Consider the following 71457-nt stretch of genomic DNA (forward strand, 5'->3'; position numbering starts at 1 on the left):
TCTATTGTGATTCAATCTTGCAGGTTTGCTGTGCACTCAGATTAAATCTGACCTACATCTTGGTAGCAGCTTTCTCATTCCTTCATTTCATCAAAGTTTAGCCTGCCTTTTTTTTTTGCGTGATGTTACTTCACATTCCCAGCCTAGCCTCCAAATGTGGGATTACCTAGTGGTCTCCCCTCCAACTACTAAGCAGCTCTGACCCCAATTAGCTTCTTATCTTAGAAGAAGACTGGGCAGAGAAAGAGCATAGATGCCGAATGAATAAGAGTAAGCCTAGTCACTCCTATATGACTTGTTCCCCTTCCTTATTATCAATTTCTAATATTTCCAATAGTGCTTATTACTATTACGATTTACTGCACTTTATGATAGGAGTGGGGGGCTTTTGAGCCATTCCTGGTGATTGCCTGGGCCAGCCCCTGTAGGGTTTTTTTTGGCAAGGTTTTTCAGAAATGTTTGCCATTGCCACCTTCCTTAGGCTAAGCGAGAGGGACTGGCCCAAGGTGTCGCAGCTAGCTTCATTATTTATTTGTCTGTCTGTCTGTCTGTCTGTCTGTCTGTCTGTCTGTCTATCTATCTATCTATCTATCTATCTATCTATCTATCTATCTATCTATTACAGATTAACAGAGTTGGAAGGGACCTTGTAGGTCGTCCATCCATCCATCCATCCATCCATCCATCCATCCATCCATCCATCCATCCATCCATCCATCCATCCATCTATCTATCTATCTATCTATCTATCTATCTATCTATCTATCTATCTATCACAGATTAACAGAGTTGGAAGGGACCTTGTAGGTCATCTAGTCCAACCCCATGCCCAAGCAGGAGGCCCTACACCATTTCTGACAAATGGCAGTCTGATCTCTTCTTGAAATTTTTCCAGTGATGAAGTTCCCACAACATCTGAAGGCAACTTCTGTTCCATTGGTTAATTGTTCTCAACTGTCAGAAAGTGAAAAAAGGGGAAAAAGTAAGTTAAACTTAGTCAACCTATCTTTAAATAAATGACTGATGATAATAATGTAATAATTTGTATTGACAGGATAAAAGGGAAATTGGATATAAATTGTAAACTGTAAATTTAAATTGTAAATTAAGAAAAGAGGTCTAAAAGTTTGTTATTAAACATAATTAATTTTTATTTTGAATGTGTTATAAAGGTATTATGTGGTTGGATGATATTGAAAATAGATAAGGGAATGCCACTATGTGGTTTTGTTTTAAATTTTGGAATGTTTGTTGTAAAGGGACGTTAAAACAACTATAGCCATATGAAGGATGAGGTATGATGATAGCAATATATATAAATATATGTGATGTAAGATATATAACTTGATATGAATGACTGTGATGACTGTGGAAGGGATGCACAAAAGTTCTTTGTAACCAATTGACACACTTTCTACAATTTGTAATGGAAGATGATTTTGTTTGTCTTTATTCAAAAAATATATATATTAAAAAAAGAAAGTTTCTCATTTCTAGATTGAATCCAGGGGTGAAATCAACTTACATTCGCTACCAGTTCGAGTGCGCAATATTGACCCACACAATATGAATGTGACTTTACTGTAGAACAGTGTTTCTCAACCTTGGCAACTTGAAGATGTCCGGACTTCAACTCCCAGAATTCCCCAGCCAGCGAATGCGAATGCTGGCTGGGGAATTCTGGGGGTTGAAGTCCAGGCATCTTCAAGTTGCCAAGGTTGAGAAACACTGCTGTAGAATGAGTGAACTGTAGAAAGTTTTCTCCTTTCTAAAAGGAGAACACAAACCAAGGGCTTCAAATCCTTTGAATTGTGCGTAGGGCACACTTATTTTTCTGCTGATATTTCACAAGCTCATCTTTCTCTGTTCTTGTTTACCGTATTTTCCTTTCTTAAACCTTTCTTTCTCATCTTCCCCACGTGAGAAAAAAAGTTTGGTAAACAGGAATCAGATCCTTTACACCAGCCCAAAATAGAAGATTAGTTAAGTCAATTAAGTTCATTAATCAATAGGAAGGCAATGCCGAATGGAGAACTATGAAGGCTAAACATGAATGCCAGTCATCACTTTATATTGTTATGTATGTTTTTTTTTCCCTTGTTTGCGTTTTTCTTTCTGTTTTTAAAGGTTAAAATGTTCAATAAAAATTATTTTAAAAAGAAGCTCATTAACCTGGATGTCTTGGAAATCTGTTTGTGGTATCAAAATGTAGTCCTTTTTCTTGGACGGTAAATAAACCACTTGCCTGACATGGCCTGGGCACCATCTGTATAAAATTTCTGTCAGGTTTATTTTGTAGCATTCTCATTTATTCAGTCAGTCAGGTTTATGTAGTCTATTTTGGAGGTGGCCACCCTTTGAGAGCTATAAGCAGCGACATTTAATTTCGATGTTATGCCGATTGGCGTGCATTCCAAGGGACACAATCAAGTTGTTCTAAGCCTTCATGGCCAAAGGCGGGAATCGAACTCGGGGTCTCTCGGGGGCCTTCGCGCTTCCATTGCTCTAGCAGTCTAGGCCAAAAAAAAAGAGGGAACTGCGAGGACCACACGGCACCTTTCCAACCCCCCCTCCCACCCCCCGCGTCGTCTGTTTTGCATCGCTCCGCCGATTGGTCGGCGGTCCCAGCGCCACATCCAGGGGCGGGGCGAATCGGAGGCGGGTGTCCGGCTGCTTCAATAGCGGCTTCATTAGCGGCCGGTGTGGCGGCCGTGCCGGGTGTAATTTAGGTTGTCGTCGCCGCCGCTGTCTTTTTTTCTTTTTGTTAGCCGCGATGGTGGAACTGCTGGAAGGCGCGGACGGCTGGAGCGTGTCGTTCGCGGGCTGCGGCTTCCTGGGCGTCTATCACATCGGTGCGGCTACCTGCCTGCAGGAACGCGCACCTCGCCTCCTGCGCGACGCCCGCTGCATTTACGGCGCCTCGGCGGGGGCGCTTGCCGGCGCAGTCCTCATCGGAGGCGGCTCTCTGGGTGGGTCTGACCTACGCGCCTAGTCGGGGAGAGTCGTGGGAACGCGCCCGACTGGGGGATCCGGGTCGTAAAGGCTCCCGTGGAGGCTGGCGTGCCCTCGCCTTGGGTAAAATTGGTTAATTTGTGTGTATGTGTGTGTGTTGTGGGGAGGGGGAAGCTTTGGCTAAACCAAGTGTCCCCAAACTTGGCAACTTTTTAAGACTTGGAAACTTCAACTCCCAGAATTCTCCAGCCAGCTGGCTGGAGAATTCTGGGAGTTGAAGTCCCCAAGTCTTAAAGTTGCCAAGTTTGAAGATCTCTGGGCTAAGCGAACAAAGTCCAGACTTGGGTGGATTCGTGGGAATGGAGAAAAAAATAAAGTGGTTTATTTTTTTGGGGGGGGGGGAAGGGCTGCTGCCTGGTAGTCCTAATTTGTGGTTTGCTGTTTCGTCCTTGCAGAGGGACCGACATTGGGGGGCTCCCTCTGATGCTGTAGCAACAGCCCCAAGTGGTGGGGTTGACCAGAAATGAAAGCATGATTCGCCCCACTCTTGTAAAAGATGTAATTACAAGACATTCCCTTACCTGGGTGGGTTAGTGAGTTAATTATGTTAGTGGCCTGATCTGATTAATTAAGCCCGACTGCATTTCTCTCACGTGGGTTGCTTTGGGGAAGGCCCTGTGTGGTGTTGAGGGTCAGAAATAATGCAATATGGAGATGATGATGATGATGATGATGATATTATTTGTGATGCATTTTTGTATGCCCAGTTGACTGAGTTTCATGTTTAATGAATAAAGTAAATAATAATACCCACTGATATCCATTGTCATCGGGGCACTTGGTACCATGTCTAGGAATTTTACAAAACAAATCAGGAAATTGAAGCTTCCTGCAATAACACCAGCGGAACTGCAAAAAACTGTGCTACATGGAACATCGTATATTTTAAGAAGAGAACTTGGTTGATACCTAAGCTTCCTAGCACCAGTCAATGGTACTTGTGATGCGTTTTTGAATGTTCACTTGACTGAGTTTCATGTTTAATGAATAAAAGAAAGAATAATGATGATGATGATGATGCAGTGTGAATACCTTTGCCCCCAGACCCTCTCAACACTTGTTCACACATTGTGGTTAAAACAGCTTTTATCCCAGGGCAGTAACTATATTGAATTCTACGGTATAGTGCAATTTTAATGCAATATCCGGTTCTCAATTTCAGTTACCGGGTATATAGCATGTGATAGGATGTATGTTTGTGTTTTTATTTTTATAGTTATAATGTACACTGAAGATGGCCTTTAATTTCGTTGCACGATGTGCAATGACAATAAAGCAAACTAAACTAAAAATGCATGGTGGTGAATCCAGCACCGGATGTCATAATGCCATGGTAATTAGGTAAATCGTGTTTTTATAGGTCACTCAGCCTTTTTCTATTCATTTCTGCACCGTCCCAAAAGAGCTTGGAGGGAATCCAGTCAGGAAAAACTCTTGTTAACTTTTAGAACTTAATTAACCTTGTCAAATTTTCCCCAGTTGAAAATGCAGAGATGGAGACCTATTCGCTAACCCAGAAAGGGTGGCTCATTGTGGGAAAAAAAAATCTAAACATTTTTGCTATTTTTACCCTTTCACTTATATTTCCTCCCTCTGTAGTCCTCTGTATCGAACTACAAAGGACAAACTCCATCGGGAGGAAAGCTGACAGTCTTCAAAATATATTTATGGAGGCATAGGTCATATCTTCATGTATTACAATATTTATTTATACTCATTGTGAAGAAAGTTTCACACGATTTACCCTTGATTTAATAAATTTCAATTTAATGGACTTTGGATTCAGCAGACAATTTTTTGGATCCTGGTTTTGTCAGAATTTGGGGTGGTAAGACATTATATTTCAAACGTTGCTGTGTTTGATTTCAAATTTGTAGTCCTATTGTAATGTGCAAGATAGGAATGGGACTTTAAAAAGTGGAATCGTTTGAAATATTGGAGCGCATGGAAAGGAGAGAAGGTGCCATAAAAATTAAAAATGAGAAATGCTAGATGGCTTAAATCAGATGTGTAAAGTCTTAACATTATTAGGTTCCTTATATAAATCATGTAGTTATGTGCGGTATAACTACAGTGTATATTTATATGTGACCCAAGACAATTCCTCTTCAATCAGTGTAGGTCAGGCAAGCCAGAAGGTTAGACACAGATGTCATAAATCATGTTAAGCTCAGAATGTCCATCTTAAGTTCATAAATGGCTATTTTGAATTTTCTGAAAGGGTCCCACACTTGAAGCAGCCAACATGAAGTTGTCAGCCTTTTAGTCATGCCCAACCCTCAGCCACTCTATGGATCAGTACTCTCCATGTTCTCCTGTCTCCCACCATCTCCTTCAGATCTGCCAGGCTTGTCCCAGAGTCATCTTTTGGCGTGGCACGACAAAACCGGGCTCGACTAAAGCACGCCCGATTAAACCGCGTCGCTGACATCAGCAGGGCGACAACAGCGAGCACGGAGAAAGAAGGGCGCTTTAAATAGCGCTTTGAAAGCAAGCCGATTCAAGTTAAGGTAAGGGTTAGGTTTAGGGTTAGGTTAAGGGTTAGGTTTAGGGTTAGGTTAAGGGTTAGGTTTAGGGTTAGGTTAAGGGTTAGGATTAGGTTTAGCGTTAGGTTAAGGGTTAGGTTTAGGGTTAGGATTAGGTTTAGGGGGGTTAGGTTTAGGTTTAGGGGTTAATTTTAGGTTTAGCGTTTACAGCGTGCTTTTTTCTCCACGCTGTTGTCGCTGTTGTGATGACGTCAGCTACGCGGTTTCATCGAGCGCCCTTTAGTCGAATGCGGTTTTGTGGTGGAACCTCTTTTGGAGTGTCTTGTCGGAAGGTACTTTGTCTGCTGATCACTCCCAGCCTGATTGAATTTTCGAGTGAGTCAGCTGTCATGACATGACCAAAGTGTGACAGTCTCTGTTTGGCGATCTTGGCTTTAGGTGATATTTTTGGTGAGGTTTGGGCTAGAGTTTCTTTGTCATTTTTGCAATGCATGGGATGCATAATAGTGGCCTCCAAGCACCATAATTCCAAGACGTCCACCCCTGTCTGCCTTTTTTCAGAATTCTGGTTTCACAGCCATGAGTAGCCATTGGAAAAATGATTGCGTTAAATAATGTGCATTTGGTTCTGTGGTTGAAGTCTTGAATCTTCCCGGTGTTATCCATACGAGACATTACAGGTCTTGCAAGTGCTATATACCTTCAGAACTCAGGGCTGCAGTCCAGTGGTGGGATTCAATTTTTTTACTACAGGTTCTGTGGGTGTGGCTTGGTGGGCGTGGCAGGGGAAGGATACTGCAAAATCTCCATTCCGTCCCCACTCCAAGGGAAGGATACTGTAAAATCTCTGTTCCCTCCTCAGTCCAGGGGAAGGATACTGTAAAATCTCCATTCCCACCCCACTCCAAGGGAAGGATATTGTAAAATCCCCATTCCCACCCCACTCCAGGGGAAGGATACTGTAAAATCTCTGTTCCCTCCTCAGTCCAGGGGAAGAATACTGTAAAATCCCCATTCCCACCCCACTCCAGGGAAAGGATACTGTAAAATCCCCATTCCCACCTCACTCCAGGGGAAAGATACTGTAAAATCCCCATTCCCACCCCACTCCAGGGGAAGGATACTGTAAAATCCCCATTCCCACCCCATTCCAGGGGAAGGATACTGTAAAATCCCTATTCCCACCCCACTCCAGGGGAAGGATACTATAAAATCCCCATTCCCACCTCACTCCAGGGGAAGGATACTGTAAAATCCCCATTCCCACCCCATTCCAGGGGAAGGATACTGTAAAATCCCCATTCCCACCCCACTCCAGGGGAAGGATACTGTAAAATCTCTGTTCCCTCTTCAGTCCAGGGGAAGAATACTGTAAAATCCCCATTCCCACCCCAGTCCAGGGGAAGGATACTATAAAATCCCCATTCCCACCCCATTCCAGGGGAAGGATACTGTAAAATCCCCATTTCCTCCCCACTCCAGGGGAAGGTTACTGCAAAATCCCCATTTCCTCCCAATCAGCTGGGACTCGGGGAGCAGGGCCAGTCAGGGGTGGTATTTACCAGTTCTCCGAACTACTCAAAATTTCTGCTACTGGTTCTCCAGAACTGGTCAGAACCTGCTGAATATCACCTCTGCTGCAGTCACCACTTTAGTTGATTTTTGTGTCCAGTAAGGATGAATTCCTTTACTGTTTCGATGCTCTCATTGTCGATCTGCACTCTGACCCGTGGGGTCTCTGCAGTTGTCATTGATGTTCTCTTTGTTTTCTTGATGTTAAGGTGCAGTCCGGATTTTTCGCTTTCATTTTGACCCTCAGGATTAACCACTTCAGATCTTCCTTGGTTTTTGGCGAGTAATGTTGTATCATCTGCCAGTTGGAAGTTGTTAATATTCTTACCATTGATTTTAAACCCAACGGTAGTTTCCTCCAAATGTGCATTTCTTGTAAGTATTTCTGTATACATGCTGAACAGGAGAGGTGATAGGATGCAACCTTGTCATGTGCTCTCCCCCCCCCCCCCCCCCCCCCCCCCCGCAATTCTGAACCATTTTGGTCTCCAGATTGCCTGATCAGAATACAATGACCGAATGAGCTGGATGTGGTGTGGCATTTTCCAGTTCTTTCAGCTAGTTCCAGAGTCATTCATGGTCAACACAATTGAAAGCTGTTTTGTAGTCAATGAAACCCACGTAGAAGTCTTTTGGGGATTCCTTTACTTTTTCCACCATCCAACATAGATTGGCAATATGATCCCATGTTCCCCTTCCTTTCCAAAATCCTGCTTGTATATTAGGCTATTCACAGTTGGATTGAAATGTTGCTGGATTATCTTTCAGGGAATTTTATTCACGTGTGGTATGAAGGTTGGAACAGTCTTTCATATCACCTTTCTTTCATTTGGGGATAAGTATTGATTTTTATCATTCTTTTGACCCACTGACCAGTCTTTCATACCCTTTGGCAAAGTGCCGCCAGTGCTTTTGTTGGCAGTGATCTCAGCAACTCTGCAGGAATTTGACCAAGTCCTGTGACTTTGTGGTTAGGCAACTGGTTGAGTGTCTATTCTCCTTCCTCTTCCAGGACGTCTAGTTCCATTTCTGGTAGGTCAGGTTGTTCTTTTATGTCTTGCCTTGTTTTTCGTTTGTGTAAAGTTGTTTTTCATATTTGCACCTTTCTGTGATTGCTTGTTGGTGATTCAATTCCTGCCCATCACATCCTCTGACCGTATAGCCTTTCTTGCCATAAAGAAGTTTCTGGTCTTCTTCACATAAGTGAAACACTCTCGTATATGACTTCTCACGCTGTTTCCTCTAGCTTCTTAAATTGTTCAGCCCAGTATTTTTTTCTTTATCTTTTCTCGCTTCTCTCTGGAACTTTGCATTTAGCGTTCCACCAATAGCTTTTGCTTTCCTTCTCTCTTCTCCTCTCTTCATTGTAGCTTCCGATATCCATCTGGTCCGATATCCATCTGGTCAATTTCTTTGTCTTCTTGGGCTATTTCATTGGCGGTTGTTTTAATTTTCCCCTATAGCTCATTTGGTTGTCTTTCTCTGTGATATTGAGCAGTTCAAATCTGTTCTTAACTTCAACTGCAGGTGCCGGAGGAATCTCCTCGGCTTCACACTTTTGAATCATGGGTGGTTGTTTGACAATGCAACCTTTGAACTTTTCCTTTGGCAGCTAACAGTTCATGGTCTGACCCAGAATCTGCACCAGGGAATGTTTTCATGGGGAGGATGGAATGTTTCCACTTCTTTTGAGCCAATTTGGGTTCCCCATCTGAAGTCCAAGTGTACAGTCACTGCTTGTGTTGTTCAAAGCGCATGTTCATTGTGCTTAGCTGAATCAGATGTTCTCCTGCTTCATTTCCTTCACCGAGGCCAAACTTACCTATGATCTTTTTTTCTTCCATTTCTCCCACTTTTGCATTGAAAACTCTAATACTATAGAGAATGTCTCTCAGTTTCCTGAATTCCAGCGTAGAATTTGTTGATGTTCTCTACCACTGAGTCTGCAGTGGGAGCATGAACTTGTAGAACTGTTGTGTGGGGTTGTTTTCCATTGATACCTGTTGCCAGGATCTTGTCACTGACTGAAAACTTTCTATGTTTTTTCCAACTTTCTTATGCAGTATGAAACCTCTTCTGATGGTTATCATTGCCAGAGTAGTATACGATATGACCATCAGAATTGAGGAAGCCACAGCCAGTCCAATGAACTTGACTGATGTCTGGTATATCAATGTTGAGCCTATTCATTTCCTTCTTAACAATGATCAACTTTCCTAGATGTAAGCCACTTATGTTCCATGTTCCCAATTTTGAACAGTGAAAAGCTCTTTTTTTTCACTAGGAGCTGTGTCAACGGCTGAAGGGCCATTAGGATTTATCCCATTCACATCATGGATGCTCCTGGTGGTATGATAGTCTCTTTCCCCTGCAGCTTTATTGGTACTCTCAGCCAGAGGGACACACTGCTTGTTACCATAACTCCCACATCTTTGAGTCAATCCCTACTGGAGTAGTTCACCAGGTTTTGCTCAAGGTCAGAACTGTGTTGACCAATATAATAGGCTTATATTATTCACCTCCACCACCATGGTGAGGTATTGTTGGGCTTTGGTGTGTGTGTGTGTGAGCAGGGGCAAAATGAAGTTGTTGTTGTTAGTTGAAAAGTTATTTCCGACCCATTGCGACCCCATAAACAATGTTCCTCCAGGCTTTCCTGTCCTCTACCATCCTCTGGAGTCCATTTAAGCTCACGCCTACTGCTTCGGTGTCGATGACTCCATCCAGCCACCTCATTCTCTCTCGTCCTTTCTTCTTTTGCCTTCAATCTTTCCCAGCATTAGGAAAGTCCTTCCTTCTCTTTAGGTGGCCAAAGTATTTGAGTTTCATCTTCAGGATCCGGCCTTCTAAAGAGCAGTCAGGGTTGATCTCCTCTAGGACTGACTGGTTTGATCACCTTGCAGTCCAAGGGACTCACAGGAGTCCTTCTCCAGCACCATAGTTCAAAGGCCTCAATTTTTTGATGCTCAGCCTTTCTTATGGTCCAACCTTCACAGCCATACATTGCAACTGGGAAAACCATAGCCTTGACTAGACACACTTTTGTTGGCAGGGTGATGTCTTTGCTTTCTATTATGCTGTCTAGATTTGCCATAGCTTTCCTCCTCAGGAGCAAGCCTCTTTTAATTAATTGGCTGAAGTACAATACCTTAATGTTAAGTACAATATGAATATTACAATATGAAGTGATACATTAATATTATAATATTAAGTACAATATGAAGTACAACACATTATTAGGTTTATATACTAGTAGTTGTTGACATAGTTGAAGCAATTGCCTTCTTTCAAGCAGATGACACCGATTTATACAATTCTGTAGATGGCAGCCATTTTGAGAGCTTTTTTAAAAAACTAGATCCTTCCACGTTTTCAACACTTTCTTTCTTTGAATTCATTTTTGTAAAAGGAATGTTTCCTTTCTTTTAATTTTAAGGCTGCCTAACCTCAAAGATTGGGTGGCTTTCATTAAAAGGAAGGGAAAGATAGATAGAATATAGCTAGCCGGAAAGCCAGAACAACCATCATACTCTGAGAATCCTTATTTATAACCTTGTTGTTGATACGGATCTTATGATGATGCTGAAAGTCCAAGTTTTCTTTGGATCAACTGCACCGTCTGGGAGCTTCTTCTAACTGTGTATCAGAAGTGGGTTGCTATTGGTTCAGCCCGGATCGACCAAACCGGTAGTAGCAGTGGAGGGAGGCTCCGCCCAGAGGCTTCTGCGCATGTGTGCAGGGGAGTGCGCCCGAGCTGGTAGTAACAAAATTGGTAACTCACCACTGATTGATTTACAGATGCATCAACCGCCACCTGAGTCATTATGTTAGCATGCTAGATATACCAGTTTTTTGACATGCCTGGAGGCTTCTTAATTTCTTTAAGGAAGAGGGAAGTACGGTATGTACAAGTATGGCTCAACTTACAACCATAACGTAATAGCCTATTATTATCATTAGGTCATGATGATTGTAAAGTGGGTCACCCTAATGACCAACCTGGTTTTTAGTATCTTTTTTTTGCAACAGTCATTAAGCAAACCAATTTGCTGTGGGCCTGTTTCGCTAAAACCATAGGTAAATGCCAGATTTTCTAAAAACACTGTAAAATGTTGTGTGGCTATAGGACATTGTAAATGGCCATGAATGTGGGCCTGTTTCCAAGTGCCTGAAATGCAGTCATGTGACCTTGGAGGGAGGAAGCAGATGACACGTTGGACCTGGGTCCTAAGTATCTCTTGGAGGGGCCGTAGTAACTTTGAATAGTTGCTAAGGTGAGGACTATCTTGTATGCCTGGCAATTTTGCCTGGGACCACCCTTAAGTTTAGGGAAAAAAATCAAGTTAAATCAAAGTTTTCAATTCTGCATTTTTGTTGAAGAATCAAAATAACTAAGGATTTAGTGAGCACTATCAATTTACAAGAAGAGTAGGTGTCAGGCACCACTCCATTCCATAATTAGGAAAGAAGACTAAGAAACTCCATGGTTGGAAATCAAAAGTACTTTTACTAATTATAAATGGTAAGCGAGCAGTAGCAAAGCAAAGTCTGCTTAATTTGGCGCGAAAGCAATTGATATATAGAATGCCCGTTCCCCCCCCCCCCCTTAGGATCAAAGCTCCAGTCCAATCATAAGTCCTTCAAGTGTCAGGTGTGAGATAACTTCAAAAAGACAGGCCGAAAGATGGAATGTCGAGGCCGTTGATGCAGGCGGGAAACACAGACGCATGCGCAATCCCAACGTCTGGCACATCCTAGAACATTCCTCCAGCACATCAATTAACCCCTCCCAAATACAACCCCCCCCCTTCCCGTTTCATGGCAGCTGAAGCAACAGCAAGGCAGAAGCTGACATCCGGCCGTCCCCCGGAAAAAGGCTGTCAGGCCTGGGGGAAAAAAAAAAAACAGACAAACGACAAAACACAAAAAGAAGAGGGAGGGGGAGAAAAGTCAAGGCTTGTCGGGATAAGAAGCATAAAATTTCTGTAGCAGGCGGGGAGCACGAACGTGGGATTTATCAACCCATTCCGTGTGGGAGGGGGGAAAGTGCTTCCAAGCTACCAGGTATTGGATGCGATTACGGTGCCTGCGGGAATCAAGAATTTCACGAACTTCAAAATGATGTTCCCCATCAATCAGCAACGGAGCAGGCGGAGGTTCATCTGGGGGGCGTAAGTGGGAAACCCGAACAGGCTTGATGAGGTTGATGTGGAACACTGGGTGGATTCGGTTAAGGTGTTTGGGCAATTGTAAACGAACAGAAACAGGATTGATGACTTTCACAATAGGGAAAGGGCCAACATACTTGGGTCCCAATTTCTTTGATTTCTGTGTAGTGTGCAAGAATTTCGTGGACAAATACACCAAATCCCCAATGCGGTATTCATAGGGCTGAGAGCGTTTCTTATCGGCTTGCTTCTTATGGGCCTTATGTGCAGCGTCCAAAGTGGAAAGAGTCAGAGGCCAAATGCGACTGAGACGCTCACTCCAGTCCGCAACTGAAGGAACCTGTGGTTGGGCAGTAGGCAATTCGGGAATAGCAACAAAATCTTGGCCGTAAACGACCCGAAAAGGGGTGAACCCCGTGCTGGAGTGAACCGAGTTGTTGTAGGCCACCTCAGCATGTGGCAACAAGTCAACCCAATCGTCTTGTTGATAATTGATGAAACAACGTAAATATTGCTCAAGGACGGAATTCGTACGTTCACAGCCGCCATTAGTCTGAGGATGGTAGGCGGAGCTAAGGCCCTGGGCGGACCCAATGCGTTTGAGAAATTCCTTCCAAAAAGCAGATGTAAATTGGACCCCACGATCGGAGATAATACGGTCAGGAACTCCATGCAAACGGTAGATGTGTGAAAGGAACAGTTTAGCCAATGCCTTGGCGGAAGGAATTTTGTGACAAGGCACGAAATGAACTTGCTTGGAAAACAAATCAGTGACCACCCAGATGACGGTATGCCCCTGGCTTTCGGGAAGCTCAACAATAAAGTCCATAGAAATCTCCTTCCAAGGGGCAACGGGGCGAGCGACGGACTGGAGCAGTCCCTGCGGTTTCCCCGGCGGTTTTTTGGCGGCAGCGCAAACTGGGCAACTGGCCACATAAAGTTCAATGTCCTTTTTTAAAGAGGGCCACCAGAATTGTCTCTTCACGAGGTGCAAAGTTTTTACGAACCCAAAATGACCCGCCAATCTGGAGTCATGAGCGCAACGAAGGACGACCAGACGTAGGGACGCGGGGATGTATAATTTAGCACCAATCCACGGTAGATCGTCCCGCATGGTGCACTCGTCCCGATGGTTCAGAAACCAGTCGTCTTGAGGAAGAGCTTCTTTAAGGTCAGAAAGTAGATCTTGAGGCACTCCCCTCTGAGCTTGGGTCTGCTGACGTGTGAGGACCGGAGCTGCCAGGAGCGGTTGAACGATACTCAGTTTAGAGCAATTATATTGAGGTAATCGGGACAAAGCATCCACCATGAAGTTCTTTCCGCCCGGGATGTACTTTAGAGTGAAATTGAAACGGTTGAAATATTGGGCCCATCGCATCTGTTTGGGGGAGAGACGACGAGGCGTTCGCAACGCTTCCAAGTTCTTGTGGTCAGTCCAAACCTCAAATGGGTGTTTAGCGCCTTCTAGGAAATGGCGCCAAGTAGCGAGGGCCCAACGGACGGCGAAAGCCTCCTTCTCCCAAACCGCCCAACGCCGCTCCGTGTCAGTGAGTTTACGGGAGGTGTATGCGCAGGGCTGCAAGTTACCTTGATCGTTGGCTTGCAGCAGAACGGCCCCTACGGCGACATCACTGGCATCAGCCTGGACGACGAAAGGCCGGTCGAGATCAGGATGCTTAAGAACTGGTTCAGCGGCAAAAAGGCGTTTAAGTTTCTCGAATGCCGCTTGGCATTCCATGTTCCAGTTTAAAGGCTTATTCGGCTTAGGTTTCGGGTCGCCTTTCGTCTTGAGCAAATTAGTAATAGGGAGGGCAATCTGAGCAAAAGAGGGAATGAATTGACAGTAGAAATTAGCGAAACCCAAAAATTTTTGCAATTGCTTACGAGTTTTGGGCGCGTCCCATTCAGTGACCGCCTTCACTTTTTCAGGGTCCATTTCAATGCCATCAGGGGAGATGCGGTAGCCCAGATAGTCAATTTTAGATTGGTGAAACTCACACTTAGACAATTTAGCATAAAGGTCAGCGGCACGGAGTTTTTTCAGAACAGTGCGCACCAGATTGACGTGGTGGTCGTAACTGCGAGTATAAATGAGGATATCGTCCAGGTATACGATAACGCCCTTGTAGAGATGATCGTGCAAGATTTCATTAATAAGTTGCATGAAGACAGCAGGAGCCCCTTGTAGGCCAAAAGGCATAACCCGGAACTGGAAGCAACCAAGAGGGCAGTTGAAAGCAGTCTTCCATTCGTCCCCTTCCTTAATGCGGACTCTATAGTAAGCTTCTCGCAAGTCCAATTTAGTGAAAATGCGGCCCTTCCCTAGCTGTGCCAACAAGTCCTTCATCAATGGGAGTGGGTAGAGGTTCTGAGTTGATACAGCGTTAAGATTTCTAAAATCACAGCACAAGCGAAGAGAACCATCTTTCTTTTCACGAAACAGTACAGGGGCAGCCACTTTGGGTCGAGCCGGTTCAATGAAACCACGTTTCAAATTTTTGTCAATGAAAGAACGCATCTCCTCCATTTCCCTGGGCGACATGGAATAAATCCGGGGTTTAGGGAGCTTAACCCCGGGTAAAATGTCTATGGAGCAATCAGTAGGCCTGTGGGGGGGCAGAATGTCCGAAGATTGTTCGCTGAAGACGTCCTTAAGATCCAGATATTCCTTCGGAATTTTCTCCTCCCCTGCAATCCTCTCCTGCCCTCTAGCGGCCACTTTAGGAACGTCAGTGATAGGTTGGTCCGGAGAGCCCTCTCCCACTGGAGGCACCTTCGAGCGAACGCGTAAGCGGCCTGTTCGCCAATTTATGTGAGGGTTCCACTTCCGGAGCCATGGGATGCCCAAAATGAGTGGCCTGTCCATGCCAGGTGCGACCACAAAAGAGATTAATTCAGTATGGGTACCCATCCTCATTTCCAAAGGCTCTGTAAAAAAATGGGCGCCCCCCCCCCGCAATTGATCCATCTATTTGGCAAAATACAATTGGGGTTTTCAAAGTGCACAATTTGAGGCCTAATTTCTCCACCATGGCTGGGTTGATCATGGAGCGGGAACAGCCGGAATCAAGTAAGGCCAGGAGGGTGGCAGGTTCCCCCTCAGGAGGAACTTTTAATTCAATAGGGATTAGCAGGGGCCCCTTGTTTGAACTCACCCAGTGAGGCGATGTGTCGTCATCGGAGTCCTCCGAAGAAGAGGAGGTAGCGTCTGCGTCTCCCTTTAATGGCTGGGCCAAAGGAGGGGGGTTGGATTCCCCAGCGAAAGCCGATTCCTTCTTCTTCTTTTCAGGGCCTCTGCCAGACTTTTCCTCACGTTTGGGAGGGAGTTGCGCAGAGAGGGGTAATTTAGCACGGCATTCGGGGGCGGTGTGCCCTAATTTGCCACAGCGAAAACATGTTAAAGGCCTGGAGAGGCCAGAAGGGGGCCCCCTCGCTTCACTTCGTCGTTTGAAAAGTGATTGAGTGGCTGGAGGGGGGAGGGACTTGGCAGCACGCTCCTTCCGCTTCCTTCTTTCCTCTTTAGCATAACGGAGACGGGTTAAGTCGAGTTCAGCGTCCGCTGCATGCTCAAACCAAGTGATTAAACGTCTAGGCAGGTTACGATTGACACATTGCTGATAAATGTCTTCATTCAATCCTTCAGCAAATCTGTCCAGTAGAGCGTCCTCCCCCCAACCTCTCATGTATTGGGAAAGACACTGAAATTCCTGGATGTATTGGGCGACAGGTCTATCGTCTTGTTCAAAAGTTAAAAACTTCAATTTGCTTCGCTTCTCAGTTAACGGGTCATCAAAACGTTGGCGGAAAGCCTCCATAAAGCGGTTGAAATTCCCCAAGAGGGGAGAGCCAGACATATGCAAAGCAGTTGACCATTTAGCAGCTTCATCATCTAATGACAAAAGAACCATTCTGACCCTCATGATGTCAGTTTCAAAGTCCCGGCCATAAATCTCCATGTAATTAAACACCTGCATAAGAAAAGAAGGCAGGCTAGCAGAATCACCCTTGTAACGTACAGGCAAGGGAGGGATTTTAGCCATCCGATGTCTTCGGGGGGGAGGCCCTCCTTGGTCAGCAAAACCTCTAGCTGCAGGGGGTGAAGCAGGCCGAGGGGGAGGGGGAGATGTCGGGCGTGGGTAACGTTGCCAATTTCTCCAGTCTCGTTCCTCCTCCCCCCTTTTTTCCCCCAAATAAGTTTGACCCCAATAATCAGGTAATTCACTCCGCTGGGGTTTTCTCATGGGCCCCTGGAGCTGGTAGCTTCGGCATTCTCCTTCATCGCCTCCCCTTCTTTCCCCAAAGTACCTTTGGCTCCAATAGTCAGGGAATTCAGTCGTCTGGGGTTTTCTCACGGCACCCAGCTCCAGCGAAGGTTGTCTGTGTGGTCTTTGGGTGAGTCCAGCATTCCAGCTTGTCTCTGTCTCTCTTTGTCCCACCGAAGTTGACCATCGGGGTGGGGGGGCAGGTTCAGGCTGGCTGGAAATTTGCAGTTGAAATAAATCTTCGTGTAAGGATAAGTCAGGCGGGCTGGGCTCGTGTAGAGAAAGGTCGGGAGGTCCTACTCCACTGGAATCCGCACCTCCAATGGCCCCCTCCTCCTCTCTGATCGGAGAAGACATTATCTCCCTTCTCGGTAGACGTAAATCTCCTGGAAAGGGTTTCTTTTTGAGACTTTGCTTCTTGTCAGGCACCACTCCATTCCATAATTAGGAAAGAAGACTAAGAAACTCCATGGTTGGAAATCAAAAGTACTTTTACTAATTATAAATGGTAAGCGAGCAGTAGCAAAGCAAAGTCTGCTTAATTTGGCGCGAAAGCAATTGATATATAGAATGCCCGTTCCCCCCCCCTTAGGATCAAAGCTCCAGTCCAATCATAAGTCCTTCAAGTGTCAGGTGTGAGATAACTTCAAAAAGACAGGCCGAAAGATGGAATGTCGAGGCCGTTGATGCAGGCGGGAAACACAGACGCATGCGCAATCCCAACGTCTGGCACATCCTAGAACATTCCTCCAGCACATCAATTAACCCCTCCCAAATACAACCCCCCCCCTTCCCGTTTCATGGCAGCTGAAGCAACAGCAAGGCAGAAGCTGACAGTAGGGCTCTCCAATAACACCGCTGGGCCTTTATTTTTCACCAACTGCTGAAAGACAAAGTGAGTTTCCCCAGAATGAGGTTTTCTAGTGAGTGTGGATAAAAGTTACCGGTAGTCATTTTCAAGAAGAGATGTTTTAAACTAATCAAGTAGCAGCCGTATGGATGTCCAGATCAGATGTTTCCCAGAAGATTCCTGTTTAGCATTGGGTTCAGGAGTGTCAAACTCGATCCCATCGCAGGCTGTATCAGGATTTTGTTTGTCCTTGGGGGACATGGGGGCCTGCCCTGGTCGTCGTGGCCAACTGGGTGGGCATGGCCAGGGAAGCACGGGGTGGCCCCTTGCTGTCTTTGGGATGGCCCCACAGCAGGAGTGGGATTCAGTCGGTTCGAACTGGTTTGGGAGAACTGGTACCTCCGATGATCAGCTGAGAGCGAACCGGTTCGCTCCGACGATCAGGTGCCCCCCCCCCCTGTGCTATACTGACCCAATTTCTTTTGTTTGAAGCCCAGCTGATAGGCACGACAGAGTGGATTGCAGTGCCTCACCTGTTTAACTCACTGGGGCTGCAGTAGAAGGTAAGTTTTTGAGCTGCTTTCAAACGCACTGCGCCCGTGGGGCGTGCGTGCTTGGCGCATGCAGGAGCATGGCGAGCATGTGCATGCAAAGCAGACACTCAGTAAACTGGTTGTTTCACCAGTTGAATCCCATCACTCCCCTACAGGACAACTCTGGGGCAGATCTGGCCCGCAGGCCGTGCGTTTGACACCCCTGGGCTAGATCATAGGTGAATTCAGCTCGCACTGTGGCTTCATGAAATGTGTGTTGCACTGATTCCAAAATGTTGAGCAGGAAACCCTGGAAAATGCCAGGGTTGCAGGCATGATAAATCCAGGAAGAAGACAGGAATGTCCATTTCTGCATTGCTGCCAAAAAATTAGAATGGATATATTTCCTTACCGATCATTTTGCTTGCTATATTTAGGGAATAAAAAATACAGATCACAATCGAGTCCAACTTTTCTGTTGTTAATGGAAACATTTGTTGAGTTTTGCCCCATTTCATGATTTTTCTTGCTACAGTTGTTAAGTGAATCACTGCAGCCTTCTGAGAAGGAGAGCCTTCTCTGTGGCTGCTCTGACCCTTTGGAACAAACTCCCCATGGAGATTCGAACCCTCACCACCCTCCAGGCCTTCCGCAAAGCCCTTAAAACCTGGCTATTCCAACAGGCCTGAGGCTAAAGAGCTTCTGCCCCCCTTCTCGAATGGTATGATTGTTGTGTGTTTTTAAATTGTGTATTGTTTGTTTGTCTTTTATCCCCTGTTTGTACCTCCTTTCCCTGATTGAGTTGTGAGCCGCCCTGAGTCCCCTTCGGGGAAAAGGGCGGCATATAAATGAAATAAATCCTAATCCTAATCCTGATAAATCTGTAGCACGGTTGTTAAGGGGACCTGGCTTCCCGCTTGACTTTGCTTGTCAGAGGTCGCAAAAGGGGATCACATGATCCCTGGGACACTGCAACGGTCATAAGTATGTAAATATAAGATGTTTAAACTAATCAAGTAGCCCGTTTTTGGGAGGTCTGCAGAGTGCAAAAAACTTTTTTTTTTAATTTGCCTCTTCAAAACCTTGGTGCGTCTTATAGTCCGGTGTGTCTTACACTCGGAAAAATATGGTAGTTCTCAACATTACCTACCCTTGGGAGTTGCATTTCCACAGTAGGGACCGGAAGCTGGAAATGCATAACTTCATGTAGTTATAATGCTTTCATACATGGGTACATATAATTATATGAGTGAAAGTTATTATTTTCTCCCATTCTTTAAGTCTCAGACTAGTGCTGTGATGGCAAACTGATGGCACGTGTGCCACAGGTGGCAAGCAGAGCCCTCTCTGCGGGCACATGAGCTGTCGCCCCAGCTCGGCTCCACTGCACTTGTGAGCGTGCCTCCTGCTGGACAGCTGATTTTTTGTTCTCTGTCGCACATGCAGGGAGGGGGCAGATGCCTCCCCCAAGGCCTGGTTTTGCTCCAAGGAGGCTGCAGTCAGGCCTAGTAGGCCCAAAACTGGGCGCGTGGAGTGTGGCGTGGTTCCTCCGCAGCCTGTTTTTGCTCCCAGGAGGCTACAGGGAAGCCTCTAGGCCCAAAACTGGGTGTGGGGGGATTGCACGCATGTGCGTGGGGCGCGCAGGGAGGAGTGTGCGTATTCAAAGGGGGGGAGGGAGTGCAGGGGGCACATGGGGTTGTGCATTATGGGTGCGGGCGCGCACATGGCTGTTGTGTGCATGTGCACACGTTTTTGGTATGTAACAACAAAAAGGTTAGCCATCACTAGACTAGTGCAAATTGAGCAGTTGTTCAGAGAAAAATCATCACAAGATAGACGTGAGATTTACACCTGGGCATCTGTCTCTCTTTCTGTCTGTCTCTCTGACTCCCTTTCTCTCTCTTTCTCTCTCTCTCTCCCTCTCTCTCTTCCCCTCTCCCTCTCTCTCCGACATGTTTAAGGTTATTCCCCCATGATTTAATTATTTTCTTGTTAAGAAATGGTAATGAAATTTGGATGGTCTCTCCTTTAGCCTCTTCCAAGTAGGCAGGGATTTGTGTATTCTGTGAATGTTTGTATTTTAGAATGCTAACTACACGGGAAGAGCTATGCTAGTGGTATTGTGACTCACAAGCCTTGATTTAAAAACACTTAGATGGTAGTATTAATACAGTAAACAAAACCCCCCAAAAAAGAAAAAGGGAAAGAAAAACGGATTACTTGAGATTACCGAGAAGGAATGTCACAAGTTACATAAACTACTTCTGTGGGTAGATTTTCCTCTTTTGAGTAAGTGTTTGTTTTTCTCATGAAATATTTTTGTTAAGAAGAGTCAGTTAAGTTCATGAGGAATTAATAATACGTAATAAACCCTATCCATACTTTTTGTCAGCTGCTTTATTGATGTTTCTCCTTACCTACACTATCATAAATCTAAGGTAGGAAATAAAAAAGAATTTACACAAGACTGAAGACTAGAAGCTGGAAACATGTTCCAAACATTACATTAAGGTAAAGGTAAATGTGCTATTTACCTTGCACATATGTGCTAGTCATTCCTGACTCTATGGAGCAGTGCTCATCTCCGTTTCAAAGTTGAAGAGCCAGCGCTGTCCAAAGATGCCTTCGAGGTCATGTGGCCGGCATGACTAAATGCTGAAGGCGCACGGAACGCTGTAACCTTCCCATCAAAGGTGGTCCCTATTTTTATACTTGCATTTTTACATGCTTTCAAACTACTAGGTTGGCAAAAGCTGGGAGAAGTAACAGGAGCTCACTCTGTTACGCGGTGCTAGGGATTCGAACCGTTGAGCTGCCGACCTTTCTGATTGACAAGCTCAGCATTTTAGCCACTGACCCACCGTGTCCCTAACATTATATTACTTGAAGGTTATATCACAAGAAAATACATATAATAGAGAGAGCTTTCCATCTGCTTCCTTGTACTCTTAATAGATTTGTGAGTGTGAAGTATAGAATGCTATTTCACATTTTATAAATGGTCTTTTTAAAATAAAGCATGTTTTTATTATTTCCAATAAACCTAGAGGCTTTGATTTGGTTGATAAATTAACTATAACTTTCATGTAGACTTTTTAAGCTTGCATTTGGGTTCATTCAAGTTTCCACTTGGATACATTAGTATTACTCTTTGCAAATTAAAGCCAATGTAAATGTTTAAAAATCCAAGAGGATGCTACAAAAGTACAAAGGAAGTTTTACTCACACCACACACACACACCCTTTGTATCAGTGGTGCAATTCAGCTGGTTCTATCCAGTTTTGGCGAACCAGTAGTGGTGGCGGTCAGAGGCTCCCCCCACCCGCCCGGATGTCATTATGTCCCGTTTTTGCGCATGTGCGGAAAGTCCTGTGCATGAGCTCACATTTGCACTGGTAGTGAAGATTAGTTGATTTCACTCTTATCCTGTATTCCTCTTAGAGAAAGTCTGATGGGTCTTTCAAATGTACATGAATACAGTATGAGGTTAGTGGGTAATTGGGCCAGAATGTTCCCCACAAAAGTATCTACTCTTAAAACTGTCTGCCTTGATCTGTCAATATGCTTTTCTCCTTGGCTGGAAATTGCCCAGCTCAACAAGTTTGTGATTCAATATAATATTTGCCAAGCACGGAAGCTGTTTTTAAGCATTGCAGACATAAAATAAACAACACTCAGTATGTTAAGAGTTCAGTCATCTTTGAGGCTTCAGAATGGTCTACAAAAGCAGTTCCACTGGCCTCCAGTGATAAAGATGCCGGATTCTGGTCACTGGTCCTGCTGGGATTTCTCTGGAGATGAAGCATTCTTTCTGAAAAAGAACTGTAGACCATGGAATCCATTTGACATTCACATATTTGTGATTGGACTTTTAACAGTTGAGAGAAGACGGAATAACCAAGTACCAATTCTGCCAGAAGTATGGACAATTTCAAGAGAAGATAAGGTGCAAAACAGACACACAGACATAGTCAGGGCAAGGACGAGATGATGGAACTGTTCTCACCGAGGCTTCCTAAGAGCATGAAGCAGACTCCTGGTCCCAACAAAAACTCTTTTTATTAATTAGCTGTGAATTCTGCTCATTCACATCCAGGAAAGTCTTTCAAGGGAGGATTTACAGTCACAGACCTTATCTGGCTTGGAGAGCTGCTAGGTTCTGCAGAACTTGGCAAGAACACTCGGCGAGTCACGAACCAATTAAGCCAACTAATTGTCTCCTGCAAACTCCACTCCCCTTTTGCCCCTCTTTTATTTCCTTTGGGAGGGCCATTCATCGTCCACCTGTGGCCTTACTCCTAAGTCGACCCCTGTTCTTTAGCTGTTCCCTTCATCTGGCAACTCTGTGCATGCACATACTGGGAATAGGCTCCAGCTGTTCTTCTGCCTCACTGATGTCTGACTCTGAAGGCATCTGATAACTGGCATACGGCTCTGCTCCCCTCTCTGCCTCCGACACAGAGCCCTCATCAGAGCCTTCCCCAGACTCCAGGACTGGCCCATGTTCCTCCCCAACTTCCTCACTGTCCGAATCTTCTGCCAACACCACTGGCAGGCCACAACAGTTGCAATAACCCCATGGTCTGGTGATCAAAAACTAGAGCTGAAGGAGGTTTCCTTTGCTTCAATACTTCACTTTAAAATGAGATCTGAGAACTAGCTTGATGAAACAATTAAGACCTCCGGCGTTGGATATGACACCAGCTTGGGGTCTTCTTGGGCCACTCCAGTGACTCCCTCTCAGCCCTGGGAAGAAGGCGGCAGGAGCAAACCATTTCCCAAAAGATTTCCAAGAAACTTTCAGGCTTGTCTAGACAGTTACCAGAGCCAAGTGGATTGAAAGACACGTTAAAAGAGACATAAATAACTAGGATTTAGTTTGAGTCTGCAAATCACTTGTTAAAATGTTTGTGTAAACTTTTCTTTCTGGAAGCCATTTCTTTCTCTCCAGGCACAACTACCCTTGTAGGGATATATTAGTAGAATAAAATGGGCATATGTTAATACTGTTAATGGTATGTAGCTAATTAAGATGTGAGGGGATTTAATTAACATTAATTGTGGATAACTAATTAAGTAAAACACTTATTACATAAAAATTGAATTTGAGGATATATGCTACCCTTAGAAAATAGATGGAAAATGAAATTATAAACTTGGTTAATATTTTGAAGGGGCAAATAATGACATTGTTGATGTGTTAAGAAAAAAAAATAAGTTTAAGGTGGAAAATATGGGAAGAAAATAATATGGCTAAAATTGGAAATGGAAATATGATGTAAAATGAATTATGTATATAAGGGAATGTTAAAGGGGAAAACCCGGACGCTTTGTTTACAAAAGATTTTTACATTTGTAACAAAAAATTAAAAAAAACTTTGGGGGAAAAAGGCACAATTGCCCTACGGGCTGTGTGTGTGTGTGTGAGAGAGTGATTGGCGTTGCCAGGGTGGCCGTGACCAGCTCAACATCACTCATCGAGGCTCCGTTTTCAGCTCCAATGGCCTCCTGTAGCCCTCTTGACGGCAAAAACGAGCTCCATTTTCACTGGCAGAGGCACTGCAGGTCGCCGTTTCCCGGCCAGCCCCGTGGGCCAGATCTAAGCACTCTGCGGGCCGGATCCGCCTTGTGGGCCTTGAGTTTGACACCCCTGATCTAGATGACAAATGTATCACAAACAATATAAAGGGGGATGTTTAATCTAGTTTATTTGATTATTTGTTTATATGTTTGATTATACACCCCTTTTCTGGAACATTCAGCAACCATTGCCAGCAGTTTAGACATTAATGGCTGGGTGTTGCATTATTTTGAGGGGACAGCCCAGTTACACTGTTATACAAGCTGTATGCTCACTACTTTACATTGTAGCCAAGTGTCATTTCTTCAGTAGATATACTTAAATATTTACAAAAAGTGAGGGGGTGTACTCACTTCTGTGATATATTGTATAAGTATATATATACGTGTGTGTGTGTGTGTGTTTGTGTGTGTGTGTGTAATAATACTTCATTGGCATGTATCAATGGTGGGATTCAGCCAGTTCGCACCACTTCGGGAGAACCGGTTGGTAACTTTCTAAGCAGTTTGGTGAACTGATTGTTGGAAGAAATCATTAGGGCAGAGAACCTGTTGTTAAATTATTTGAATCCCACCACTGGCCTGTATGCAGTTGGGGACTACAGCTGGTTTGCAGGCTGCTCCCTTTCTTTCTTTCTTTCTTTCTTTCTTTCTTTCTTTCTTTCTTTCTTTCTTTCTTTCTTTCTTTCTTTCTTTCTTTCTTTCTTTCTTTCTTTCTTTCTTTCTTTCTTCCTTCCTTCCTTCCTTCCTTCCTTCCTTTCTTTCTTTCTTTTTTTCTTTCCTTCCTTCCTTCCTTCCTTCCTTCCTTTCTTTTTGATTGAGCCCTCTCTTTTCAGGTCAAACTCCTTTTGGAAAGTTTGACTTTAACTTGTTCTCCGGAAGTGAAACACAGGGCAAACGTTGTGACTGAGATACGGCATCCTTAATAAAAATGCAAATGCCTTTTCCTGATTGGGTCAGGGAAATAAGGCCAGCCTCGGCTGATACCTGAGGCAATCCTCTTATCTCCCTCTGCCAAATGGGTTACTGCAGGGCATTCACTTATCAGATTCCTGGACAGATTTTGCAGAGTTAACAGATGCCCCAATGACAACATTTATCTAATCTAGCAAAAAGCTGGGAAGGTCATTGGTTAAGCAAGTCTTTGATAAGTTACCAAAGTACATCTTTCATTATGGCTAACTCGGAAGGGGTGCCTCTCTCATCTCTTACAACCAAAGTCTGCTATTATAATTTGATTCAAATTATTTTACAGAATCATATTTCTTGGCACAAGAAATCTGTGAATATGAAGGACCTGGATCCATAGCAGACTCCCTCTTATTTTAATATTCCCTCTGATTAATGATTATTCATTAAGTTTATTAGAGTCCTAAGGGCATATGCAAACAAAATAATACAACACATAATACATCATTCTATGTATCTGCATATCAGAAAAAACAACTGCAATACAATTCTAAGAATAAGAATAAAGAGTCTGAATACTATGAAATTTGGGATAATTGGTATAAATGGTTGTATAACAGGAATAAAGTTAATTCAGCCAAGAAACAATGTATAGAACTGTAGATGAATGTATATAAATATAGAAGCGATATAAGATTGATATATATATAGGTATGATGACACAACAATGTTAATGTGATGATTGTAAGATGTTATAGAGGGAAAAAACAATAAAAATTTGATCAACAAAGAATAAAGATACTGAAATAAATCCAAATAAATGCTATTATATTCGTAGTCCTTGACTTACAATCGTTTGCTTTGTGACCAAAGTAACAATGGAAAAAAGTGACTTGTGATCGTTTTTCACGCGACTGCTGCAACATCCTCTTAGTCACATGATCAAAATTCAGATGCTTGGCAACTGGCATGTACTTATGGCAGTTGCAATGCCCCAGAGTCACATGATCCCCTTTTGCGACCTTCTGACAAGCGTGGTCAATGGGGAAGTCAGATTCACTTAACAACCGTGTTATTAACTTAATAACCTCAGCGATTCACTTGACAACTGTAAAAAGAAAGATCATAAAATGGGGCAAAACTCACTTAACCTTCTTGCTTAGCAGCAGAGGTTTTGGCAGAGGTGAAATCCAGCAGATTCTGAAGAGTTCTGGAGAAACAGTAGCGGAAATTTTAAGTAGTTCAGAGAACCAGCAAATGCTATTTCTGGCTGGCCCCAGAGTGGGGTGGGAATGGAGATTTTGCAATATCTTTCCCCCAGGAGTGGGGAGGGAATAGGAATTTTGCAGTATCCTTCCCCTGGAATGGGGTGGGAATGGGAATTTTGCAGTATCCTTCCCCTGGAGTGGGGAGGGAATGTAGAGTTTACAATATCCTTCCTCTGGAGTGGGAAGGGAAAGTAGATTTTACAGTATCCTTCCCCTGGAGTTGAGAGAGAATGGGAATTTTGCAGTATTCCTCCCCTGGAGTGGGGAGGGAATGGAGATTTTACAGTATCCTTCCCCTGGAGTTGGGAGAGAATGGGGATTTTGCAGTATCCTTCCCCTGGAGTGGGGTGGGAATGGGGATTTTACAGTATCCTTCCCCTGGAGTGGGGAGGGAATGTAGAGTTTACAGTATCCTTCCCCTGGAGTGGGGAGGGAATGTAGAGTTTACAATATCCTTCCCCTGGAGTGGGAAGGGAAAGTAGATTTTACAGTATCCTTCCCCTGGAGTGGGTAGGGAATGGGGATTTTGCAGTATTCTTCCCCTGGAGTGGGGTGGAAATGGGGATTTTGCAGTATCCTTCCCCTGGAGTGGGGAGGAAATGGGGATTTTACAGTATCCTTCCCCTGGAGTAGGGAGGGAATGGGGATTTTGCAGTATCCTTCTCCTACCACACCCACCAAGCCACACCCACAAAACTGGTAGTAAAAAAAAATGAATTTTACCACTGGGTTTTGGGCTCATTTTTGGTTATAAGTGGAGGACTACCTGTAAGAAGTTCCAAATCTAAATAATGATGTGGCATTTTGCACAAACGGTACAACAAAACTAGGTGACTAAAATAAGTTATTTTTGAGTCCTTTTCTGAAGAAAAACTCCTTAACTTTATTAGATATTTTGTTTATATCTGCCTTAGGTCTGTATGTTGCCAGACCATATTTTTGGGAGCTGTTGTTGCTTGAAGAATTAACCCCTGTTGCCTTTTCACTATGTTTTTTGTTTTACAAAAAAAACCTGTTCATAGTACAGTATTTCAGTTTCATTTGAAGTATTATTGGATTGATGTTTCAAACTAAAGAAAGGAAGAATTTGTCAGTAAATTAGTAGTATTAGTAATATATGTAGATATTTCACCCAATACTGATAAAAATTACAGACATTCATTGTATTTAAAAAAACAAAACAAATGCTGTCGGCACAAAGGGGATTGCAAATTAACTCTGAATTTCAATTGTGCTTGGTGATTCCAGAGTTGGATTCCCTGATTTGTAAGAGAGAATAAAAACAAATTTTTTTGATTAGGTATAAAAACCAGCCAATTTTTGTAGCTCCTATGAATAAATTAACCAACCTTATTTTCAGAAGTAGCGTAATTGTCTATCTTATTAATATGAGCAATGCTTGAGTGTTGTTTGGCACAGAAGCCAATTTGCCTATTGTTCAAAAGCAGCAATTATAAAAACCTAGGAAGGAAAGAAACGGCCTTTTCTGCAGTCAATATTCAGAGACGCTCTTGATAAACGGGGGAAAAAAACCCACTTCTGTAACCAGGCAGATGAACAATCAGCAAATTTCCTGCTCCCTGGCACCCATCATATTGTCTAACCTTGTGACAAATTATGTCCAGAAAGCAATCAAGGTCAATCAACATTAGAAAGTTAACGGGTTTGATCATAACTTACAAAGAGGATATTATTATTATTATTATTTCTTCTTCTTCTTCTTCTTCTTCTTCTTCTTCTTCTTCTTCTTCTTCTTCTTCTTCTCCTCCTCCTCCTCCTCCTCCTCCTCTTCCTCCTCCTCCTCCTCCTCCTCCTCCTCTTCATCATCATCATCTTCTATCTTCTATCTTCTAACTACTACTTCTATAAATATAAAAATGGCTGTATGTATATGTTCCAGTATAACTCTGGAACGCCTCAAGCAATTTCAACCAAATTTGGTACACAGATGACTTACTCTCTGGAAACAAATACTGGGGGAGGGGGGGGGATAAGACATCCCTAAAACTCCTCGGGGTGTGTGTTCTGTTAAGATGCAGCCTGTTGTGCCTTAAAAAGGCTTCTACTGTGCAGTGCAGTGGAGTTGCCATGGTAACGGCTTCACAGTACTCCCACAAGGGGGCTCCCTCTGGTAAGGGGGGAAAATCCAACATTAGAAATTACGTTTGGTCCAGACATTTTCACCTTATAAATAAATACCCGGGCAACGCCTGGTTATTGGCTAGTTTCTTTTAAAAATTAAAATAAATCAGGCCTAGGAGATTATCCATTGATGCCAACCTAACAATCTCCCTCATGAGATTGTTTTTCTTTAGTTTAATAGAAACTCTGTCTTGCCCCACTTTGGGGCCATCCATTAGCTGAGACAGATCTGAAGATGCCAAATTTTCCATGAGGTGCTGAGCTACCCCTAGTAAGGTTGTTGTTTCAAGAGTAGATGCTACAGATTCCCTCCAAAAATTTGGCATGCACAGTGCTGCCATTCAGCTATCTTCGGCCAGTTGGCAAGAGAAATATTTATGTAATAGAATCCTAATTTACCTTGCATCACATGCAAACAGCTGAGTGCCAGATTGGATATTCTGTCGGGAAGAGGGCGTTTTTCTCAAACAACTTAAGCTCTCCACCTCTTTGCTGAGCTCCAAATGGCACTAGGATCCTCGGTAGATTCAGCATGGAACGGCAGAGAGGAGGACAGAGAGAAAAATTACAAAACGGAAATTGCGTAGGGAACCAGAACACAGAAATGAGTTGCAAATATATATATTTGTCTCTAGTTGAAACAAGACCAATTTTCCTTTGCTGGTGTTTCAGTTGGATAGAGAATCTGCAGCTCTCTGAGCAGATGAATTACTTCTGAAATAATTCAGATGAGAGTTTTCTCAAATGAGGTTTTTAAATAGAATAGAGTAACAGAGTTGGAAGGGACCTTGGAGGTCTTCTAGTCCAACCTCCTGCTTAGGCAGGAAACACTACACCACTTCAGACAAATGTTCTTCTTAAAAGAGTCCAGTGTTGGAGCATTTACAACTTCTGGAGGCACATTTTTCCACTGATTAATTGTTCTGTAACTGTCAGGAAATTTATCCTTAGTTCTAAGTTGCTTCTCTCCTTGATTAGTTTCCACCCATTGCTTCTTGTCCTGCCTTCAGGTGCTTTGGAGAATAGCTTGAATCTCTTTTTTTTGTGGCAACCCCTGAGATATTGGAAGACTGTTATCATGTCTCCCCTAATCCTTCTTTTCATTAAACTAGACATACCCAGTTCCTGCAACCGTTCCTCATATGTTTTAGCCTCCAGTCCCCTAATCATCTTTCTTGCTCTTCTCTGCACTCTTTCTAAAGTCTCCACATCTTTTTTTACATCATGACAACAAAAACTGGATGCAATGGTCCAAGTGTGGCCTTACCAAGGCCTTATAAAGTGGTATTAACACTTCACCTGATCTTGATTCTATCCCTCTATTTATGCAGCCTAGAACTGTGTTGGCTTTTTTGGCAGCTGCTACACACGGCTGGCTCCTATTTAAATGGTTGTCCACTAGAACTCCCAAGATCCCTCTCCCAGTTACTACTATTGAGCAAGGTACCACAGAAAAGATTCCAGATGCCTGCATATGAAAGGATAAACGTGTTCATCTGGATGGCATTAATAAAGTCAGGTGTTGTGGAATGTTAGCTTTGGAATATTTCAAGACATGTTTGGCTTTTTAAAAACATTTTAAAATGAAATAATCAATGGAGGAAGCATGCATTTGTAAGGAATACTTCAATCTGACATCTTGTCTCATGATGCTTATATATCTTTCAGCACAAGCTTGTGCAGATGTTTTCAATCTAGCTAAAGAAGCCAGGAAACGAAATCTTGGTCCTCTTCACCCTTCCTTCAACGTGATGAAAATAATAAGAGACGGCCTCTGCAAAAATCTTCCCGAAAACAGTTACAAATTATTATCAGGGAAAGTTTCAATTTCACTAACAAGAGTGTCTGACGGGGAAAACGTATTAATATCCGATTTTAATTCCAAAGAAGAGGTTGTGCAGGTATGTTCTGTACTGTCACTACTTTTTTTTAACCACGTTATTACCACGCTTCTCTGAAAATAAGACTGGGTCTTATATTAATTTTTGCTCCAAAAAAATGCATTAGGGCTCATATTTCGGTTAGATCTTGTTTTTGGGGAAATATGGTACTAAATGTATCCATCTGGTTGACAATCTTAACGGGTTTATTTTGGGGTGTAGGACGTATAATACAAGCATCGTGAAAAATCATGCTAGGGGTTATTTTCCAGTTGGGTCTTATTTTGGGGGAAAACACAGTATTTACAAACACGGGGGAACTTGTCCCTAGGAGTTACCCATCTGATCGTTTGAAAGGTTTCCCTGAAGGAATTGGATTTGTGACCTGCATTATTATAAGATGTTTTTCCTTTGCAATTAGAAATAATTATAGCTAATCTTTATTTATTTATTTTTAAATCTTTCATAGGCCCTGCTTTGTAGCTCATTTGTGCCTATATATTGTGGTGTCATTCCACCTTCATTTAGAGGGGTGGTAAGTATTGTTTATTGGTTATAAATCTGCATGGGGTTTATTGAGATAAACTGAGCTGAATGTAATTTGATGGGACAGCAGTTTCACCTTCAGAGTTAAAATGTGGTAGCTTCAAGATTAGCTCACTTCCTTATGTCTAAACATTGTGAATCAAGTCAGCTTCACCAGCGGGGTGAAGGAAAATCATCTGGTGGAAATAACGGATATTATTTCCAGTTGTGGGAAGAAGTGTGAAAGAAAGCGTACCAATAAGAGAGCTCTGTGAAAATAATTTGACTTTTTAAAAATCTACATATTAAACGCCAGGATCATTTGATTTAAAACTAGATTTTGTTACATGATCAGCAGCACAGGTAGTCCTCGACTTACAACGGTTTGTTAGCGACTGTTCAAAGTTACAACGGCACTGAAAAAAGTGACACATGGCCTTTTTCACACTTACAACCGTTGCAGCATTCCTCCCGATGGTCATGGGATTTACATTCTTGACAACTGGTTCATACTTACGACCGTTGCAGTGTCCTGGAGTCTTGCGACCATCTTCTGCGAACTTCTGACAAGCAAAGTCAATGGGGAAGCCAGAGTCACTTCACAACCGTGTTACAAATTTAACAATTGCGCTGATTCACTTAACAGCTGTAGCAAAAAAAAGACGTAAAACGGGGCAGAATTCACTTTACAAATGTTTCACTTAGCAACATAAATGTTGGGCTCAATTGTGGTAGTATGTAGAGGACTACCTGTCCTCGACTTACTGTCTCAAAGGTATAATAGTGCTTTTTTTAAGTCCCTATCTTTTCCTCGGGATTTTTAGAGGGAGTTGGGATGATGCCTGTTCTTTAAAGAACAACAATGTACCATATTTTTTGGAGAATACGATGCACCGTTTTCCCTCAAAAAAGAGGCTGAAAATCTGGGTGTGTCTTATACACTGAATACAGCATTTTTTGTCTCCTGAAACCCCACCCCATCACCAAAATGTCCATGCATAGCCTTTAGGAGGCTTTCAGAGAGATCTTGGGCGCTGGGGAGGGCAGAAATGAGTGAAAAACAGGGAGTTTTTTGCTTAATTTTGCCCCCCCCCCCGGCCCCCAGGAACTCTCTGAAAGCCCCCTAAAGGCTATGCATGCACTTTTTTTGACAAAAAACGGGCCCGTTTTATCGAAAAATGGTCCATTTTTTGCTCGTTTTTTGGGGGGGGCACCCCCCAAGAGCACTCTACAAGCCTGCTAAAAGCTATTCATGCCCTTTTTTTTGGGGGGAAAGGGCCCATTTTCATGAATAATGGGTCATTTTTGGGAGGTCTGCAGAGTGCAAAAACTTTAAAATTTTCCTCTTTGAAATCTTGGTGCATCTTATACTCCCAAAAATACAGTATTTCAAAATGGGAAACCATACTGCCAAGCTTCATCAGTTATGGTCAGGGTGGGCAAAAATATTTGATTTTGTGGTCCCAAAGACAGTGGCAGTGGTTAGGGTGCAGTACTGCAGGCCACTTCAGCTGGCTGTTATCTGCAGTTCGGCGGTTCTAATCTCACCGGCTCAAGGTTGACTCAGCCTTCCATCCTTCCGAGGTGGGTGAAATGAGGACCCAGATTGTGGGGGCGATATGCTGACTCTGTAAACCGCTTAGAGAGGGCTGAAAGCCCTATGAAGCGGTATATAAGTCTAACTGCTATTGCTAACTGCTAAACCCCTCTTACAGTCTTCACTCTTCTTCCCCTGTTTCCCTGAAAATAAGGCCTCCCTGGATAATAAGCCCTCCCCCAAAATATTGCAACACAGCAGCATGAATGAGGTGACCACACTCGCCACCTCCTGCACCTCAAAAATAATAAGACCTCCCTGAAAATAAGGCCAAGCACTTATTTCGGTGTCAAAAGAAAATAAGACCCTGTCTTATTTTCGGGGAAATACAGTACTACCTAAGGCTTGTGTCATGTTACTTCTTGGGTGGAGGAGGTAAGACAATACGCAGGTATAGCACATTGATATGTGAGTCCGTTGTGTTTCCAGTTAGTGTGTACCTACTCCAAGATTCTAGAGTTAAGTGCTAGATGTGTGAAGAGATTTGCAGGGCACAAATACACTTGTTGTTCGGAAAAGCTACTGTTGAGAACTGGCCTGTATAACAGTAAAAAAATCCTCTTGAAGATTAATGCTAATGATTAATCCTCTTACCTTAAAGTCCTCCCTTGTGCAATGTATTTCAGGGTCAGGCATGGAAGTTAAATGCATGTTGGTTATAAAGGAACTATGGCAGTATTAATCATTACTTACCTAGTTGTTGTTTTAGTAATAAGTAATATTACTGCTTTAGTAATAAGAAGGATTCTTGAGCAGATAATAGTCAGATCAGCGGTCCCCATCCTTTGCGGCTTTGGGGCCCGGCTGGGTGGGGGTAGATGGAAACTGAGCCGCGCATGCAGCCCTAGTATGAGTGGCAGGTTGGCGTGCATGCACGCAGATCAACTTGCACAAGTAGAGTGCTGGTGCGCATGTGCACAAGTGCCCGCCGGCCCACCGTTCACGCAGGTTGTGTTCTGTGCACATGCACACATGCTCCTGCCAGCCAATCGCGTGGCCCTATTCCGAATAGGCCATGGTCCATAGTGGGTTACAGCCTGGGGGTTGAGGGTCCCTGAGCAAGATCAGTTTGTGTATGCCAGTTTTATTTTCATGTAATTTTTCTTACAAATACCTCAGTGTTATTTTATGATACAAATATATTTCTAGGGGGGGAAAGTAGGTTGTTTTTTAAGTGTATCCATTTGATAGATTTTCTTGGTTTACTTGACTGGACCATCATGTAAAAGAGTTTAGCAAAGTGATAAATATAACACATGCTTCTTGATTTTTCCAAACATACTTTTGTTTCTCTGCTATCATTGAGTAAAACCCCTGTATTGCTTCCAGTTCTAATTCTTATTACAAAAACACCATGATTTGTTTTTAGCTAAATGGGCAGCTGAATAAATAAGTAGCTGAATAAATAAGTAGCTGAATCAATCAATCAATCAGTAAATAAGTAAGTAAGTAAGTAAGTAAGTAAATATAATTAGGAGACCAACATTTTACTGCTATGAAGTGTGGGAGATGAATGCAGTAGGGCAGGGGTGTCAAACTCGCATCATCATGGCGGTGTCATGTGATATATCGCGACTTTTACTGCCTTCACTAAACCAAGCCTGGGCGTGGCCAGCGCATGACGCATCTGGCCTGCAGGCCGCGAGTTTGACAGCCCTACAGTAGAGGATTGAGGTCTGGCCAGAAATGGCTAAAATTAAATGGTTGAATCATTACAGATTGATCCTGATAAATGGTGAATTAAAATTTGACAATCAAATGATAGTCTTATTTAAATTCTAAATAGAACAAGGAATTTTTTTAAAAGTGATAACGTATGTAGCAATTCCTGTAAACGGTGATATGCGGTAGGTTATATCAGAACCAAGTGTTTATCAATTTTGGCAACTTTAAGACATGTGGACTTCAGCTGTCAGAGTTTGTTGCATAAATTCAAATCCAGAAGCACACAAAGATAACTGATGCAGCAGGATTCATTAACTTCTTTATATACATAAGAATAGATGAATAAATGTACAATACCAACTGGTGGTTCTTCCAAGTAAACACAAGGCAGGAGAGTTACAGGCAAACACAAGCAGTTAGTTTCATTTCAGCAGACAAGCCCAGGCAGGCTGCCAGTTTACTTCTCAGAGCAGCAGCCTGCTTAAGTTTCTGTTTCAATTCTCTGCACAGACTTAGATCTGTTTAAGCTGCCATTGGCTGACTTAATTGCTATGCCTATTCATTGGCTGACCTTGTTCCTATGTCTCTCCCAGTCATGAATATATTAACAAGTTCCCAGAATTCCCCACCCAGCATACTGACTAGTGAATTCTGAAGAGTTGAAATCTGCAACTCTTAAACTTGCCAAGGTTGAAAAAACACTGCCAGTATCTATCCTCCTACCTCATTAAATTTTCTCTTGTTGTTCAAAAAATGGGTTTGGTTTTAAATCCCCCCCACCCAAAAAAATTCTAGTAGCTTTCCCAATTTTGAGAAATTCTGTCACATTCCTATGAATCCCAATAATTAATTTCAAGCATTTAGTAATTGTTTTCTAACCTTTTAAGCTTACCTTGCATAAATCAAATACAATGAGTTTTTGCTTAATTAAGCAAGTACAGCCTTTTATGTTTCCCCTCTTCCTCTCTTCCTTAAAGCGCTACGTGGACGGTGGTTTAAGTGACAACTTACCTCGCTATAATTTGAAGAACACCATCACTGTTTCTCCTTTCTCTGGGGAAAGTGACATTTGTCCCAAGGGGAACTCTGCAAACTTCCACGAGATGCGTCTCACCAATACAAGCATTCAGTTTAGCTTAGGGAACATGTATCGTTTAACTCAAGCACTTTTTCCTCCAGAGCCCCAGGTATCGTATGTTCAACATTGCCTATTATGTGATCATTCTTTTCATTGATGCTGATAGTTATTTGTATGACTTTGAGAAAATGATGGACATATTTTCCAAGCAACACAAAAAACAAGAAGGTTATGGGACTTTGATTAACGTTCCTGTTCCGACACAGCTCCCCAAACACGACAATTCCTCTGTTGTTGAAGCAATGATTCCATTATTAGGAGTGCCAGCAGCCCCGGCAAAAAGTTTCTCTCTCAACACAGGCTAACAAGTCTGTCCAGCAGGGAGATGAATAGTTGTCTGCCACATATTCATCTCCGCCTCCTGCCGCTTATCCCCAGAGCTAGCACGGGGCCTCGCTAGCAGCGGTGGCTCTTCCTTCCCAAGGACCGGCTTATAGATTTCCTCACTGCTCTCCTCTCCTCTGCCTTCTGCACATCCACATGTCGGCCACAGGACCCAGCTGTTCCTCTTCTTCCTCATCAGCCGCCTCTAGATCTGGGAGCTGTTGACTCTCCATCTGGGGGCTGACGGACAGCTCAGGCTCTGTCTCTGTCTCTCTCTGTATCTGTGTCAGGCCTGCAGCCTATTCCTTTTAGGATCTTTTTTTTTCTTTTTCAGAAAGACCAAAAGCAAAAAAAAAATGTTCAGTTTCCAAATGGTTGTCAGGCCTGCAGCCATATTCTTTGCTGGCTCTTTGGCCTGCCACACACTCTCTTATTTTACTATGCTGTTTCATTAGTGGGGAATTGGGAGGGGGAATAGTAAGGCGTAGAATGTGTTGTTTTCAACATAAAAAATTCCTTTCTAGAAATCAGTGTCAGTGGAAATAACAGACAGGCACGGACTTCAACGGATAATTAGAACTGCAGAGAAAACAACTACTACCAACCTACCTTCCATTGAGGACCTGTATACTGCAGGAGTTAAAAAGAGGGCTGTGAAAATATCTACAGACCCCTCACATCCTGGACATAAATTGTTTCAACTCCTACCCTCAGAACGCCGCTATAGGGCACTGCACATCAGAACAACTACACACAAGGACAGTTTTTCCCTGAATGCCATCACTCTGCTAAGCAACTAATTCCCACAACACTGTCCAATTATTGGTTCCACCACAAATGCGCGCACAACAAAAGCGCGCCTGACTAAACCACGGTGTCTAAAGCGCGGTGACAAAACCGCGTGACGAATGAGCGACTAATTAGCCCTAAAGCCCGCCGACAAAAGCGCGCTGACAGAAGCGCGCTGTAACGTAACCCTAAACCTAACCCTAAACCTAACCCTAAACCTAACCCTAAACCTAACTGTAAATCTTACCTTAAATTAAATCGCGCTTCTGTCGGCGCGCTGTTGTCGGCACGCTTTTGACATCGCGGTTTTAGCGCCACGGTGTTGTCGGCGCGCTTATGACGTTCGCGCTTTTGTCGGGTCACGCAATTATTTACTAAGTCTGTATTACTATCATTCTTCTCAACTTTTCTAGTGCCTATCTCTTCCCATTTATGACTATAACCATGTTGCTTGTGTCTTTACAATTTATATTGTTTTATTTGTTTCCTAGTATGATTTGCTTGCTTATTAGTAACCTATGACTATTACTAAGTGTTGTATCTTATGATTCTTGATGAATGTATTCTGTGTTATTTTTCTTTATGTACACTGAGAGCCTATGCACCACAGACAAATTCCTTGTGTGTCCAATCACACTTGGCCAATAAAGAATTCTATTCCGTTCTAAATTAGTTCTCCATGTTCTCCACGAATGTAAGGGGCATGGAGTACTGGTATGTAAAATGTTCTTTCCCCAAGTTTTAAAACTTATTTAACTGGTTTTCTGTGAATTTCTTTTTCAGTTGCTAGCTGAACTCTGCGAACAAGGATATTCAGATGCTCTTAGATTTTTGAAAAAAAATGGTAGGTTACTGTTTTCAAATTTATTTACTTCACGTAGCAGAAAGGAGTGTCCAGAATGCTTTATTATGCTCAGATTGATTGTAGGCGGAAAAAACACGTATTTTTAGTTTTTTATTTGTTTATTTTTAATAAATATATCAAATCAATGTGTGAACATTGTGGCACCTGGATATCATACATTCTAATACAAATAAAACTAGTAAAGTTAATAATTATTACATTCATTCAACTTATGTATTTCTAATAATACTACACATTTATAATAGGTTGTAATCTATCATTGTTCAATTATTCCATGTTTTCTCTTGTCATTACTTTCATTTTATCATATAAAAGTATATACACTAGTTTTCCCACCTTTTCTTCTATCTATCACTTATATTCATGTCACCCTTTATTAAAATGCTTTTTCTTTCTATCCTATCTAACTTCTAATCATGTCACTTACCTAAAAAAAAATAGAAGAAGAGGGAGAGAGAGAAGGAAAAGCAAACCAGAACAACAAAAAACGGGAGATCATCCATCCATCGTCTCTTGCCCGCTTCGATACTTTGATTGCAGTGCTTTAAGAAACACATATTTCTGATGTTTTCTTTCTGGAATGGGCAAAAAAACATTTCCCCCCCTTCTGCTAGGGTAGGTCATTGTCTTGTCTCTTGAAATTTGAGTGTTATCTTTGGATCCTTATTTTTCGACAGTCCTGCCCTTCCTGCTATTGGCTTAGCAGGATGGGGGATGGGAGTGGTGATATGTGGGAATACAATTCATGGAGATTGTGAGATTATTTATTGGAACTTCTGAAGTGTTTGACCATCATAGTAAATGCCAAGAAATACCACAAAATGTCCCTAGGTCAGTCTCTCTCTCACCTCCCACCACAAGAATCTTAAAAGTCAGATGGAACTTTTCTTGGGTCTGTCTATCTTGGGCTCCCCTCTTTCAAGATGTACCGTATTTTTCAGAGTATAAGATGCACCGGAGTATAAGACACACCAAGGTTTTGAAGGGGCAAATTAAAAAAAACCTTTTCGCAAAAACAGGCCCGTTCCCCCCCCCCCAAAAGGCATGAACAGTCTTTGGGGGCTTGCAGAGTGTTCCTGGGGGGTGGGGGGAACTAGCAAAAAACGGCCCAGAGTGCTTCCTGGGGGGAACTAGCAAAAAACGGCCCTGTTTTTTTAAACTGGGCCCTTTTTTCTTAAAAAAAGAGGCATGGACAGCTCCTGGGGGCTGGGTGTGTGTGTGTAAAATTGAGTTAAAAATGGATCATTTTTCACTCATTTCTGTCCTCCCCAGTCCCCAAGAGCTCTCTGAAAGCTTCCTAGAGGCTATCCATGCCCTGCACAGCCATTTTGGTGAAGGGGTGGGGTTTTTAGGAGGCAAAAAATGCTGTACTCAGTGCATAAGATGCACCCAGATTTTCACCCTCTTTTTTGAGGGAAAAAGGTGCATCTTATAGTCCAAAAAATACGGTACTTTGGGCCTCCATATCTTACCTATACGGAAAGGGCCGGTTTTAGCCCTCCGGAGCCTTCATGGGCCTTCCAGAGGCTTTTCTGAAGGCTCTGGAGGGCAAAAAATGACCCAACAAGCAAAGCAGAAGTCACTTTTGGTTTGTCCATAGGGCTGTTTTTTGTCCTCCGTTTTTTTACGCTCTGGAGGCTTCAGGGAAGCTCCTGAAGCCTCTGGACGGCTTCCGGGAGGGGGAGGCTATTTTCCCCTTCCCCAGCCTCCTATAAAGCCTCTGGAGCCTGGGGTGGGTGATAAAAGCAATAAAAAAATGGGGGGGGGAGCGCTGGTTATGTGCGCTGGGATCGCGCATTGCATTATGGGTGTAGCATGCCCACGCACGACCCCCCCCTGCACTCCCCCTGCTTTTGCAGGCGAGCCAAAAAAGGTTCGGCATCACTGTTATAGGTCATTGCACACCAGAACAACTAGACACAAGGACAGTTTTTCCCCGAATACCATCACTCTGCTAAACAACTAATTCCCACAGCACTGTCAAACTATCTAGTAATGCTGTATTACTTTATTCTCCTCATCTTTCCTATTACCTATCTCTTTATCTTCCGACTATAATTTTGTTGCTTGTAACTTATGATTTATATTGTTTACTTAATATTGTAGTATAATTTGTGCTGATTTGCTAGCTTATTTAGTATCCTATGACTATCGCTACGTGTTGTATCTTATAATTTACGATGAATGTATTTTTACGATGACTACGATCATGATTTATCACTTGTTGCTTGTATGTACACCGAGAGCTTATGCTCTGGAGGCAAATTCCTTGTGTGTCCAATCACACTTAAGGCAATAAAGAATTCTATCTATCTGATTCTGCTGACTGCCAGCAATTCCATCCTCACGGTCTCAAGTTTGAGTCAGCCTTCCATCCTCCCAGTAAAATGAGGACCCAAATTGTTGGGAGTAATAGGCTGATTCTGTAAACCACTTAGAGAAGGGGTGTCAAACTCAATTTCATTGCGGGCCGCATCAGGGTTGTGTTTGACCTTGGGGGACGGGTGGGCGTGGCCACAGTGGGCATGGCGAGCTTGACATCACTCGTGTTGGGGACACCTGTGGTGGCCAAAGCACTCTGCTAGCAAAAATAGGCTCTCATGCTCCGTTTTTGCTGGCAGACATATCATAGGCTCTTCCTTCTGTCAGCGTTCCAAGTATCATGTAGAATTAAATCAGAGACCAAGGCAAAACTATTCTTAAAGTTCCAATTTAATAAAGCAGACATCTTAGGCACATCTGTGTTAATCCCAATACTGGAAATGACATCAGAATTCCACCCAGTTAAAAGTTCATGAACTTGTCCCCACACCCATGATCCATCACATGGTCCAATCTTCTTCTTCCATTCTGGCATCCACACCCAGCTGATTCTGGTCAGGTGTACTGGTGCGGAGACAAAGGATGACCTTGACTTCTAGTAAAGAATGAAAACAATACATTCCACAATCTCACTCCTGTCTACTCCCCCCTCCCATCAACTATACTAATGAAACAGCGTATTGAAATAAGAGAAAGTGTGGCAGGCCAAATTTCTAAAAGGAATATAATTGCAGGCCTGACACCTTCGCTGTTCCAGGGCAGCCTGCGGGCCAGATCTAATCACCCTGCGAGCTAGATCCGGTCTACGGGCCTTGAGTTTGATATCCCTGACTTAGAACTGTAAAGTATCATAAAGCAATATATAAGTCTAAGTGCTATTGCTGTTGCTGTCTGAAATGCTAAAGGCAGAGGTCAATGGAGGGGAGGTCCCTGGGCAGTTCTCGGCCCTATAGGTTGGCTTTCCTCCTCTCCCTGGCCATCTTGTGGACAGAGCAAGAAGTGGTCAGTGGTTGCAGCAGTCATCAGGTGGCCCAAGAGGAGCCGCACTCTGGAGACAACAGGGGCTCATTCAGAAAACACTCTGAGTAGAGGGAATTACCGTATTTTTCAGACCATAAGACGCACCAGAGTATAAGACGCACCAAGATTTTGAAGAGGTAAATTAAAAAAAAAATTTTGTACTCTGCAGGCCTCCCAAACCCTCTGCACGCCTTGTTTTTTTGTGAGAAACGGCGCATGCATATGCTTTGGGAGACTTGTAGAGTGCTCCTGGAGGCTGGGGAGGGGGGCAGGAACGGGCAAAGAAACAACCCATTTTTCACTCGTTTTTGCACTCCCCAGCCCCCAGAGTACTTTGTAAGCGTCTCAAAGCCTCTGAACGTCCATTTTTGCAAAGGGGGCGGGGTTTTGGGTGGCCAAAAATGCTGTATTCAGTGTATAAGACGCACCCAGATTTTCACCCTCTTTTTTGGGGGGAAGAGGTGCGTCTTATACTCTGAAAAATACGGTAATAACACCACGAAAGTAGTCCTTGATTTACCATCATTTGTTTAGCAGCCATTTCCAATTGAACAAAATGACATGACTATTCCTCACATTTACAACTGATGCAGTATTCCCCACTGCTGGGTGACCAAATTTCTGTTGCTTGGCAACTGGCGTGTAATTATGTTGTTTGCATTATGCTGGGATCATTTGCAACCTTCCCAGCTAGCTTCCGTCAAGCAAAGTCGAGGGTGTGTGTGTGTGAAAACTGTCTTCGCTGAGCGACGGTGATTCGCTTAACAATCATAGCAAAAATGGTTGCAAAATTGTTTCCTTAATGGTGGCTTTACTTAGCAATACCAGTTGTGCTTCTGACTGCAGTTGTAAGTCGAAGATTACCTGTACAGGTAGTCCTCGACTTACAAAAGTTCATTTAGTGACCGTTCAAAGTTAGAAATGGCACTGAAAAAGTGACTTATGGCCATTTTTCACACTTACAACCATTGCAGGATGGTTGGCAACTGATTCATATTTATGACGATTGCAGCGTCCTGAGGTCATGTGGTCTGCTTTTGCGACCTTCTGACAAGCAAAATCAATGAGGAATCCAGATTCACTTAACAGCCACATTACTCACTTAACAAATGCAATGAATCATTTAACAACTGTGGCAAGAAAAATCGTTAAATGGGACAAACTCACTTCACAAATGTTTCACTTAGCAACATAAATTTTGCACTCCAACGGGTCGTAACTGGAGGGCTACCTGTATTCAGTTTGACAGATTTGCCATTGAACGTACGCTGTTGGAAATACCGTATTTTTTGGAATATAAGATGCACCGGAGTATAAGATGCACCAAGATTTTGAAGAGGCAAATTAAAAAAAAGTTTTTGCACTGCAGATCTCCCAAAAGTGACCCATTTTTCATGAAAAAGGGCCTGTTTTTTGTCAAAAAAGGGGCAGGCATAGCCTTTGGGAGGCTTATAGAGTACTCCTGGGAGCCTTGGGGGTATGCAAAAACGAGCAAAAAACAGCCCATTTTTTTGCTTATTTTTGCCCTCCCCAGCAGCACTCTGGAAGCCACCTAAAGGCTATGCATGGCCATTTTTGCAAATGGGGCAGGGTTTCGGGAGGCAGATTTTCACCCTCTTTTTTGTGGGGAAAAAGGTGTGTCTTATACTCCAAAAAATACAGTAGCTTTGCAATTTTCTTCCTGTGATACTTTAATCCAGTGAATGTTGGCACCTTAAGCAACTCAAGCCTTACCAAAAAGGTATTGCTATGGAAATGCTATAAACAAATAAATATAAATGTTTGCTAATTCATTGCCATTTGCAGGAATGCCAGGAATGTCTCAGCTTTAAAAGTCGGAAGAAGCTGGTGGACGTTACAACCCAATTGCAAATGGGCATAACATTCTTAGTCCAAGATTTGAAAATTAAGATTAGGAAATCTTTGTGAGTTTTTAAAAAATGCCTACATTTTATCTAGCTTGCTTTGCATACTGTCACTTTTAGCAGAAGCATTTTTTTCTTTAATCTATTTATTAAGGTTTCCTGCAAGAATCAGTGTCTGTGGACTTAGCCTTAACCAAGCAGGAACATCTGGAATATGGTCAAATCTCAGGCTACAGCGATAAAAAAAATACAGCACATAGAGACAAAAAAGAGATGCAAGACGAAAAATTATTTATTGATCAGCTGAAGGCAACATCTTGGTCATTGGATAGGACTATTTTTGAGAAGCTGCCTCCTAGACTACGTAAAGGTAAAATTCTAAATTAATTAATTATTGCAAAAAATCTATGTATAATTCTTTAGCACCAATACGCAGAGACCAAACAGAATGTGCTGCTTTTTAATTATTATTATTTTTTTCCAATTTGTACTGAAGCATTTTGATTTACTATCTAAACAAGACTGGAGAGATTTGGCAATTAACCTTTAGCTGGCCAAAAGTATAAGAAGGCCATTAAAGGGGCTACTTTGAAGGTTTCATGAATTAATTTACTTGAAAAGTTTTGTTACAGAATTTACATTGGTGGATGTCATTCATTTTGCACTGATGAAATTTGCTTGCTGAGTGTTCCAGAAAAGGGGTGCATAATCAAACATATATAAAGAAATAATCAAATAAACTAGATTAACTATCCCCCTTTATACTGTCTGTGATACATTTGTCATCTACTGTGTTTCCCTGAAAATAAGACAGGGTCTTATTTTCTTTTGACACCTGAAATAAGCACTTGGCCTTATTTTTTGAGGGGGGGTCTTGTTATTTTTGAGGTGCAGGAGCAGGGGTGGGTTTCAACCTGTTCGTGGCGGTCCCCACAAACCGGTTGGTCGGCGAACCCGGAAGTAAGTAACTTCCGGGAACGGCGAAGGGCCTGCCTGCCCGCGCTCCTTACCAGTCTTTGAAGGCTTCTGCACTTCCACGCAGGCGCATGGCACATACAGCGCCTGTGCGGGTCTCCGTGAGCAGCTGGAGCACCGCGCAAGCGCTAAGACGCATGCATGAACTGCGCGCGTGCACGAGGACACCGCCGGCCCCTTCCAACCGAACTGGTTGGAACGGGATTAGCCACCCCTGTGCAGGAGGCAGCGAGCGTGGTTAGCTCATGGCTGCTGCTGTGTTGCAATATTTGGGGGGAGGGCTTATTTTAGTGCATGCATAGGACAAGTTTGATTTTAAGTTAATTTGGGTGGTACTATTAGATGATTTAGCTGTGCAGAGTGTTTGTCAAGCCTCTTGACAGCCCAAATTGGCTTCCTTTTCTAAATTAAAACAGTTTTTTTTTAAAAAATGTGTCAAAGAATGATTTTTCTATGAATCCATTTTAGTTAGAGATTAAACAAGCCAAGCTAATCCAATGTCTTCATAATGCTATAATGATCCAGAGTCTCCTGACTCAGGAAATTTGTGGTTATTGATCCCCAGTAAAAGAGGACTAAAATGAATGAAAAGTTATATAAAGCAAAATGTAATTTGATGATAACCTGATTATGAGCCACGGTGGCGCAGTGGTTAGAGTGCAGTACTGCAGGCTACTTCTGCTGCCTGACGGCTGCCTGCAATTTGGCAGTTCAAATCTCACCACACTCAAGGTTGACTCAGCCATCCATCCTTCCGAGGTGGGTCAAATGAGGACCCAAATTATTGGGGGGAAGGGGGGCAATATGCTGACTCTGTAAACCGCTTAGGGATGGCTGTGAAGCACTATGAAGTGGTATATAAATCTAAGCGCTATTACTATTAGAATGCTAGAAGGCCCTACTCAGTCATTTCTGATGGGAAAAAAATTGATTATGTCCTAGCCATATTTGTTCTTGCTTGATCATCCATGAATGAATTCAGATTCAATTTTACAGCATTACAAGAAGCTTGTAAAGAAAAAAGGGGAGTCTACACTCAACTTTCAAAATGTCTTCCCATGCGACTCATGTCCTACATGATGCTACCATACACTTTGCCGGTTGAGTCTGCCTTCTGTGTGGTTGTAAGGTGAGTGTATCTGATCTAATTTCCAAATGTTCAAAGGTATTGAGGACTTTTTTTCATAAAGTTTACATCTGGGTTATTTTTCCCAAAACTCTTCCTTATTCCTTCCGAGGCCATTTTTCTTACAGATGCCCAAATACCTTGCAGGCTAAACCTGCATGTATTTAGTTATCTATTTGCTAGATTTATATCCCACCTTTATTTTATGCAACTGCAGGCAGTGTATATAATGGTCTGTCTTCCTATTTTTCCCCATAACAACAACCCTGTGGGGTGGAGGAGGCTGATAAACCTGGTTTCTTGCCTAGGTTTGAAGATGAGAACGCGTCTCCATATTTCCAATCCAGCATCTTACAAACTGGTTCTCTATATGTTGCAAATAAATGGTGTCCTTTAGTCTAGTCCAGGGGTGTCAAACTCGTGACGATACGTCGTCACGTGACGTATTGTGAATTTTCCCCCTTCACTAAACTGGGCGTGGGCATGGCCAGTGCGTGATGCATCTGGCCCGCGGGCCACGAGTTTGACACCCCTGAGCTAGAGGAAAGTTGCTCATAGCTGGTATGTAGTGTAAACCTACCGTATTTTTCAGAGTATAAGATGCACTGGAGTACAAGACGCACTGGAGTATAAGATGCACTGGAGTATAAGATGCACCAAGGTTTTGAAGAGGCAAATTTAAAACATTTTTTTTTACACTCTGCAAACCTTCCAAAAACGGCGCGTTTTTTTGCAAAAACGCGCCCTTTTTTCCCCAAAAGAAGGGGATGAATAGCCTTTAGGTGGCTTGTAGAATGCTCCTGGTGGGTGGGGGTGGGGCAAAAACGAGCAAGAAATAGCCCTTTTTTGCCAAAAAAGGGGCATAGACAGCCTTTAGAAGACTTATAAAGTGCTGCTGGGGGTGGGGGGCAAAACTGAGCAAAAAACAGCCTATCTTTTGCTTCTTTCTGCCCTTTGAGGCCCCCAGCAGCACTCTGGAAGCCTCCTAAAGGCTATGCATGGCCATTTTTGCAAAGAGGGTGGAGTTTCGGGATGCAAAAAATGCTGTATTCAGTGTATAAGATGCACCCAGATTTTCAGCCTCTTTTTTGAGGGAAAAAGGTGTGTCTTATAATCTAAAAAATACGGTACTTAGGAGTAAGCCCATTGAGCTCATAGGTCTTAACAATAAGAAAACTTGCCATCTTGTGAGTTCATGGCTGAGATTAGATTGGGCTGTTTGGTTTGTATTACTCTCTCTCTTAACTTCTGTTTATACTTTTAAAATGTATTATATGTATACAGTTTATACTTAACAGGAAAGTCACAAATATATTCATTTTGTGTTCAGCTTCATAAACAAACATATGTGTATACTTTTAAAAAAACCAAAACTTAATATATATTATAAGCAATAGTATTATTGGACTATACGTGATGATAGATTAAAATGTGTAGAGTGATAAAGCTATAGAGCATTATGGAAATAATGGATATAACTATGTCGTACAATATCATGTATTTAAAAAGAGATTATACTATATGATTAAGTGAATAATGGTTACAATTATGATGTAGAACACCATGTGTATATTTAAAAAGGACTTGATACAACCAGTGTACCACTGTTGCAAAATTGAAATTGTGATGTACAGGAAAATGTACAGGAAAAACATTTATTAAAAAAAATCCCAAATCTATGTTTTAGTTGCAGCTTTAATATCTATTTAAGTCCATTATTTGCACATGGCACGAATTTGCCTTTGAAAATGCCCTTTTGTTATTTTTATTTTTAAAATAGAGTTAAATACTTTTAAATTATTTTATTTTTAATACAGATTTTTTTTTTAAATACTTCTTTCCTTATAAAAAAAATAAACTGATACCAGGAAAGGAGATGTTAGGTGAACATTTTAAAAACAAGACCCCATCCTGAAAAAAAGTTTGTTTTGAAGGACCGCCTCCTTTCTCTTGATTGCAGATTGGTCCAGTGGTTTCCTGACATCCCCGAGGATGTGCGATGGATGCACGGGCAACTTTCCCAAATGATGGGTTCAGTCTATGGCCGAACAATGAAAGGGCTCCTGAAGACTCCAAGGTATGTTTAGCCACTTCTTTGGCCAAGCACAGGAAACACATATTTTGGAGAGCGTAATGGAGTTGGACAATCTCTGGAAAATTTATATGTCGATATCATTTTCTCCACCTGAAATGAAGGGGGGGTGGAGGCAGGAATTACTGCATTTTGAGTAATTCCTCAGTGATGTACTACAGCCTCTCTTCCACTTTGCTGTGCTGTTTTGTCCGTTCTAAATGGCTACAGATTCTCTATTTAAAGAAAATGTAATATTTAAAGAATGCAAGAAAGAGTGCAGAGAAAAACAATAGATCAGGGGTCGTCAACCTTAAACACTCAAAGAGCCACGAAGGTCCTAACCGGAAGTCCCCCATTCAATTCTGGAGCCAACCAGTCCGGTTCCTCCACCATAGAGTCTCCTCCTAACTCGGCATCCTTTTTTCTCTGCTGACCAGAAGTCTGGTTCCGCCACCATAGAGTTTCTTCCTAGCGCGGTGTTCTTTTTCCTCTGCTGACCAGAAGTCCAGTTCCCCCACCATAGAGTCTCCTCCTAGCATGGTGTTCTTTTTCTCCTGCTGCCCAGAAGTCCAGTTCCCCCATCATAGAGTTTCCTCCTAGCATGGCATCCTTTTTCCTCTACCTGTCCTAACTGAAAGCCCTATCAATTGTGGAGCTGACCAGCGACAGGGAGCCACAGCAGAGAGATGAAAGAGCCACATGCGGCTCCAGAGTTGCCAACCCCTGCAATAGATGATTAGGGGACTGGAGGCTAAAACATATGAAGAATGGAGGAAGAAATTGTGTATGTCTAGTGTAATAAAAAGAAAGACGGGGGTATACTATTGAGCAATATCTGAAAGGCTAACACAGTGAAGAGGTTGGCTTATTTTCCAGAGTTCCAGAGGGCAGAAAAAGAAATCATGGGTGGAAGCATATAAAAGAGAGAACTAAGGAGAAACTGTCTGACAGAACAATTAATCAGTGGGATGGGTTTCCTTCAAAGATTATGGGTGCTCCATCACTGGACATTTCCAAGAAGAGTCTGGACAGTCATTTGTCTTGAATGGCATAGGGCAGTGATGGCGAACCTTTTTGGCACTGAGTGCCAAAAAGGGAGAGCGTGCGCATGCACTTGTCTGGGCCGTAATCCAGAAGAGGAGCTGCTCAGAGAAAACGAACTTGCAGTTTCCCCCACATGCATGCACACTGGACAGCTAGTCTTCCAGTTACTGGCACACATGCGCGCCCAACCATCAACTGGCCTTCCTGTATGCGGCAGTGACGGAAAGCCAGAAGACCAAATCTTCCAGTTCCCGGCCCTGCTGCATGCATGCAGGCCAGCTGATCGTCGTGTGCGCATGCGCACCAGAAACCCAGAAGAGGAATGGGTGACGCCACATGTGCCAAGCAACATGGCTACCTGTGGCATGTGTGCCATAGGTTTGCCATCACGGGCATAGGGTCTCCTGCTTTAGCAGAGTGTTGGACTAGAAGGCCCCCAATTCTGTTATTCTATTACCGTATTTTTTGGAGTATAAGATGCACCTTTTTCCCTCAAAAAAGAGGCTGAAAATCTGAGTGCGTCTTATACACTGAATACAGCATTTTTTGCCTCCTGAAGCCCTGCCCTCTTCACCAAAATGCCGTGCATAGCTTTTAGGAGGCTTTCAGAGAGCTGCTGGGGGCTGGGGAGGGCAGAAATGAGCAAAAAACGGCCTGTTTTTTGCCCTCTCCCGGCCCCCAGCAGCACTCTATAAGCTTCCTAAAGGCTATCCATGCCCTTTTTAAACAAAAAAGGGCCCATTTTTGCCAAAAATGGGCCTTTTTTGCTCATTTTTGCCCCACCCCCTAGGAGCACTCTACAAGCCTCCTAAGGGCTATTCATGCCCGTTTTGGGGAGGTTTGCAGAGTGCAAAACCTTTTTTTAAAAAAAAATCTTCTTCAAAACCTTGCTGCATCTTATACTCCGGTGTGTCTTATATGCATTTCTCCCAGAAAAAAATAATTCCAAGACTTACTAATGATTATTTCTTCTTGTCCTTGCAGCAAATTAAGCGGAATCTTGCTTAGAAAATGCCAGACGGCCCCGGGGAAGCCTTGCCTTCATCTGCCCTACCCATCTCCTAAAGTGTGTCACTCTTTTCCCAGTCTTGAAGAATGGCTCTGGAGTCTCCCCTATTGCGAATACTTGACGAAGGAGAAGGGTGCAATTAGTAATTCCGACAGCTCTAGTTCCGTCGCTTCCTTTTTCATGGACACTGAAACATCCGGAACGTCTACGGATATTGATTCCTCCTCGGAGAAAAGTTTTTATTCTGTCTCTGAAGATTAGGTTGGGGCACGATATTAGGCAGGGAAATTTAAACCTTTGAGGTATGTGTTCTTCTAGCACTTGACCAAACAATCTTTTAGGATACTGCTTCTCGATCTGAGCAACTTTGAGGTGCTAAGGTGCTAAGTAGAAGTGGGCTTCAACTCAGCACACTATCACACCCGAATTCTGAGAGTTGAAGCCCACCCATTTTAATGTTGCTGAGGTTGGGAAACTCAACTTTAGGAAGTCTTTGTTTACAACTGAGGCATCGTTTCTGACTTCAGTTTAGGCTCCTTGTCTTGTTTCTTGAGAGTGGACAAACGGTCGAGAAAGCCAAGTGCCGTGGAATATTTTTGTACCCAAACAGCAACAACAACATTCAGCAGGAAGACAATCTACATCTCCTCTGTTGATGTTTTTTTGGCTGGGATAAGCATTTGTAGCACAATGTTAACTACCTTTTATTTTTTTGGTTTTAAAAAATAACAGGTTTTACATCAAGATCTGTAGCTCTTGTGTGACTTTTAAAAAGTCCCTCCCCCCCTCCCGCACTTGTGTGGAATTACACGTCTCCTACTTAAAGAGATAGAGAATGCAGGAACTTTGAGGAGTTCCTTTTTTAAAACTTGACATCTCTGGCAGAGAGGTCTCGTTCAAAATTATTAAACAGGAAAATCTATTTTTCATTAAAAATGTACTGTTTTTATATTGTTAATATTATAGGGGATGTTGGAAAGTTTCTGGATGTCCCAATTTCTTCTCTTTTTATTGGACTTTTTCTGAAATTAATCTCCGGGAACACTAGTTGCGCTGAAATGAATCGCTTTTTAAAAAAAATTTATGAACCTTGGTGGCGCAGTGGTTAGGGTGCAGTACTGTAGGCTACTTCTACTGCCTGCATTTGGCAGTTCGAATCTCACTAGGCTCAAGGTTGACTCAGCCTTCCATCCTTCCGAGGTGGGTAAAATGAGGACCCAAATTGTTGGGGGCAATAGGCTGACTCTGTAAACTGCTAAGAGAGAGCTGGAAAACACTGGAAAGCAGTATATATAAGTGCTATTGCTAATTTGAAACTCCTTGACTGCCACAAAGAAAGCAAAATATTTTCTAATTTTTTGGGTGCTCTCTAAAGTCTCATAAAAACACACATACACTTTTACTGCCAGAGAGGCTTCCATCTGCTATTTTTTTTTCCTTTGGAGTTCACTGAAGATACCACCCTAAGCTGGAAGCCCTCAAAAAGTGTAGACTTCATTTCCCAGAATTCCCAAACAACATGACCTTTACTGAGAATTCTGGGAGTTGAAGTTCACCTATCTATGAATGTCCTACATCAGTCTTTCTTAACCTTGGCAATTTTAAGATACGTGAACTGGGGGATTCTGGAAGTTGAAGTCCACATGTCTTAAAATTGTCAGAGTTGAGAAACACTTGATTGTTGTATCCAAATCAGCATTTTATGTTTCATTAATGATGTGGACTTTACATCCAGATATCTTTAATTCAAATGAATATGATGAGCCATAAAAATATAATTCATTGGTGGAAGAGAAATGCAGGGTTTTTTTTTTAAATTACATTTATTACCTTAGTGAGCTTGAGAGCAGATATCAAATATATCGTCCAGTTTCCTTAACAGGAGAAAGTAATAAAAATCTATAATGCGATTTGGAATTTGTGGATCTTAAAATTTTCCCCCCCATGCTCTTCATTGTAACTTGATTTACTTCAGAACAAGAAAGAAGCAAAGGCATTCAGAAGAGGAAACTCATACGATTTCTGCTTTTCTTCCTTTTAAATTTAAATTATAAATAAAATCCATAGATTATTCAGTCCAAGTTTTATGAACAGACATGCAACTTAAGCCTTAATTTTCAATAATAGTAGGAAGCGACAATAATATGACATCATAAATCAGCCATATTTCAAATGGATTCAGTAATTTATGTGGAATACAGTACTTGATGCTTTGTGTCTCATTACTTTCTGATTTTAAAGGAACAGGAATTCTTGTACATGACACACAAAGATTAAAACTGTGTTTTAGGAAATTGGACTTTTGCTATCAGTAACTTACCAACTCTGTACTTTGGCATTGCAATGGGTTAAAATGTCAGTAATAGTAATTCCTTATTAGACTATTTTCTTGTGAGGTATTATAAATTTTCCAATCAAAGGGTTAGAGTTAGGTTGGAGACTTGTTACAAATTAAGTGGAGAATAATATCCCCATAGGAACCCAACTAGCTGTTTTTATTTATTTCAAATTCATTGTCAACTTTTTAGCAGGTTTTGTTTTGACAAAATATCTAATCTTTAAGAGATTTTTTTTTGGGGGGGGGACATTTTAAAGAAAATCTAAGAACTGCTGAGTGGAGAGAAGAGGAATGAAATGTACTTAAAACAGTTTTTCACATTGTTAAAACGTTTAATAGTATGGACACAGACTTATTTATATTCTTTTGGTGCTATTTTCCGCCAGTGCCAAAGTACTGTTTCGTGTGATGACTGGTCACACACTTATTTTCCTAAACTTTTATCGTATTTCCAAAATGAACTATTCGTAATATTTCTGCAATCAGCAGTGTTTTTAAAGAAGCAGAATAAAGAGATGCTGTGTTTGGTGATCATTGTGTTTTGTTCATTATCACAAGTCAAATGCTTAATTGCTTGATAGAACTGCTGTATGAGGTGATCTATGAATATGCAGTTCGGCAGTTCGAATCCCTAGCGCTGGTTAAAAGAGTGAGCTCCCGTTACTTGTCCCAGCTTCTGCCACCCTAGCAGTTCAAAAGCACGTAAAAATGCAAGTAGAAAAATAGGCACCACCTTTGGTGAGAAGCAGTGGTGGGTTTCAAATTTTTTTGGAACCTCTTCTGTAGGTGTGGCCTGCTTTCCGGGTCCACTGGTGGAACCTCTTCTAACCAGTTCGGTAGATTTGATGAACCGGTTCTACCGAATAGGTGCAAACTGGTAGGAACCCACCTCTGGTGAGAAGGTAACAGCGTTTTATGCGCCTTTGGTGTTTAGTCATGCTGGCCACATGACCACGGAAACATCTTTGGACAGCGCTGGCTCTTCGGCTTTGAAACAGAGATCAGCACTGCCCCCTAAAGTCAGGAATGACTAGCACACATGTGCGAAAGGAACCTTTACTTTTACCTTATGAATATATTGCATTTCTATATCATTTTAGTTGTTCATAATGCTGCAAGTTGGCATTTCACTCATCGCCCAAAGCAGTAAACACTGTGTTTCTATGAATATTTTTTATGCAAATGGTAAAATGCTCCTTTCTATAATTCATCTTCCCTTTTTTCAAAGTGATTTATAGCGTATACAGTTTAAGCGCTCTGATCCTTTTAATAAAAAAAATTCAAATGACTGGAAAATGTAAAACCCATGCAAAGTACTTGGCTTTGCTTTAACATTTTATGAGTCATATTCTGAGATTGGGGGTGGATCAAGACCTTTAAACAGAGACATTTTGGTGGGGAGGTAAGGTGGAGGTATTAAACATAATGCAAAATCTATGTGTATATACACAAAGGGATTATAGCTCTCCTTCAGTAATTATCTGGGTTCAGAGTTCTTTTTAAATTTGTCAAAACGTCTTTATTTTTTAAAGTGTTGAAAGGAAAATGTAGGCTGTGGCAAATAGAACACAGAAAACTTGATGAATGACTAGCACATATGTACACAGGGAACCTTTACCTTTTTATCATGAGAGATAATCAAAAATGGGACGGTAGAACTTCATATCTCAGAAAGGAAATGGGGCACTGGCTGATGATCCTTAAGCTGCCAGGAGGAAGCTGAAGTTATACACAAAGGGGACTAAGAGAGAACTTGGCTAATGTAAATGAATTCAAGTCTCCACAACCAGATGATTGATTTCTCGGGAGTCCTAAAGGAGTAGAAGAGATGACTCAAGAACCACTCTTAGAAATCCTGGAGAACTCCTGAAGGACCAGTGAGATCCCAGAAGATTGGAGGAGAGCCAGTGTCTTCCTAATCTTCAAAAGGTGGAAGGGAGAGGACCTGGGAAATCTGGATTTGTAGTGGAAAGGGTCCTGAAGTGGTGATCCAACTGCATCTCCATGAATCTTTGGAGAGACGAAGTGCCACCAGCAAGAATGAGCATGGATCTTTCACATAGACATTCTGTCGGATTAACTTGATCTTCTTTAATAAGACTGACTAGCTAAGTGGCTGGGGTAAATGCTGCAGCCATAGTACCTGTGCTATGATGCTGGAGAAGGGCTCCTGCGAGTCCCTTGGACTGCAAGGTGATCAAACCGGTCAGTCCTAGAGATCAACCCTGACTGCTCTTTAGAAGGCCAAATCCTGAAGATGAAACTCAAATACATGAGTTTTTGAGAAGGAAAAACTCCTTCTCACCTAAAGACGTGAGCTTAAATGGACTCCAGAGGATGGTAGAGGACAGGAAGGCCTGGAGAAACATCCATGGGGTCGCGATGGGTCAGACATGACTTCCCAATTAACAACAGCATAGTATCTGTACATCTAAGCAAAGCTTTAGACAGAGTGCTTCACTACATTCTCTTTCAAAATGTGGCAAATGGGTAAAATATGGCTAAATGATGCTGTGAGGACATGTGGTTGGCTGAATGGAGCATTCAGAGAATGAAACGCCTGTGAGTTGCCTTAAGAGCATCAAGTGGACAGCCAGTGGACTCTCCTGTTCAGCGTGTTTTCGATGAGCTTGGATGAGGGAGTTGAGGGGCCATATAAAAAGTTGGCAGATGACAGAAAGCTGGGATAGATGGCCTTTGAGGTGTGAGAGAGAAGACTAAAAAAAAAAAAAGTTTGGGAAGGGTTGAGCTGACGGCCAAAATAAATAAGACAGCATTTACTAAGAGAAATGGAGATTTTTGCAAATGGGGCAGGAAAAGGGTAAGGAACTAGGATAGGATGAGGAAAACTTGGTTTAGTAGTAGCATATCTAAATGGGACTTTGTTGACCCCCAGTTAAACATGAACCAGCAGTTGTTAAAAATGCCAATGCTATCTTGACAGGAGCATAAAGTCCAGACTTTGGGACCTAATTAATCCATTCTGCCTTGGTTGGATCCCACCAGGAAATGTGAGGAGCACCAGAGTCAAAAATAACACTGATAAATCGGAATAATGTTTTAAGAAAGGCAAAGAAGGTAGTGAAGGGTGAGAAAACTAAGCCCTCCGAGGAGTGGTGAAAAGATTCGGGAATGTTAAGTGTTCAAAAGAGATGGTTAGGGGTGTGGTAGGTCATCCATCTTCAAGGATCTTCAAGGAGCAGAATCATTCCCCCTGTCTGATTGATTGTTTCCGCTTAGTCCAGGGGTGTCCAAACTTGGAAACTTTAAGACGTGTGGACTTCAACTCCCAGAATTCCCCAGCCAGCCATAACTTTAAGACTTGTGGACTTCAACTCCCAGAATTCCACAGCCAGCCATAGTTTTAAGATGTGTGGACTGTGGCTGGGGAATTCTGGGAGTTGACGTCCACACGTCTTAAAGCTATGGCTGGCTGGGGAATTCTGGGAGTTGAAGTCCACAAGTCTTAAAGCTATGGCTGGCTGGGGAATTCTGGGAGTTGAAGTCCACACATCTGAAAGTTATGGCTGGCTGGGGAATTCTGGGAGTTGAAGTCCACACGTCTTAAAGTTGTGGGTGGGTGTGGAATTCTGGGAGTTGAAGTCCACAAGTCTTAAAGTTCCCAAGTTTGGACACCCCTGGCTTAGTTCCTTTCTGTGCTGTGTATAAAGATGTGGAGTCCAGAAGAGGAGAGAGTGATTCTTCTGAGGAGAACAATATCCCGTGGAGTAATGGTGGCAGAGGCGACCAGGAACTTCTGCTCTCACTGCCCAGCCTACCCGTCAGGGTCGCTGTCCTAGGAGCAAATGGAAAACTCGTTACGGAACCCTTTGAGATAAGGGAGGAAAGGCAGCGCTACAGCCTTCCGCCAGAGGGCAGCGGTGGGTTTGTTTTCTGCTTGCCTTTGCTGCCCTCCAGCGGCCCCTCGGCCATCTCGCGGCTTAGCCACTAAACAGCTTGAAAAGAACTGCTGTAAGTGTTGGCATGGAGTGGGTGGGGGAGAGGTCTTGCTAAGATTTCTATCTCTAAAGTCCCACGCCGGGCCGAGGGAAGCGATCCCCTTTCCGCCCTTTTCTTTCTCCGGGCCAATCAGGAGCGGATCTTCTCCTGGGAGCTTCCGGAAGAGGAGGAGAAAGAGGCGGTGTCGAGGAGGAAGGAGGCGGTCGCTACGCATGCGCGGGAGGCGGAGCGGCGCGCTTTCCAGGCGGAGGCCATGGGGACGGTGCACGCGCGGGTAGGGAGCTCGCCCGGCTGACCTTGGCGGGAGAGGGGGCGTTGGGGGGGGGGGGCACCGGCCGACGGTGGTCTTCTGGGCGTGTGCAGAGTGCCTCTACGCTTAGGCCGCTCCGGGGACGGTGGGTGGCTTCGGACCAACCTCGGGTGTCCCAGCAAAAGGAGGGAGGCTTGGAAGAGCCCCCCCCCCTCCCCATGTTAGTGGGAGATAATTGGGTTGCAGTTCAGTCCTTTCCTGTTTTAAATAAAGTGGAAAAAGACACCCCACACCCAATATGGCGTTTGGATCCATTGATGGCATTTGTCGTTGGATTTACAGGCGTCTTTATAGGCAGTCCTCGACTTACGGCAGCTTGTTTAGTGACTGTCCACAGCAACACTGAAAAAAATGTGACTTGGGACCATTTTTTTTCATCCTTTGGCAGCGGCCTCACGGTCGGGTGATCGAAACTCAGAGGCTTGGCCGCTGACTCAGACATACGACCGTTTCTATGTCCCGAGGACCCCTGATCCCCTTTTTGCCACCTTCCGACAAGCAAAGTCAACGGGGAAGCCAGATTCACTGAACAACTGCGTTACTAACTTAGCAACCGCTGTGATTCACTGAACAGCTGCGGCAAGGAAGGTGGTAAAGCGAGGCTAAGCCCGCTTAGCAAGTGTCTCACTTAGCAACAGAGAGGTTGGGCTCGGTTGTAGTCGTAAGTCAAGGACTACCTGCATTTTGGGCAGCCTAAGCAGAGCGCCTTGTCCTCCCTGCCCTCGTTTCTCCTGCAACGACGCTCTTGCGTGGACTGAGAGGCAGGACCAGCCCCAAAACTCAAGAGTTTCCTGGCTTCTAACCTATCTGCCTTCATTCCTCCTCAGATTGGCTCTCATTTTTAGCCAATGCTTCAAGTTTGTCAAGATCCTTCTGTATCTTTAGCCTATCTTCTGGAATGTTGGCTATTCCTGCCAGCTTGGTGTCATCTGCAAATTTGATGAGTTCCCCATTTATTCCCTCATCCAAATCATTGATGAAGATGTTGAAGAGTACTGGGCATGAATACAACATTATCTCACTTACTTTTGTTTCCAGTGTAAAGGGATAGTGATGGCACCTAATTAAAACATTTGTTTTTGGAAGTAGAATAGAGTAGATTAGAGTAGAATAGAATTCTTTATTGGCCAAGTGTGATTGGTCAGACAAGGAATTTGTCTTTGGTGCATAAGTTCTCATGGTACATAAGAAGAATAAAATACATTCATCAAGAATAAAAAGATACAACACTTGATAGTCAAGGTTAATAATAAGCTATCAAATTGTATTAGGAAACAAAAACAATATAAACCATAAAGATAACAAGCAACATGGTTATAGTCATAAGTGGGAAGAGATTGATACTAGGAAGGAAGAGAAGAATAATAGTAATACAGTCTTAATGAATTATTTGACAGTGTTGTGGGAATTAGTTTAGCAGAGCGATGGCCTTTGGGGAAAAACTGTCCTTGTGTCTAGTTGTTCTGGTGTGCCGTGCCCTATAGCGTCGTTTTGAAGGTAGAAGTTGAAACAATATGTCCGGAATGTGAGGGGTCTGTAGATATTGTGTAGGTGATACAGTGTGTAGGTGAAGAAACAGTTCATCTAATAATCTAGTAGTTTATCTGATGGATTATAAACTACTGAATCTGCATTTTCAGAGTTTGGAGCCTCTTCCCACGAGTGGTCCTGATTTTGGTGGTGTAGGTGAAGAAGCAGAGCTTGTGGAGGTTGAACCAGAAACTAAACAAGAAATTCTTGAAAATAAAGATGTAAGTATAAGGATTCCCTGCCTTCCCCTTGATTATGTAGAGCAGGGGTCTCCAACACCAGGGCCACAGACCAGTACTGGTCCATGCCCTGTTAGAAACTGGGCTGCACAGCTGTGGTGAGCAGCGAGTCAGCAAATGAAGCTTCATCTGTATTTGCAACTGCTCCCCAGCGTTGGCCTTATCGCCTCAGCTCCACTTCAGTTCATCAGGCATTAGATTCTCCTAGGGGTGCAAACTCTACTGTGAACTCCACCTGCCCTCACCCAGTTTGTGGAAAAAATAGTCTTCCATCAAATTGGTCCCTGGTACCAAAAAAGTTAGAGACCACCATTATAGAGTACTGTACTATATGCAATAAAAATGATTACTGTTACAAGTGATACATCTTTGGAACAACTGTGCCTGACATATTTAGAAATAAACTTGTCTTTTTATGTGATACTTTGCATAAATTCAGGTGGGCAAATGTAGTTAAGTATTTTTTTAAAAAAAAAAGTAAAAAACCTTAAACAGAAGGATACAATTATCTGTTTTGGGGAACATACAAGGAAAACTAAGAGGATGTATTTAGCTTAGTTTAGTTTATTATATTTATATGCCGCCCTTTTCCCCCCGAAGGGGACTCAGGGCGGCTCACAACTCAAACCAGGGAAGGGGGATACAGACAAAAATTAAAAAAAGACACATAACAATGCATAATTTAAAACACACGACAGTCATACCATTCGAGACAGGGGCAACAGCTCTTTAGCCCCAGGCCTGTCGGAACAGCCAGGTTTTAAGGGCTTTGCGGAAGGCCTGGAGGGTGGTGAGGGTTCGAATCTCCACGGGGAGTTCGTTCCAGAGGGTCGGAGCAGCCACAGAGAAGGCTCTCCTCCGGGTAGTCGCCAGTTGACACTGGCCGGCGGATGGAATTTGGAGGAGGCCTAATCTGTGGGATCTAATCGGTCTAGTGGAGGTAATTGGCAGCAGGCAGTCTCTCAAGTACCCAGGTCCAATACCATGAAGGGCTTTATAAGTGAGTACCCAGGTCCAACACCATGAAGGGCTTTAATGAGTTTGTTTAGGGGAGCCATTTGTTTGATCTGACTTATCAAAATAAAATCCTGGGCTTCAGTTTTGAAGAACTTGGAGGAATTAAAAATATTGGTCTTCTCGGCAAAAATTGCTTAGTCTAGATCAGGGATGTCAAACTCCCAGCCCGCCGGCCGGATGCGTCATGTGCTGGCCACGCCTATTCCTGGTTTAGCGAAGGGGGGGGGGAGTCCGAATACGTCACAAGATGCGCTGTGATGATGTGTGTTTGACACCCCTGGTCTAGATGCTCCTAACTTTTAGGTGGTAGAGGATCTGCTTAATATTGAACACATTTCTTCACAAAATCTGTGACAAAATCTTTATGCTGATGGAATCATCATATCTACTAATGCAATTTCTAATATTTGCCCATTATTTAATACTTCTTACTTTGCTTTTTAGGTGGTTGTTCAGCATATACACTTTGAAGGACTTGGAAGAACTAAAGATGATATTATCATGTATGAAATCGGTGACGTTTTCAAAGCTAAAAACCTGATTGATGTGAGTGCTGAAATTCCTTAACCTGCTATCAAAAAATCTCAACAACTACATTATATTAGCATCTTTATTTAATTCCATAGAAATTTAGAAATATGACTGCTCAACTTCTGTGCCCAAATAATCTCACAAAACTTTACTAAAAAGTTTTTAGTATTTTGGAAGCAGGTTTTGAGTATCAATTTGGGATGGTGGAAAGACACTGATTTTTTTTAATGGATACAGATGTACAAATTTCAGGGGTTACTTGTGACATAATAGTATGCAGGTCTTTTCAGTATGAATTATCACAAACTCAGCCATCTGATGTGAGTATGAAATGAGCTGCCACAGGCATTTTAGGCTTTAGTGTTGCATATTTGCATTAAATTATATGAACATTCCATAGTTAATGGCATTTTCCTAGTGTAGCTTTTCCATGTTGCTGAGATCTTTTCATACCCCTCCAAAGGCAGTAGAAATTCTACATCTGATCTTGAAATCTGGATCAGTAAATTACTCAAATACGTACCTCTGCACATATCTGAGAAAAGGAATTGATTTTCAAGACAGTAAAGTATCTCTGTGGAGTTGGTTGATTTTTTTTAGTGAAAGGATAAGTACATAACATGTAAATCCAAAGGAATTAAAATCTAATTTTGTAAAAGTTCAAGTACAGTACTTAGAAAATTCAATTTTTTTAATGAAAATGCACAGCTCATTGAGTGAGTTGTATTAATTGGCACCAAAGGAATGGGTGTTGATTTATCATGTTGGTATTGGAAATATTTGTAATAATTTGATTATGACTTTTATATTTTGAAGGTGATGAGGAAATCACATGAAGCTCGTGAAAAGCTCCTCCGCCTAGGAATATTCAGACAAGTCGATGTACTGATCGATACATGTCAAGGTAATAATAACAGAATAACAGAGTTGGATGTGACCTTGGAGGTCTTCTAGGCCAACCCCCTGCTCAAGCAGGAGACCCTATAGCATTCCAGACCAATGGCTGTCCAGACTTTTCTTAAAAACATTCAGTGATAAGAGCACCCACAATTTCCGAAGGCGAGCCTTTCCACTGGTTAATTGTTCTCACTGTTAGGGAAATTTCTCCTTACTTCCAGGCTGCTTCTCTCCTTGATTAGCTGAAGAAGCTTCTTGGATGAGAAGTGAAATGTCTTCAAAGAAAAACCAGAAAGTCCAGTTGCCTTTTGAAAAAAAGCACCTTTGGCTCTCTTCTCATCATCTGAAATCAAATCAAATCAAAATCAAATCATTTGAAGCTATGTGCTGTTGTACTGCTCCCTGCATGGAGAGCTTTGAAAGGTTTTCGTAGACAAAAACAGTTACAAAAAGACAAAACAGTTATAAAATGTGGATCAGTAGCACATCCAACATTTTTGATCTTGGGATTTGTGGTCCGTTTATTACAGAAGACGTCAAGTGATTTGCTTTTTCAACATACGCTTAAATTGCCAAAAAAAAAAAAATTGCGCTCCCTACAATAATGATACTTCTATCCTGATTATAGTGCTGTTTTCCCCTTTTATCTGTTTATAGTTAAATCTTTTAAATTGCCAATCTTGGACCAAATTTATAAACGAAAGTCAAGTGAAATAAAAAGGAAGAGTGCAGCTTCTACACAATAGCAAGGCCTAGCTAGTTCCACTAATCCCCGCTAAACCCAGATCAAGGGATGAGTCCGCCCTTCTGAAAGCTTTTCTTCCCATTGTGGAGATGGAGGCTTGGGGGTATTGGCACATCTCTCTGCTGAGGATTGAAGCAATGGCAGACTTCATCCTGCATTTGCAGGAGTTAGCATGCAGAAGGAGAGCAATAGGGAAGCGAGGAAGGGCTAGTCTCCTGTTTTAGCTGGAGTTTGGATACTGCTTGCAGGTCTGTTTTATCAAGTCCAATAATCTTTCTCATTGCCATTGTGTATTTAGGTGTTACTTGTTCTGAAAAGGGATGCGTTGGCTCAGTGGCTAGGATACTGAGTTTGCCGATCAGAAAGGTCGGCAGTTCGGCGGTTCAAATCCCTAGCACTGCGTAACGGAATAAGCTCCCGTTACTTGTCCCAGCTTCTGCCAACCTAGCAGTTCGAAAGCATGTAAAAATGCAAGTAGAAAAATAGGAACCACCTTTGGTATGGAGGTAACAGCATTCCCTGCGCCTTCGGCATTTAGTCATACCAGCCACATGACCACAGAGACATCTTCGGACAGCGCTGGCTCTTTGGCTTAGAAACGGAGATGAGCAATGCCCCCTAGAGTCAGGAACAACTAGGACATATGTGCTAGGGGAACGTTTACCTTTGCTTGTTCTGAAGTTTGGTTTAGTTTTAGTCCAAATTAGTTTTTAATTGTTATATTAAAAAAAACATCCCTTAAAAAGATCAATTTTAGAACTTTTTTTGAAATTATTGTAGTACAGGGTAATTCTTGACTTAACAGAAGTTCATTTAGTAGCCATTCAAAGTTAAAATGGTACTGGAAAAAGTGATTTATGACCATTTTTCACATGTACGACCATTGCAGCATCCCCAGGGTCATGTGATTTACACTTGGATGCTTGACAACTGATTCATCTTTACGAAGGTTGCAGTGGTTATAAGATTCGCTTTGGTGACCTTCTGACAAGTCCATCACATGGTCCAATCTTCCACTGCCACGAAGGCAGATTCCTTCCATCCACATCCGGCCAGGTGCAGGAACAAAAGTGACCTTGACTTTCAAGAAAGAATGTTGTTATGGCTACACATCACCCAGCTCCCTATAATTCCCCCTTCCCATTTTCCCACAGTAGAAAGTGTGGCAGGCCTGAAATCCAAAAGGCAAAAAGATAGATTCCATGCCTGACATTGTACTTGGAATCAGACTGCCTATAATAGAGTGGGAAATTGGGTATGGGCCGTGGAGTTTTCTACCCTCAGCTCCCAGCTAGTACAGGACTAGAGTTGGGGATGGAAGGGGTCAGGCATCTGGAAGTCCTTAGCTTTCCCAATTGAAATGAAGGTAACTTCAGCCTGGGTCTCTTCGGTGCCAGTCTGGCCCTCTAACCACTACCCCAGCTCGCGCGCCAAGCCTGGGGTATCACCGATAAGTAAATCACACCTAGTTTGCCCAGTTTTGATGCTCAAAAATTCTGTGTAACTCAATCTGAATCTATCTTACTGTTCATAAGTAAGAGCCAAGGTGGCGCAATGGTTAAATGCAGCACTGCAGGCTACTTCAGCTGACTGCAGTTCAGCTGTTCAGCTGTTCAAATCCCACCAGGCTCAAGGGTGACTCAGCCTTCCATCCTTCCGAGGTGGGTAAAATGAGGACCCGGATTGTTGTTGGGGGCAATATGCTGACTCTGTAAACCGCTTAGAGAGGGCTGAAAGCCCTATGAAGCGGTATATAAGTCTAACTATTGCTATTGCATAAGTGTATATATCTTTTTGGCCAGGGGGTCAGCCCTGTTGGCTTGACTAATAAATGCACCTGTGTGTGTGTTTGTGTGTTTAGGTGACAATGCTCTTCCAAATGGGTTAGACGTCACCTTTGATGTAACAGAACTGAGAAGACTAACTGGAAGTTACAACACCATGGTTGGCAACAACGAAGGAAGCATGGTAGGTCTTGCATCATTGGTTTTTTTTGCCAAGTGTCAGCTCTGAAACATGATAGCTAGGCCATCTAAATAGAAACACGATTGAAATAGTCTTTCAATTCTACACGGCCCATTTGTGTTGCTTACCTTATAGGTGGCACCTTCCTCAATAGTAGTAACTGTGAGCGGGATCTTGGAGTCCTAGTGGACAACCATTTAAATAGGAGCCAGCCATGTGCAGCAGCTGCCAAAAAAGCCAACATAGTTCTAGCCTGCATAAATAGAGGGATAGAATCAAGCTCACGTGAAGTAATAATACCACTTGATAATGCCACACTTGGAATACAGCATCCAGTTTTTGTCGTCATGATGTAAAAAAAGATGTTGAGACGCTAGAAAGAGTGCAGAGAAGAGCAACAAAGATGATTAAGGGACTGGAGACTAAAACATATGAAGAACGTTTGCAGGAACTGGGTATCTCTACTTTAATGAAAAGAAGGACCAGGGGAGACATGATAGCAGTGTTCCAATATCTCAGGGGCTGCCACAAAGAAGAGAGAGTCAAGCTATTCTCCAAAGCACCTGAGGGCAGAACAAGAAGCAGTGGGTGGAAACTAATCAAGGAGAGAAGCAACTTAGAACTGAGGAAAAATTTCCTCACAGTTAGAACAATTCATCAGTGGAACAGCTTGCCTCCAGAAGTTGTGAATGCCCCAACACTGGAAGTTTTTAAGATGATGTTGGATAGCCATTTGTCTGAAACGGTATAGGGTTTCCTGCCTAGTCAGGGGGTTGGACTAGAAGAGGTCCCTTCCAATTCTGCTATTGTATTGTATTGTATTGTATTATGTAATTACTTAGGAATATGAGTTCTACGCTTTTAGATTAGTCCACCTTAGACTAAAGTAAGAAACAGAGATGAGCACCACTCCCTAGAGTTGAACATGTCTGAAAAGGGGAAAACATTCACCTTTATTTTAGATTAAGATAACAAGAAGTGGTTTCTTTTTTTCTCTCGAAGGAAGATAGCTACTTTTCTTGTTGATCATAACAAAATATGGATTGATTAGTGTTAAGAAGGGATGCGGTGGCTCCGTGGTTAAGATGCTGAGCTTGTCGATCAGAAGGTGGCAGTTCAGCAGTTCGAATCCCTAGTTACTTATCCCAGCTTCTGTCAACCTAGCAGTTTGAAAGCATGTAAAAAATGCAAGTAGAAAAATAGGATCCACCTATTTGGTGGGAAGGTAACAGCGTTCCGTGCGCCTTCGGCATTTAGTCATGCTGGCCATATGACCACGGAGACGTCTTCAGAGAGCACTGGCTCTTTGGCTTTGAAACAGAGATGAGGACTGCCCCCTAGAGTCGGGAACAAGTAGCACATATATGCGAGGAGAACCTTTGCCTTTACCTTTTAATGTTAAGAACTGAAGACTTGGCTTTTCAAGATTGCAAGGAGAATGAAAGTTTTAAAAAGCTGATAGAGAAGCTAATGGTAAAGAGCGTGTCAGTATGAGCCACCGACCATCTTACCATCTATCGTGTACTACAGGTCCTTGGACTCAAACTGCCTAATATTTTGGGGCGTGCCGAGAAGGTGACATTCCAGTTCTCCTATGGCACCAAGGAAACGTCATACGGTCTCTCCGTCTTCAAACCACAGCCTGGTCACTTTGAAAGAAAGTAAGACTTTTAAAGTACGTGAATGCTATGGGCATACATTTTAGAGTTTTCCTTCCAACAGTTACACATCCGCCGTGTGGGATTAATTTTCTACATCTTAAGTTCCTATGTCGAGATTATATTGTAACTTATTTTGAACGAGGTTGTTTTCCAACATTAGTGAACTTGGAAAGGAACAAATGGATGTAGAATTATATAGCTGCTCTTTCTTATTATTCATGAAGACCAATGTCATACCATTATGATAGTAAAATCTGGCAAGATAATTTGGGTCTGCATTCTGCATCCTATGAGTGGTTCTTTTCTTATTTTTTTTTTATTTGCAGTCTGGATCCTATCTAATCACTATCATAGATTTGAGCAATAGACAGATTATAGACAGGGAAGAATCTGGTGTGGGGGGTAAAAGCTGTTATATTACCTTCCAGATATCTTCCAGATACTTTGGATTTCCTCTCTCACAATCTTAGCATACGTTCTGTTGTATACATCCTGTCTTATAAACTTCCTGTTTCTTCCATGATGGAAAAACATTTCTTTTGCTAATACGAGCTTGGTTTTTATTACACCGGCACAGTCTTCAAATAGTTGTGCCCCAGATTAAAATGAATACAAATATCTCAGCTGTTAATATTTCACGAGATGCGAAAGATTACTAAGCATTAAATTGTTGGCTACTTTTTTTTTAATCTATAAGCTTTTTTCTTTTAACCCTAAGCTTAAAAGTACCAAAAAAAAAATGCAACTTTCAGTGCAATGGTACATTTTGTTCTTTAGGGTCAAATCCTTCATAGAGACAAATGGAATAGAAGTGTTCTGTCCTTCTCAAGTCTATGTTGGGATTTTGTTGCAGGTTTTTTATTTTTAAAAAAAATTGTTTATCTTGTTTGTTTCCAGCATTTCTCTCAATGTGTACAAAGTAACTGGACAATTTCCTTGGAGTTCCCTACGTGAAACCGACAGAGGAATATCAACCGAAGTCAATGTAGGTAAAATAGAGCCATGTTGTGTACCAGCTAGTGAAGGATGGTGAATAACTGGGGAGGCCAGTGGTGTAGAGTTAGCAGAACAAATGTCTGTCTGCCATTGTTTGAGGCAGCTTCTACTTTTCCTGAGATTCTCGCCCTGGGAAAAGGTGCAGCCTTTTAAGGGGTGGAGGGCAGATGCTATATTTGTGTTCCCATGGGTTCTGAAGGACCAATTTGGTGCTGCATGGCCCTAACATCGGTGCTTCTCTGGTGACTGCCCTGTCTTCTGCATGTCCCACATCAAGCTCTTTTCAGTGAGCTTTTAAGTAGATTGCAAAGAATCTTGCAGACAGCTGACAGACCACCTTTCCTGTTCCTGGGTCACTGCATTGTTTACCTGCTGTGTTGCAACAAACTGGGATGGGGTTAGGCGTTGATCATTTTTTGTACCTGCACCGCTTCTTGACATTAGCAAGGCATGGCTTGTATCTCAGCATCCTGCCCCTCATTTCAGGGAGAGCTGCTAGACACGACTGATACCTCTACTTTTCACAAATGAAGTTCATCCTATGGCTATATTGGCAACTCTTGACAGCAGGAGGCTGAGATAACCTCACAGTATCTAGTAGTCCATCTCAGCTGAGCCATCTTCCACCCAACGTAGAGAGATTGGTCATCCAGTTGGACCTTCTTCCCAGGCTTTTATGAAACTAGTGTCTTTGGTTTCAGATTTAAAAACAAAACATTAGCTGGCATCTTCTGCATTTTATTGGTTGTGCTAGATCAGGGGGTGTCCAAACTTGGGGAACTTTAAGACTTGTAGACTTCAACTCCCAGAATTCCCCAGCCAGCCCACGTGCTAGATCTTCAGAATTCTGAGCGTTGAAGTGCACACAACTTAAAGTTGCAAAGGTTGAGAAACACTGATAAACAGGTAGTCTTCAACTTACGACCACAGTTGAGCCGAAAATTTCTGTTGCTCAGTGAGACATTTGTTGAGTGAAATTTGCCCCATTTTAAGACCTTGCCAAATTTGTTAAGTGAACCACTGCAGTTGTTACATTAATAAAATGGTTGTAAAATGAATCTGGCTTCCCCATTGACTTTGCTTGTCAGAAGGTCGCAAAAGGCGATCACGTGACCCCGGGACACTGCCACTGTCATAAATATGAGCCAGTTGCTGAGCATCCAAATTGTGATCACATGACCAAGGGGATGCTGTAAAGGTGGTAAGTACGAAAAAAGTCACTTTTTTCAGTGCCATTCTAACTTTGAACCGTCGCTAAATGAACTGTTGTAAGTTGAGGACTACCTGTGCTGTAGATTATGCAAACATGACCAGTAAATGTTTTACCTCTGTGTGACCTTTTATAATTTTGCTGATTTTTTGATAACACATTCCACTTCGTGTATGTGAATGCATGTTTTATTATATGAATTCAATCTTCCCCACATTAGTCCCACAAGGAAATAAAAGGGAAGATGGAGAAAACATGTAGCATTTTTCCTCATCCAAAGTTTGAATTTTTTTTTCTTTCTTTCCAAGTTCCCTATCTGGAAAACCAACCACACCCTGAAATGGGAAACCGTCTGGAGAGAACTGGGCTGCCTTGCGAGAACGGCCTCGTTTTCTGTCCGAGAAGAAAGTGGACACTCCCTCAAGTCTTCCGTATCTGTAAGATTTTTTTAAAAAAATTTGAACGTGGACTTTTAAAGTAATGCAGTTTGCCAAGTGATGCCTGTTTAGTATGGTAAATGAGATGGACATTTTAGTGCTGAAAAAAAGGTTAATAAGATGAATGTTGCCCATTGGTATTTTATTATAATTATTACCGCGTTTCCCTGGAAATAAGACCGTGCCTTATTAATTTATTTATTTGCCACCAAAAAGGCACCTGGTCTTATTTTCGGGGAATATCATCCACTGACTAACCTCACTTGTGCACATCACCCCCAGCCTCCTTTTCATTGTCAGAGACCTTCAGGAACTTCTTCTTCTGCGGCCAGCAAGGCTTTCCTGAAGGCCTCTGCAGCCGATCACAGAGTTCTGGATTGATCTGGAGCTTTGTTATCAGCTATAGAAGCCTTCAGGAAAGCCTTGCCAGCTGCAGAAGAAATGGGCCAGCAAGGCAGGTGTCGGGGAGTGCGAGGCTTGGATATAACTGTCTGAAAGTAAGTAGTAGGGCAACTCCACCTCCCCACATCCCCACCCAGTGGTGGGTTTCAACAATTGTTCGAACCTACTCTGTTGGTGTGGCCTCCTTTGTGGGAGTGGCTTGCCACCCATGTGACCAGATGGGAGTGGCTTGCCGCCCATGTGACCGGATATGAAGATGCCGACGACACTTGTCAGAACCACCTTAAATTACCTCCACACACAGCACTGGCATGCATAAGAATATGATGTAAACTTATTTTCTAAAAGGCATCTTTGGTTTGCGTTAAAACAACTTCAACACACGCAATGTTCTGATTGCACCACAAACGCAGTAGTCATCCTTACCTTTCACAGAGGCACTGAGTTTTATAAATATGAGCGTGATAGTGTAGAATAATCATATCCAAGGACCAGTGGTGGGTTTCAAAAAATTTTGGAACCTCTTCTGTAGGTGTGGCCTGCTTTCCGGGTCCACTGGTGGAACCTCTTCTAACCAGTTCGGTAGATTTGACGAACCGGTTCTACCGAATAAGTGCGAACTGGTAGGAACCCACCTCTGTCTCCACCCTACCTTAATTTTTGCCCATGCACTCTGGAGTGGGCGGGATCTTAATTAGGACTTATTTTGGGGTAGAGCTTATATTGGGCACATGTATAAAAATCAAGCTAGGACTTACTTTCAGGGTTAGTCATATTTCCAGGGAAATGGGGTATTTTTATTACTAGTTTATAAATATTCTGTATAACAAATTGATCTAGACCAGTGATGGCTGACCTTTTTTTTTTTGTCACCTCCCGACAGCACATGCACGTGCCCACACCCATAATGCAATGCATGCACAACTCCCGCACAGGGACATACAACTCCCCCCACTCCCCGTGTATGCATGCATGACCCCTCCCTACTCCCCCCATGCATATGCTCTGCCCCTCCTCCCATTTTTGGCTTCCAGGTTGGTGCAGGTGCCCCATTTTGGGCCTGGAAGGCCTCCTGCACCAACCTGGAAGCCAAAATAGGGCGCAAGGGCACTGCACAAGGCCCCATAATGCAATGTGAGCATGCCTTGTGCATGCACGTCCCCCGCATGCACCCCACCCCACATGTGCAGCAATGTCCCGAAGACCAGCTGGCTGTTGGGAGCTGTGCGCGCATGCGCGGTGGGTCTAGGCTGGGGCGATGACTGACCTGCCCGCAGAGAGTGCCCTGTGTGCCACCTGTGGCATGCGTGCCATAGATTTGCCATCATGGATCTAGACAATGCACTGTTTATTAAGCACTTGTGTAATTTAAAGAAGAAAAAATGTATAAATAAAAATCATTTAAAAAAAGATGAATGTTGCCCATTCTTAAGAAGAATTCAAATCTACTAGTTCTGCAGAATTATGGAGACATTTAGTTTCAAACTGCCAGAGAATCTCTCTTTTTTTTTCCTTTTGAAGCTCTCTAACATTGAAATAAAGAACAATAGATTCCAAGCACTGTTTTCTCAACCCACAAGGTTAGCATTTAATGCTGCCTTATCAAAGTTCATATTTTGTTTCTTGTTTGTAGCATGCCATGGTAATTGATTCTCGAAACTCTTCAATCTTGCCTAAACGAGGAGCTTTGCTGAAGATAAATCAGGTATTAATACTTAATTAACTAAGTTTCATTGTAATATGGAGAAAAATAATGCATTTGGGTAAAAAAACGTGGAAAATCCAAATAGGGAATGGAGAGATCGAATCTGACAAGGGTTGGGGGATTTTTTTGGTCCTGTCAAGTCAGTATTGATTTCTGGCAATTGCTGGAAAACCCCCTGAAATATTCTTGCCAAGGTCTCAAAAGCAGTTTGCCTTTGCCTCTTCCTAGAGCTGAAATAAAGTGATTGACCCAAGGTCACCCAAGTTGGCTTGTGCCTCAGGTGGGAACTAGAACTCACGGTCCCCCAGTTTCTAGCCTGATGCTTTACCACTATACAGATCTGGCAGTAGCCTGTGAAAAAGGGCAATGGTGAACCCGTATCAACCACAAATTAAACCTGAGCCAGCACTGTGGTGCAGTGGCTAAAAAGGCCAATGTTATCTTGCGGTGTATTAAAAGAAGAAAGGCTTTAGATCACAGGAAGTAATTTTGTTCTGTGTCCTGTACAAATAAAGGAGAATACTTGTAGCTCAGGGTTGAAGTGAAGGCTTAATACATTTCAAATTATCTGAAGGCTTAATACATTTCCCTTTGGGTTTCTTTTTTTGAAGGCTAAACATATCCATATCCTTCAACCATTCCTAGAAGGCTTGGTTTCCAGCCCCTTCTCTGAACTCCAGTCTGTCAGTGCACATTTTAGACTCTGATGCCCAAATGTTCTTGTAGACCTTTCATTACCCAAACTAGGTAACATACAATACAATGCAATTGCAGAGTTGGAAGGGACCGTGGAGGTCTTCTAGTCCAACCCCTTGCCTAGGCAGGAAACCCTATAGTGTTTCAGACAAATGGCTATCCAACATCTTCTTAAAGACTTCCAGTGTTGGGGCTTTCACAACTTCTGGAGGCAACTTCTGTTCCACTGATGAATTGTTCTAACTGTCAGGAAATTTCTCCTCAGTTCTAAGTTGCTTCTCTCCTTGATTAGTTTCCACCCATTGCTTCTTGTTCTACACTCAGGTGCCTTGGAGAATAGTTTGACTCCCTCTTCTTTGTGGCAGCCCCTGAGATATTGGAACACTGCTATCATGTCTCCCCTAGTCCTTCTTTTCATTAAACTAGACATACCCAGTTCCTGCAACCATTCTTCATATGTGTTAGTCTCCAGTCCCCTCATCATCCTTGTTGCTCTTCTCTGCACTTTCTAGAGTCTCCACATCTCTAAAGTACCTTCAGCTGTATGATTCTATCATACTCTGCATACTATCTGCAATGCAAGGTATGCAGCATGAATTTTCCCCTCTACATCAATCATGTAGCTTGGCACAGTTGAGCAGTTTTTGCAATAATGTCCTTTTGGTTTATAGCAGCACTTAATTTGTTAGTTTAAAATCTAGAGTATTAGGCACCCAGTTTATTGTCTCTGAATTTCCCCTCCACCAACCTCCCTCCTTTTTTTTTCAGGAGCTTGCTGGATACACTGGTGGCGATGTGAGCTTTCTGAAGGAGGATTTTGAACTTCAGTTAAACAAGCGCCTCTTATGGGACTCGGTAAGAATTCCACTTCAGCCTTTCACACATTGTTCCTGGCAGGAAATGACTTTGCCTTCATCATTCGTTTGGAATGTCGCTGTCAGACCTGTCGCCACTTAAACTCCTAAATATAAGTGATCCTTGGCTCCATTTTTTGTTGGGAAAGGTTTTTTTTTTTTTAGAAGGCAAGTATATTGCAGTAATGCATATAGCCAGAACTGTGAATCACTCGCCAACATCCCTTAAACCTTTTTCTCCTTTAGTTACCCTTCCATTGTCCGCCCCCTGTCAGATTCTGGCAGGATGTTTTCATAACGGTCAAGCGTAGGATGCAGGCGGCATGCCAGGTGACTTTGAAGCAGCGTCTCGAAGAAATAGAGCATTTGCTTTTGTTTTCCCCTTTGCTTTCCCCCCACCCCTTAGTTCATGGCACTGAATAGTAGGGAATAGTCCGTCCCTGAATAGTAAGGAAGCGCAAGCGAGCATTGAAGTGGCAGCTGACAGTCATGACATAGTATATTTAGAATATTTATTTCTATTTAAAAAATATTGAATTGCATAATGTATAGCACTGAATGAACAGGCCAGTGTAAAATCAGTTCCTTGCTTATGCCAGCATTTCTCAACTTTGGCAGCTTTAAGACGGGTGGACTTCAAGTCCCAAAATTCACCAGCCAGCAAGCGAGTTGATTCTGGGAATTGAAGTCGATTCATCTTAAAGCTGCTACATTTAAGACATTGGCTTACGCTGACAAGCTTTTTCAAAGTGGGGAACCATAGAGATGTTATTACTTTGGGGAAGTCATGAGTCAGTGTGAAGTAGGAGAGATTTCAGTCATTGGTTCTTGGACAGCAGCCACTCCTTGTCACAGAACAAACTCTTCTGAAACCTAAATCAGTTTCAGAAGTATTTGGTAATATCGTGGTGGAAGTTTGGAGAGAACTAAAACGTTTGCATGGGATAAAGCTTAGATACTTTCATGAAGTTGAGAAACCATTTGAAACCAATTCAAAGTGGTGGTGTACAGGATGGTCAAGGAAACGATGTATGCTTCTGTTTTGACTGACTTTTGAAAGTGGCCAACAGGGACCTCCAGCTTTTTATCCTGCCTCCATCTCCCTAGGAGGATCTGGCTTTTGATGTCAAGGATCCAAGTAACACCCCCCTCCCCCCCAACGAAAGAATCCAAGACTTGAGTTTCCTCAAAGTTCCATTTTATTAGAGATGTCCTATGGGCACATCTTGGAAAACCCAAATCTGAAAGCTTCCAGGTTTTCTCCACCCAAGTGAAAGTCCAAGCCCCTGGCCAACACCCACATGTCCATCACATGGTTCAATCAGTGCACCCGCCCAACTGGAGGCGCCACGCCGTCACACCATGCCAGGTGCAGACCGAATGTCCTTGACTCTCTGAGAAAGTAATGTTATTATGGCTAGATATCCCTGCGACTCCATGCAATTCCCCCCCCCTCCCAGTTTCCCACAGCACTAAATGTGGCAATCCTGAAGAATTCAAGAAAAAAAAATGACCTCCAGGGTTGACATTTGGAGAGTACAGATGCAGATGTTTCATCTTAGCTCCATTCTTTGAAATGCACTGAAAATGCTTTTCTGCAACGAAAACATTTTATTAAGAAAAGTGTGTGTGCTCAAAAAAAGTCAGTTTCATCAAATGTTTTATTATTTTTACACATTCTGAATAAACAGCTTTAAGAGATTTAAGAGATTTCTGTTTTTCTGAAGGTTCTCTCAGCTTCTCTTTGGGGTGGAATGTTGGTTCCCATCGGAGACAAACCATCAAGTATTGCCGACAGGTATGTAGGGCTGTGTTGGGGCCCACCAGCGGCCAGAGGAGCTGGCAGCAGATTCGGACAGTGGGGAGGTTGGGGAGGAACATGGGCCAGTCCTGGAGTCTGGGGAAGGCTCTGATGAGGGCTCTGTCAGAGGCAGAGGGGGGCCCAGGGCCATATGCCAGTTAT

The 71457-nt window shown here is 42.8% G+C and overlaps 2 protein-coding genes across 3 annotated transcripts in view; both read left to right on the plus strand.

Moving 5' to 3' along the window:
- Nucleotides 1–2712: 2712 nt before the first annotated feature.
- LOC116511852 (patatin-like phospholipase domain-containing protein 2) lies at nucleotides 2713–49130 on the plus strand. Of its 2 annotated transcripts, none has more exons than XM_032222098.1 (9): nucleotides 2713–2969; nucleotides 29452–29684; nucleotides 30133–30198; nucleotides 34428–34637; nucleotides 36485–36545; nucleotides 41928–42143; nucleotides 43745–43877; nucleotides 45835–45951; nucleotides 47977–49130. In XM_032222098.1, the coding sequence occupies exons 1-9, from the start codon at nucleotides 2774–2776 to the stop codon at nucleotides 48260–48262; spliced, it is 1518 nt and encodes a 505-aa protein (XP_032077989.1). In that variant the 5' UTR covers nucleotides 2713–2773; the 3' UTR covers nucleotides 48263–49130. The 2 variants fall into 2 exon arrangements, with proteins under 2 accessions (XP_032077989.1, XP_032077990.1); XM_032222099.1 differs by lacking the exon at nucleotides 2713–2969 and adding an exon at nucleotides 17842–17913.
- Nucleotides 49131–54490: 5360 nt separating this feature from the next.
- The window catches only part of SAMM50 (SAMM50 sorting and assembly machinery component), a 23408-nt gene continuing 6441 nt past the window's right edge, over nucleotides 54491–71457 (plus strand). Inside the window, exons 1-11 of the mRNA XM_032221725.1 lie at nucleotides 54491–54573; nucleotides 56250–56360; nucleotides 57840–57941; nucleotides 58743–58830; nucleotides 61430–61536; nucleotides 63064–63194; nucleotides 64092–64179; nucleotides 65709–65837; nucleotides 67873–67944; nucleotides 69409–69495; nucleotides 71222–71292. Of these exons, the coding sequence (XP_032077616.1) occupies nucleotides 54553–54573; nucleotides 56250–56360; nucleotides 57840–57941; nucleotides 58743–58830; nucleotides 61430–61536; nucleotides 63064–63194; nucleotides 64092–64179; nucleotides 65709–65837; nucleotides 67873–67944; nucleotides 69409–69495; nucleotides 71222–71292 (1007 nt within the window). The 5' untranslated portion in view covers nucleotides 54491–54552. The remainder of the gene's footprint in view (nucleotides 54574–56249; nucleotides 56361–57839; nucleotides 57942–58742; nucleotides 58831–61429; nucleotides 61537–63063; nucleotides 63195–64091; nucleotides 64180–65708; nucleotides 65838–67872; nucleotides 67945–69408; nucleotides 69496–71221; nucleotides 71293–71457) is intronic.

Source organism: Thamnophis elegans, chromosome 7 (genome assembly GCF_009769535.1).
Source record: "Thamnophis elegans isolate rThaEle1 chromosome 7, rThaEle1.pri, whole genome shotgun sequence".
Classification (NCBI taxonomy): Eukaryota; Metazoa; Chordata; class Lepidosauria; order Squamata; family Colubridae; genus Thamnophis; species Thamnophis elegans.

Coding starts and splice junctions, on each gene's coding strand:
- LOC116511852 (XM_032222098.1), top strand. CDS start 2,774: ATGGTGGAACTGCTGGAAGGCGCGGACGGCTGGAGCGTGTCGTTCGCG. Junction 2,970..29,451: donor CATCGGAGGCGGCTCTCTGG/GTGGGTCTGACC, acceptor TATATCTTTCAG/CACAAGCTTGTGCAGATGTT. Junction 43,878..45,834: donor GCCTTCTGTGTGGTTGTAAG/GTGAGTGTATCT, acceptor TCTTGATTGCAG/ATTGGTCCAGTGGTTTCCTG.